The 60,105-nt window shown below is 47.1% G+C and overlaps 2 protein-coding genes across 3 annotated transcripts; one reads left to right on the forward strand and one right to left on the reverse strand.

Moving 5' to 3' along the window:
- The first annotated feature begins 14,362 nt into the window (after positions 1–14,362).
- Positions 14,363–14,957, forward strand: LOC129703405 (ATPase inhibitor B, mitochondrial-like). Its single transcript, XM_055645806.1, has one exon. It carries the CDS (start codon positions 14,498–14,500, stop codon positions 14,834–14,836), a length of 339 nt encoding a protein of 112 aa, XP_055501781.1. The 5' UTR covers positions 14,363–14,497; the 3' UTR covers positions 14,837–14,957.
- Positions 14,958–15,399: 442 nt separating this feature from the next.
- Positions 15,400–38,635, reverse strand: LOC129703403 (interleukin-1 receptor accessory protein-like). 2 transcript variants are annotated; one of them, XM_055645805.1, is made up of 11 exons: positions 38,056–38,635; positions 35,205–35,287; positions 32,329–32,602; positions 31,773–31,962; positions 29,419–29,587; positions 28,239–28,310; positions 27,350–27,476; positions 26,270–26,418; positions 24,799–24,942; positions 23,309–23,452; positions 15,400–20,707 (listed from the first exon to the last, which is right to left on the reverse strand). In XM_055645805.1, the coding sequence occupies exons 2-11, from the start codon at positions 35,278–35,280 to the stop codon at positions 20,211–20,213; spliced, it is 1,842 nt and encodes a 613-aa protein (XP_055501780.1). In that variant the 5' UTR covers positions 35,281–35,287; positions 38,056–38,635; the 3' UTR covers positions 15,400–20,210. The 2 variants fall into 2 exon arrangements, with proteins under 2 accessions (XP_055501780.1, XP_055501779.1); XM_055645804.1 differs by lacking the exon at positions 38,056–38,635 and having other exon boundaries at positions 35,205–38,026.
- Positions 38,636–60,105: the final 21,470 nt, after the last annotated feature.

Consider the following 60,105-nt stretch of genomic DNA (forward strand, 5'->3'; position numbering starts at 1 on the left):
ACGCCAGTGGTTCCATCTGCAGGAACCTTTTAAAATGTCTGGCGTGGACTTTCATTGACCCTGTCCTTTCATTCGACAGGGAACAGGGCCCCGCTGCGAAATGGTTTACAAAAATAGCCCGAAGCAATTGGCACTTGTATCCAAGGGGAGACACCTGTTCCCAACGCTCGGGCCTGTGAAGTTGCGAGGAGATATGGTGTACCGCCTGTACTTTACTCATGCCAGAGACTCCTGAGTCTTGGGTCACGCTGGAAAGACGCCAGGTCCCGGCAGGTTGAAGGAACAAGAGCTGGAGTGTCTCGCCTGCGCTCGGGCAGAACGGTGGCATTCCCCGCATAGTGCACCAGTCCCCGCATTTGTTCATTGTTCGCCAGTGTCCTCCGGCCATGCATTGATGGTCCAACCACATGCACAATACACCCTCAGCTGCAAGGCTCAAGCGAGGCCAGAGGTTGTCTTCAAGAGGTTTTTGGATGGGCACATGGAAACATAGAAACATAGAAAATAGGTGCAGGAGGAGGCCATATAACCATATAACCATATAACAATTACAGCAGGGAAACAGGCCATCTCGGCCCTTCTAGTCTGTGCCGAACACTTATTCTCCCCTAGTCCCATCTACCTGCACTCAGACCATAACCCTCTATTCCTTTCCCGTCCATATAACTATCCAATGTATTTTTAGGTGACGTTACAGGTCGGGACCCTTCTTCAGACTGAGAGAGTAGCCAGACATTGAGGAGAATTCACAGTGGAACAGTAAAATGGAAACACAAGTTTTGTCAAAGGTTATATGGTGAAGGCAGGAGAATGGGGTTGAAAGGGAAAGATAGATCAGCCATGATTGAATGGTGGCATAGACTCATTGGGCCGAAAGGTCTAATTCTGCTCTTATGACTTAAGAAATTATGTAGAGTTTTCAAACGCTGGAACCTTGAGCAAAATGACTGTAACTTCCCTCTGGTGTTCCAAGACGGTTCAACGCCAGTGGTTCCATCTGCAGGAACCTTTTAAAATGTCTGGCGTGGACTTTCATTGACCCTGTCCTTTCATTCGACAGGGAACAGGGCCCCGCTGCGAAATGGTCATTCGGCCCTTCGAGCCAGCACCGCCATTCATTGTGATCATGGCTGATCGTCCCCTATCAATAACCCGTGCCTGCCTTCTCCCCATATCCCTCGACTCCATTAGTCCCTAGAGCTCTATCTAACTCTCTCTTAAATCCATCCATTGACTTGGCTTGCAGGGAATGGAGGGATATAGTCATGGAGTCTGGGTGTAGGCCTCTGAGCGTGTATGCGAGTGTGTTTGCACATATATGTATGAATGTGTGTATATGTCTCTATCTATATATGTGTATCTCCATGTCCAAGGGTGCCTGTGTGAGTATGTGTGATTGTGTGTGTGTATGCCTCTATATGTCTGTGTGTGTGTATGTGTGTGTGTATTATACGTATGTGCATGCATTTAAGTCTGTGCATATATGTTTGTGTTTCTGTGTGTGTGTATGTCTGTGTATATATGCGTGTGTGTTTTCCTGTATATGTCTGGCTGTGTATGCATTGCTGTATATGTGTCGTAGACACAAAGTGCTGGAGTAACTCAGCGGGACAGGCAGCATCTCTGGAGAGATGGAATGGGGGATGTTTAGGGTCAAGTCCCTTCTTCAGACTGATGTCAGGGGAGTGGGCGGGACAGAGATAGAATGTAGTCGGAGACAGTAAGACTGGTGGGAGATCTGAGAAGGGGGAGGGGATGGAGAGACGGAAAGCAAGAGCTACTTGAAATTAGAGAAGTCAATGTTCATACCGTTGGGGTGTAAAGGGGCTGTCCCACTGCGGCGACCTAATCTGTGAGTTTAGAAGAGTTTGCCCTTGACTTAAACTCGCAACATGGTCGACACGTGGTCCTAGGAGGTCCTATGAGGTTACTGGAACTCTCCTTCATGCTCGAGGGAAGTTCCCGCCTACTCGCGGCCTCAGCTAGGTCGCGGAAAAATTTTCAGCATGTTGAAATTTTTTTCCGCAAATAAAATTTGGTCGGCATGGTTCTTTTGAACTCGTAGTGCAGTGGAGTGGGGTCGCTATGTAGTTACAGGCAGTCGAGGGCAGCCGTAGGCAATCTCCTTCGCAGACCAGGCATTTTGATTGGCTCATTGGAGTTTTCAGGACCCAGGAAAACCGACCGGTCAGTCAAATGCCTGCTAAACTTTATTATACTACAGGTGCACAACCGATCCAAATCAAAACCTCAAATAGCGACCAGTCCTTGAAGAAAGGTCCTTGAAAACGTTCACCGAGGGCGGCCCGCAGAGGTGACAGCGGAACCTCCGGTCGGTCCTCGAAGAAAGGGGAACTAAATCCCCATTCATATATATAAGAGAAGGTGAGGGTATATTGCGCGGGAGGGTTAATAATTGACAATCTGCTGCTGCCTGCCCGCTGAGTTACAAAGTTCCCACCTCACGATACTCAGTGTATCGTGAGTCTTGCATGGAACTTTTACTCATACAGGCAGTGCAGTCGCTCCCTTCGTATACCCCCACTCTTCATCGCGGCTTCCCGAATTTCAGACCCCGCCCTCCCTCTCCAGCTCCCCCCATGGCCCGCGGCCTTTGCGATGTGTCGGAGCTAGTGTGCGGAGAAGTCAGGACCAATCACCAGCTTGCGGTTTCACTGCAAGCACGGAGATCCCAGAGTCCCACAGCCAGCATGAGGTTTTCTAATTCCAGAGGAACATGTGCCCTAGGGACTTGATGGTCGAAGGTACTCTTCTTGAGGGCCTGTCCGAACTTTCACGACCCCCCTGTACAGGAGCTGAGACAACTGTGGGGTTTTTTGCTTGCAGTGGACAAGGGCGGTTTTCCCAGTCTCAGCTCCAGTCCAGGGGTAGAAAACGTCAGGCCCAACGGGACTTGATGCAACAAGTACCCACGACTCAGCCATCACAACTCTACCCCAGCCCCGCTCCAACTTTAGAGGAACCTTGTGACGACTAGCTGCTGCGGGTAACTGCCACTTGTCGCTCAAGGGCAAATCGGGCAGCGGGTTCCTGTTGGTCGTGAATTAGGTCGTGGAAGGAGTGGGAGACGTCAGGACCTTAACTCGCGGATGCGCCGTACAGCGCACAAGTGGCAGTTCGCCCACAGCCGCCTTAACCCCCTTAAGTTACCCAAGCGGAATATGAGGTGCTGTTCCTCCAATTTGCGCTCGGTCTCACTCCAGACAATGGAGGAGGCCCAGGACAGAAAGGTCAGATTGTGGGCGAACTGGAGGGGTCGCCGTAGTGCCCATCGAGCAACCGGTTGGAGATCAGGTAGGTTTTGAAGGCAGACTGAGCGACAGGTATTACACTTGTGCAAACACGCACCGAGCCTGCGCTTTATTCTTTCCGATCTGCACAGAAAACTACATTGTAGAAAACAGCGATCGAGTACAGCCAGATGAGGTTGGAGGAGGAGCACTCTAAGAGAAGCCTCTACGCTACCCATTCCGAAAAGATTGTGAATTACGAAAAGTGTCCTTGAATGGAGTCGCACCTGGGAGGCAAATATTACAGGTGTTGCATCCTTCTCCCCCCTTCTCTCCTGTGGTTGCATGGGCGCTCTCTAAAGGGTGGGAAGGTGCACGAGTTTATCTTTCTCTTCAGGCGGTTGCGGAGGGAACGGTCTCTGTGGAAAGCAGAATGAGGTGGAGATGGGTTGATGTGACCAGCATAGTAGGATCCTGTTGGAGGTGAAGACAAATTCCTTGGAGGATTATATGCTGTACATGCGACAAAAAACGCCCCAACCTACTGATGCCACGAGGAAGGACTGAGAACAACCTAATCCCATATATACGACCTTGTCTGTGTGTGTGTGTGTCAAGGGCAAATTGGCAGAGGTGTGAAATTGGTGTGTGGGTCAGGCCCTTAACTATTAGGTCGTGCACTGTCTGTGTGTGTTGCTTTCCCCCAATTTGCCCTCGGTCTCACTCTGACCCAGGAGCCAGGACACTGCCAGATTGTGACCTCTTCCCGGGAGATCTTAGGTTCCCGCCCCCCTCCAACCCACTCACATCAGTCTGATGACAGAAATTGACACGTGGAACAGCGGATACAGTAGATGAGGTTGGAGGAGGTGCAAGTGAACCTCACCTGAAAAGATTGTGTGCGTCCTTGAATGGAGTCGAGGGGGGAGGCAAAGGGACAGGTGTGGCATCTCCTGTGGTTGCATGGGGTGGTTTGGGTGGGAAGGGACGAGTTGATCAGGGAGTTGCGGAGGGAACGGTCTCTGTGGAAAGCAGAATGAGGTGGAGATGGGTTGATGTGACCAGTAGTAGGATCCTGTTGGAGGTGGCAAAAATGTTGGAGGATTATATGCTGTATGTGACAGCTGGGGTGGAAGGTGAGGACAAGAATCCCATATATGTGTCTGTGGGTGTGTGTGCGTGTGTGACTATATGTGTGCATGTCTGTGTATGTTCTTTCCCCTCCCCTTCCCAGCTCCCCCACAGCCCACTGCCTCCGCCTCTTCCTTTCTTCTTCCCGCCCCCCTCCAACCCCACATCAGTCTGATGAAGGGTCTCGACCCGAAATGTCACCTATCCCTTCGTTTGTGTACATGTTTGTGTACATGTTTGTGTGTGTGCCTGCATGTGTCTGTATATGTGTGTGTGTATGTGTGTGTATGTGTGTGTTCGTGTGTGTGTGCATGTCTGAGTGAATGTGTGTGAGTGTGTGTGAGTGTGAGTGTGTGTGTGAGTGTGTGAGTGTGTGTGTGTGTGTGAGAGTGTGAGTGTGTGTGTGTGTGTGTGAGTGTGTGTGTGTGTGTGTGTGTGTGTGTGTGTGTGTGTGAGTGTGTGTGTGGACACTGAGGGTAGACAGTGTGGGGAGGGTCATCGTCCCGACACGGTGGGTGACAGACCCTGGGGAGTGGGACAACAGGGACGAGTGTGACCCAGCGTGTCGGCACGGTGATGGTGCACCGCACTCTCTGCCTCCCCACCCCCCCCCGCTCCGAGCCCACACACGCCAGCTAACTAATGGTATTAGCGCACTTCACTCCATCAGACCTTAAATTCTTCACCTGAGATTGTAACACAATTGCAAACATAAATTATCTCAAAGTTGTTTACCTGCTTCTTAAAATATGGGATTCTGTTGAAAAGGTTGACTTTTATTGTAGGTAATTGAAGTGGAGAGCGATATGACTGAGTGAACATATGGGGGGAGATAATATAAGGTCGCGCTACCCTTTGGAGAAATATGTGATGTGTATGTGAGCAGGGTTTTTTATGGAGGGGATGTAGAGAGGAGTGTGTCTGACCTCGCACAGAATGTTCCTATTCCCCATGAACAATGCGAGACACACGCCAAGTTGGACCCCTGCCAGCCCCCATACAATATTCACACTTCAAAGAGCCAGGAACACAAAGGGAAAGAGGCCTGGGTTAGCACGAGCTATTCCCGGGGTTGAAAGTGCCATCCATCATCCATCCACTGCTTCCTGGTCTTATCCTTGCACTCATGCCATGGAACAGCACAGGAACAGGTCCTTCGGCCCACAATGTTTGTGCCAAACATGTTGCCAAGATCAAAGATAGGCACAAGGTGCTGAAGTAACTCAACGGGTCAGGCAGCATCTCTGTGGAAAAGGAATAGGTGACGTTTCGTGTCAAGTCTGAAGAAGGGTCTTGACCCGAAACGTCACCTGTTTCATTTTCCAAAGATGCTGCTTGACCCGCTGAATTACTCCACCATTTTGTGTCTATCTTTGGTGTAAACTAGCATTGGCAGTTACTTTCTACTCATGATGGCAAGACCAAGTCCTATCTACCTGCATATGATCCATGTCATTCCATTACATGCATATCCATGTGCAGAGGCCAAAAAACCTTTAAATTGCCATTATCGTATCTGCCTTCACCACCACCCCTGGCAGCATGGCGGCATGTTCCAGGCACCCACCACCCCTGGCAGCATGTTCCAGGCACCCACCACCCTCTGTGTCAAATCCTTGCCCTGCACATTACATTTGATTTTCCTTAATTTTAGAGACACAGCGTGGAAACAGGCCCTTCAGCACACGCCGACCAGCGATATCTCGTTCACACTAGTTCTGTGTTTTACCACTGTGGCATCCACTTCCTACGCGTTAGGGGCAATTTTACAGAGGGATAATTCACCTGCACACCTGCACATCTTTTGGATTTGGTCACTGGGAGAATGTGCAAACTCCACACAGGCAGCATCGAATCCGAATCTTTGGTGTTGTGTGACAACACATTAATACTTTATGGAAAAGCCCATCTCCAATAAACTTTCACCCCTTAAAGTACCCTAAAGCTATTTCCTGGAGTATTTGATTTTTCCACCCCGGGAAAAGATTGTGACTGTCGAGCCTATCTATACCTCCTATAATTTTACCTATTTCCATCGGGTCTTCCGGCATTCCAGGGGAACCAATCCAATTCTGTCCAACCTCTCCCTGGAGCCTATACCCTCCAATCATTCTTGTATACCTCCTCTGCACCTATTCCAAAACCTCCAAATCCTACTTGTAACGGGGTGACCAGAACTGCAAGCAATACTCCAATTGCGGCCAAATGTTTACATATCTGCTTTGCTGCTGCAAGTGAGATTTTCCGTTCCGTCGCAGGACATATGACAATAAAACACTCTTGACTCCCTTGACTTTGTGACTCTTACATTTCCTAATTCTTTGCTCTACCTGTAGGTCAGCATTCAGTAACTGACGTACAAAGAAACCCAGCTTCCTCTGAACCCCAGCGCCTTTCAATTAGCTCACAGTTCAAAAATTACCGCAAGCATTGTCCTTTTACAGAGGGCCAATTAACCTTCAAACCCGCACGTCTTTGGAGAGTGGTAGGAAACCGGAGCACCCGAGGAAAGCCACGCGGTCACGGGGAAAATGTGAAAACTCTGTACAGACGACACCGGAGGTCAGAATGGAGGCTGGGGTCTCTGGCGCTGTGAGGCAGCAACTCTACCGCTGCACCACTGTGCCGCCAAAACTGTCTCTGTAAACTGGCCGAGAGAAAGTGAGAGCAAAATGCTCCTTTGTAGTTCTTCTTACCTCAGTCTAGGGAAATCTATTCTCACCCATGCCAAATTACTTTACTTCAGACTGTGGAGATGCAGCATGGGAACAGGCCCTTCGGCCCATCAAGTCTGCACCGACCAGCAATCACCCATACACTAGCACTTACACACTGAGGACAATGAACAGGAGCCAATTAATCTACATACTTGCACATCTTAAGAATGTGGGAGGAAACCGGAACACTCAGAAGAAACCCATGCGGTTACTTGGAGGACGTACAAACTCCACACAGAAAGCACCCATAGGCAGGATCAAACCTGGGTCTCTGGCGCTGTATGGCAACAACATTGCCGCTGTGCCACTGAGCCGCCACCTGTAACCTTAGTCTCGTTAGCTTGAGGAACATCAAGCAGCAAGATAAAGTGTAGTCACAGGTTTACTGAGCCTGGGATCTATTGCCGAGGATCGGCAGTGTTGTAGTTCCATCCAGCGGGGCCTGTGGACTTCGGAAGGCGCAGTCTCAGGTAAGAAGTGGCCGAGTCGGGAACTCCAAGCCGCAGAATGTGCTCCGATCCATCCCGATGTCGGAGTTTCTATCATCCCGGCGACAGGGCCTGTACATCGGGCCATCCGTAGTGGCGAGGGTTCAAAGCCTCAACCACGGGAGAACAAAAGGAGGAAGATTGACTGAACTTTATTGCCTTTCATCACAGTGAGGAATGTTGATTCCACTGTGATGGAACTCAAATTTCACTGTACCAATTGGTGCCCAAAGTCGCCCATTCCTTCTCTCCATAGATGCTGCCTCACCCGCTGAGTTTCTCCAGCATTTTTGTCTACCTTCGATTTTTCCAGCATCTGCAGTTCTTTCTTGAAGCTTATATGGCATCGTGATCAGTGTGGGTGAGTTAGGCTGAAGGGTTTGTTTCCGTGTTGTATAACTTCATGTGTCATGCTGATGCGCTCCAACAACAGCTCGCACCTACGTAGCACCGTTCATGTAGGAAAAGTATTATTAGTCATTAGTTTAACATGTCAAGTGTGGTGAGGCACAATGAAAAGCTTTTCATTGCGTGCTATCCAGTCACTGGAAAGACTATCCATGATTACAATCAAGCTGTCCACAGTGTACAGATACAGGATAAAGGGCATAATGTTGAGTGCAAGATAAAGCCAGTCCAGTAAAGTCCGATTAAAGATAGCCCAATGGTCACCAATGAGGTAGATGGGAGCTCAGGACCGCTCTCTAGTTGGTGAGAGGATGGTTCATTAGCCTGATGACAGCTTGGAAGAAACTGAATCTGGAGTTGTGCATTTTCACACTTCTGTACCTCGTGCCTGTCGGGAGAGGGGAGAAGCGAGAATGGCTGGGGGTGAGACTGGTCCTTGATTATGCTGGTGGCCTTGCCGAGTCAGCATGAAGTGTAGATGGAGCCAATGATAGGGAGGTTGCTTTGTGTGATGGTCTGGGTGTGTCCACAATTCTATCCAATTTCAGGGACAGTTTCTTTCCAGCTGGTGTCAGGCAACTGAACCATCCTACCAACTACCAGAGAGCAGTCCTGAGTTACTATTTACCTCATTGGTGACCCTCGGACTATCTTTAATTCGACTTTACTGGGCTTTATTTTGCACCCTAAACATTATTTCCATTATTCCCTTTATCCTGTATCTGTACACTGTGGACGGCTTGATTGTGAGCATGTACAGTCTTTCTACTGACTGGTTAGTACGCAACAACATCTTTTCACTGTACCTCGGTGCACGTGACAATAAATAAACTCAACTCAAGTCTAAAGTCTAAACTGGGAGATCCAGCAGACCAAACACAACTGCCGCACATGTCCTTTAACACTGTGAGTGTTTCCATTGGTACCTCAATGTTCAGCTTAAAAAAACTCCCACTTTTCTCCACTTTCAGGTTGCCTCAGGTAACATAATTATCAGCCTCAAGCAGTCTGTCTCTATGTAATTAGTGAACTGAGGGGGACATGAAGAACGTGTTGCAATTGATGGCTGGTGCCAATTGTTAATTTAGAGTCTGAGATTGATGCACATCATTGACCAAAGGAATGAAGGGATACAAAGCGAAGGAACAGTCAGGTCACAATCAGTCTGCACCTCGCTGATTGGCAGAACACTGCCGGTTATGTCATCTTTAGACTTTTAGACTTTAGAGAAACAGCATGGAAACAGGCCCTTCGGCCCACCGAGTCCATGCCGTCCATCGGTCACCCTGTACACCAGCACTATCGTACTATCCTACACACGAGGGACAATTTACAATCTTACAATTTACATGAAGCCAATTAACCTACAAACCTGTATGCCTTTGGAGTGTGGGAGGAAACTGGAGCCACCTGGAGAAAACCCACAAGGTCACTGGGAGAATGTACAAACTCCGTACAGACAGCCCCCGTAGTCAGGATTGAACCTGGTTCTCTGGCGCTGTGAGGCAGCAGCTGTGAGGCAGCAGCTGTGAGGCGCTGTCCTACAACTCTGGACAACATGAGAAGAACGCCAAGCATCACGACTTCCTCACTCTTATACTCAATACAATAATTATAATGCAATGCAGCTTTATAGGGCTTGGATTTCGGGGGCGAACTCCATAACTCCCTGAAAGTAGCAACACAAGTAGTGGTAAAGAAAGAGTGGGAAAGACGACATGTGGTTCACCCAAGGTCAGGATCAAACCCAGGTCTCTGGCGCGAAGGCAGGAACTCTACAACTGCGCCACTGTGCCACTCTATGTCGGCTCCTGTGTGTCCTTATGGGGAGGGGGGGTGCAAGGGAGTTAAGACCAGGGTTTTCTTCTAAGACAAGAATCTTGAGTTATGAATTATATCACTGAGACCGTGGAATTTAAATGCCATCAATAGAATTTATTGTTTTCATTTTTTGAAAGATGCAGTTTTTTCATAGATACAGCATGGATCGGCTCTCCGAGTCCAAACCGACCATCTTTCACCCGTTCACATTAGTTCGCAGTAGTGCAGCTGGTAGAACTGCTTGGATTGAACCTGTGTCTCTGTGCCACCCACTTCTTACAGTTAATACCCTCCACTCTAGGCAGCATTCTGGAAAACCTCTTCCGCACCCTCTCCAAAGCCTCCACATCCTTTGTGTAAAGGGGCGACCAGAACTGCACACACCTTCATACTAACCCAAGTTTCATCCAGGATTTGTCCAGCTTTATACTCGACTGATGAAGGCGTCACAATTTGAAAAGAGGGATGGGTGTTCTGATACTTAGGTATTGTCGGACGGAGAGGTATAATTTTTTTAAGTATTAATATTAGAGATGCAGCGTTGAAACCGCCGAGTCAGCGCCGACTAGGGATCACCCATGCACGAGTTCTATGCCACACACTAGGGGACAATTTATTGATGCCAATTAACCTACAAACCTGCACGCCTTTGGGATGTGGGAGGAAACCGGAAGAAATTCACGGAGTTACAGGTAGAACGTACAAATGGTGTGCAGTCAGCACCCATAGTCAGGATGGAATGCCGGGTCACTGGCGCTGTGAGGCAGCAGCTCTACTGCTGCTCAGGTCTAAGCTGTGGATCAGTGATACACCGTGCCACTGCGCTGGGCCCCCCCCGTGAGGATGGAATTACCAGTCGTGTGCCCGCCAGCACGCCCAGCACACTTTGCAGCGATTAATTGTCGTCTCTGAAACAGGTGTGGTTCCCCCATCATCCCAACATGTCATTACTACAATCGCTGCCTAGCTCCAACCTGTCATTTCAGCTGAAGATAGACACAGAGTGCTGGAGTAACTCAGCGGGTCAGGGAGCATCCCTGAAGTATAAGGACCAGGTGACGTTTTGGGTCGGGATTAGCCTTCACCACCACCCCCGGCAGCACAAGCCAGCAACCACCACCCTCAGTAAAGAACTTGCCCCGCGTATGTCCTTTAAACTTTGCCCCTCTCACCTTAAAACAATGCCCTCTAGTATTTGATTTTTCCATGCTGGAAAAAGGATCCGACTGTCTACCCTATCTTTGCTGCACATCATTTTATATACTTCTAGTAGGTGCCCTCTCAGCTTCTAGAGTTCCAGTGAAAAGAATCCAAGTCCGTCTAACCTCTCCCTGTAGCTAATACCCTCCAACCCAGGCATCATTCTGGTAAACATCTTTCCAAAGCCGCCACATCCTTCCTGTGGACAAAAGTGCTGGAGAAACTCAGCGGGTGAGGCAGCATCTATGGAGCGAAGGAAATAAGCAACGTTTCGGGCTGAAACCCTTCTTCAGACCCAAAACCCTGTTTTGGCCCGAAACGTTGCCTATTCCTTTCGCTTCATAGATGCTGTCGCTTGTCTACCTTAAATTTTCCAGCATCTGCAGTTCCTTCGTAAACATCCTTCCTGTAATGGTGCATGAATAGTGTAGTAATACAACCCCCTTGAGGCAGCGGGTGTTTTGTGAGGATGTTGCCAGGACTCAAGGGCCTGAGCTATAAGGAGAGGTTGGGCAGTCTAGGACTTTATTCCTTGGAGTGCAGGTGAATGAGGATGTGATGTGTACAGAGATCACAAGGGGAATAGATAGAGTAAGTGCACAGTCTTTCACCTGGAATTGGGGAATCATGAACCAGAGGGTTTAGATTTAAGATGAGGGAGGGAAAGAACGCTAGGGACAGCTTTTTTTTTTTTACACAAAGGGTATATGGAACAAGCTCTCGGAGGTGGTAGTTGAGGCAGGTAGAATCACAAAGTTTCACAGACATTTGGACAGGTACATGGATCGGAAAGGTTTAGATCAGGGGTGGGGAACCTTTTCATGTTGGAAGGCTGCATTAATTTAGCTGTAATCTAATAAGGCCGCATCCAAGAAACTTCAATTAGATATAGGATTATTTAGTTGAATCTTCTTTTACTCTGGTATTTTAAATACGTTCATTTTAAGATTAAAATAAAAATAATAAGAAACAAACAAAAACATATTAATAAAAATAAAAGGATTTGTTCTACAAAATTTGGATTAATTCAAAAGGCCGCACTTAATGGCCTAGGAGGCCACATGTGGCCTTAAGGCCGCAGGTTCCCCACCCCTGGTTTAGATAGTTATGGGCCAAACGTAGGCGGGTGGGACTAGTGTAGATGGGCATGTTGGTCGGCGTGCGTAAGGTGGGTTGAAGGGTCTGTTCTGTATTGTGTGACCGTGTGATAGTGTTGAGATCAAGGCAATGATTGCATCCTGTGCAGCTCTAACATCTACACACTTTCACTTTGACTCAGCAGGTTTGCAATGAAGCTGGATAAAAGCCCCATTGTTCGAAGGTGCTTGCTACACTTATAATGAGTTGTTCATCGCAGCTTGACAAGGGATCGATAGGGTGAATGCACACCGTTTTTTTTCTCTCCGAGCTGAGGAATCCAGAACCAGAGGACACAGGTTTAAGGTGAGAGGGGAAAGATTTAATAGGATCCTGAGGGGCAAGTTTTCACACAGAGAGTGGTGGGCATATGGAACGAGCTGCCAGAGGAAGTACTGTAGTTGAGGCAAATACTATAACATTTAAAAGACACTTGGACAGGTACATGGATTGAAAAGGTTTAAAGGGAATTGGGCCAAATGTGGGCAAATGGGACTAGATTAGATGGGTATGTTGGTTGGCATGGAGAGGTTGGGCTGAATTGCTTGTTTCTGTGCTGTCCGGCACTACAAGGCTGAAGTGCAGCTAATATGACAGGGGCAGGGTGATGACTGCGCATCTAATTGATCACCTTAGAGAGCATGCTGGCAGTTGCATCACAGCCTGGTTTTGAAACAACTCTGCCCAAGACATTGCAGAGCACTGGATGTAGCCCAGTCCATCACACAGACCAGACTCCCCTCCAATTACTCCATCTACACTTCACACTGCCTCGGAAAAGCAACCAACATAATCAAAGACTAGTCTAAATCTTGATCCAAACTATTTTAGTTTCGAGATACGATAGAACTGTATTCATTCCAGGAGGGTTCTACCAACAGCCATAAAAACACAAAATACATGAAAATGAAAGTAAAGTCTGTAAATTACCAAGTAGAAAGGTTTGGGGGATGTGCAAAGATTGGGGAGGAGCGGGGGAGAAGGGGAGTCAGTCTCAGTCTACCCCACGACAGAAGGGGTAAGAGATGTACAGTTTGATACAGCATGCATACAGGTGAGAGGATGGTTCAGTTGCCTGATAACAGCTGGGAAGAAACTTCTAAACGACAACACCTATGACAGGGGTGGAACAGTGGCATGGCAGTCGCGTGGCTGCCTTGTGACCCAGGTTTGATCTTGACCAAAGGTGCTTTCTGTATGGAGTTTGTACATTCTCCATGTGACCGCGTGGATTTTCTCCGGGAGCTCGGGTTTCCTCCCACACTCCAAAGATGTGCAAGTCTGGAGATTAGACACAAAATGCTGGTGTAACTCAGTGGGTCTGACAGCATCTCTGGAGAAAAGGAACAGATGACGTTTCGGGCCGGGACCCTCTGTCAGACTCAGGTTTGAGACTGTGGAGAGCTGATTGCCAAAAACCTCAGGTAGACAAAAATGCTGGAGAAACTCAGCGGGTGAGGCCGCATCTATGGAGCAAAGGAAATTGGCAACGTTTCGGGCCTAAATCCTTCTTCAGACTTCTTCATTGCTAAAAACCCCAGTGTTTCTGCCCGTTCCTGTGTCTGAAAAAGGGTCTCAACCTGAAAAGTCATCTATTACTACAGATGCAGCATCTGTAGTTCCTTCTTACACAAGCTTGTAGGCTAATTGGCTTCTGTAAATTGTCCCTCATGTGTAGGATATAACTAAAGTGTAGGCGATCGTTGGTTGGCGTGGGCTTGATGGGCCAAAGGGCCTATTTCCATGCAGTATCTCTAAAGTAAACCAGATTAGACAGGGCAGCAGTCTCTTGTTATTGGTGCCAGGATATGTTGCATTGATTCTTGAGCAAAATGATCACTGTGCTGCATGCAATGGTTCAGGCAGCATCTCTGAAGACCATGGATGGGCGATGTTTCGACTCAGGATCCTTCTTCGGAATAAAGAGGAGTGAGAGTGGAATAAAGCCTGGTGATGATAGGTGAGGAGGATACAGTGGGGTGGGTGGGGGAGGGGGCAGGGGGGGGTTGATTATCAGAAGGGTGGACAAAGGCCAGAGATAAAAAGGAGGAAAAAAAGGTTGTGAGATAAGGAGACATGAATTGTCAGGCCAGAGAAAGGGATGCGGGTGGTAGGGGGTGGAGGGAGGGATGGAGGGGAGGGATGGAGGGGGGCAGGATAGTGGGAGAAATGGGTGTGTAAAGGGGAAGGCCTGTTACAGGTTTGGATCTTGTTTGAGGTTATGTGACCAATGCCATGGCAACAACCCCCCTCCACCCCCAAATGCCAATTGAATGACCTCCGACATCACAATCACACCCAGTTCACCATGGTGACGGTCTAAGATCCGCTCAATCGCACCAAAATGTCCATGGGTTCGGGCTGCCTTCTGAGGAGCATCCTTCCCAACAAGGCCTGGAGATACCTCATGGTCGGCCACCTCCAGCTGCCGGGAGCAGGGGCAAGGAAGATGTCCAACGGGGCAATCCGGCGGGGAGGGGGCGCCTTCTCCAAACGGGAGGAGGCTCTGGAAGAAATGTACTTCAAGAAAAAGGAAAAGGAGTTGATCGACACGTTGAAGACTCACCACGAGGAGGAAATCGCAGCTCAGCAGAAGGAGATCCAACGTCTGCAGGAGAACATTAAGTGGCACGAGTCAAAGGTGGAGAACCTTGAAGACCAGAAGACCGATGACACTGAGTGACTGCATCAGATGGAGCCGAGACTCTGGCTACTCGGTATTGCACAAAGGCGGATGTGTTCCTACAGTAAATTGTATCTTTTCAAATACCAAATGGGCCTTTGCATCGTCAAACCTCCAGGACTTAGAATGTAGAAACGAAGAACGACCGAAAGCTGGTTTATTACAAAGATAGACACAAAGTGCTGGAGTAATTCAACGGGTCAGGCGGCATCTCTGGAGAACATGGAAAGGTGATGCCAACTTTCATTTGAAGAAGGGTCCCGACCCGAAACATCAGCAGTCCTTTTTCACCAGAGATGCTGCCTAATCCACAATGTTATTCCAGCACCTTGTATATATTTTGTACAGTTGCTTAGTTTAGTTTAATTTAGTTTAGTTTATTATTGTCACGTGTACCGAGGTACAGTGAAAAGCTTTTTTGTTGCCTGCTATCCAGTCATCAAAAAGAATAAGCATGATTACAATTAAGCCATCCATCCACAGTGTACAGACACAGAATAAAGGGTATAATATACAGTGCAAGATATAATCCAATTAAGTCTGATTAAAGATAGTTTGAGGGTATCCAATTAGGTAGATGGGAGGTCAGGACCACTGTTTAGTTGGAGCGAGAACAGTTCAGTTGCCTGAGCTGGGAAGAAATTGTTCTTGCAGTCAGAAATCACCTGTTCAGTTGCACTCTCCCCAGACTAACTATGGGTGCTGTCTGTATGAAGTTTGCACGTGTTCTCCCTGTGATTTTCTCTGGGTGCTCCGGTTTCCTTCCACATCCTAAAGACGTGCATGTTTGTAGGTTAATTGGCTTCTGTAAAATTATAAATTGTCCCTAGTGTGTAGGTTAGTGCTAGTGTACGGGTGATCGACGCTTATAATGTCATAAGGCCATAAGAAATGGGAGTAGAATTAGGCCATTCGGCCCATCAAGTCTACTCTGCCATTCTATCATGGCTGATCTCTCTCTCCCTCCTAACCCCATTCTCCTGCCTTCTCACCATAACCGCGGAGACCTGTACTAATCACTTCTATCTCTGCCTTAAAAATATCCACTGACTTGACCTCCACAGCCTTCTGTGGCAAAGAATTCCACAGATTCACCACCCTCTGGCTGCATGATTGGCATGGACTTGGTGGGTTGAAGGGTGTGTTTCAGCGCTATATCTCTGAAAGTCTGAAGTCCTATGGAGAACCTTGAACCAGGGGTTCTATAATGCCATAAGACATAGGAGCAGAATTCGGCCATTTGGCCCATCCAGTTTGCTCCGCCATTCAATCACGACTAATCTATCTTTCCCTCTCAACCCCATTCTTCTGCCTTCTTGGCATAACCTTCGACACCCTTCTGAATCAAGAACCTGTCAATCTCCTCCTTAAAAATACTCAATGACTTGGCCTCCATAGCAGTCTGTTGCAATGAAGTGCTGTTTAAGGGCAAGACATCCATATAAGAGAGAGGGGCATCTATTTTTCATTATAGAGATATAGTCACATCGCACGGAAACAGATCCTTCAGCCCAACCTATCCATGCCGACCAAGATGCTCCACATGCCAGTCCCATTTGCCCGCGCTTGGCCCATATCTCTCTAAACCTTTCCTATCCAAGAAGTTTTCAATTCTCATTCCCAGAAAGGTGGAAGCAGAGAGTCATACAGTGTGGAAACAGGCCCTTTGGCCCAACTTGCCCACACCGCCCAACATGTCCCATCTACACTAGTCCCACCTGGCTGCATTTGGCCCACAACCCTCTAAGTCTATCCTATCCATGTACCTGTCCAAATGTTTCTTAAATTTTGCAATAGTATCCGCCTTAACTCCCTCTTCCGACAGCTCGTTCCATACACCCACCACCCTTTGTGTGAAAAAGTTACTCCCCAGGTTCTTATTAAACTTTTCCTCCTTCATCTTAAACTTCTGTCCTCTGCTTCTCGATTCCCCTAATTTTAGCAAGAGACTCTGTCCATCTACGCAATCTATTTTTCTCACAATTTTGTACACTTCTATAAGATCACCCCTCATCCTCCTGCGCTCCAAGGAATAGAGTCCTAGGCTGCTCAACCTCTCCCTATACCTCAGGCCATCGAGTCCTGGCAACATCCTTATAAATCTTCTCTGCTCCCTTGCCACCCTTTCTTTGAATATTTTGAAGGCATTTTCGAGAAGCAAGGGGGTTAAAGGTAGCAGACGATGGGTGGGGAGGCAGAGATCACATTATAACCAGAGTCAATATTATGGTATTTTTGAAGAATCGAATGACCCATTCTGTTGTGCTCATATGATATTAAGAGCATGGCATGCTGCAATGCATGGGGCAGTCCATGCCAGTGAACATTTTGGGAAGAGTGTTAAAGATGGCAGTGTGAAGCTTCTCTGTCTAGATACCAACATCAGCCGTCTGTAGTGTTAACATGGGAATAGCTCAGGTGCAATTAGCAATGTGACCACCAGATGTCAGGCATGGTCCATTGGCCACAAGGTGACACGAATCCATGTAGGCATAGATTTCAACCTAGACATTAGACTTTAGAGATGCAATGTTGAAATAGGCCCTTCGACCCACTGTGTCCATGCCGACCTGCGGTCATCCCATAAACTATCACCATCCTACAGACTAGGGACATATTAACAATTTACACAAGCCAATTAACCTACAAAACTGTGTGGTAAGGAACTGCAGATTATACCAAAGATAGATACAAAATGCTGGAGTAACTCAGTGAGTCAGGTTTTTTCCTTTGAGAAAAAGAAAAGGTGACGTTTTGTGTCGGAACTCTTTTTCAGACAAACCTGCAAATCTTTTGAGTGTGGGAGGAAACTGCAGCATCCAGAGAAACCCCATACAGTCACAGGGAAAACGTACAAACTCTGTACAAACCCCTAGTCAGGATCAAACCCAGGTCTCAGCAGGTCGGCCAGCATCTCTGGAGAACATGGATAGGTGACGTTTCAGGTCGGGATCCTTCTTCAAAGAGTTGTGAGTCTGTGGAATTCTCTGCCTCAGGCTGGTTCTCTGGGTACTTTCAAGAGAGAGCAAGATAGGGCTCTTAAAGTTAGTAGAGTCAGTGGATATGGGGAGAAGGCAGGAACGGGGTACTGATTGGGGATGGTCAGCCATGATCACATTGAATGGCAGCGCTGGCTCGAAGGGCACTCCTGCACCTATTGTCTATTGTCAAACTGGTGGACAGACTTGGATTCTTTTCTCTGGAGCACCGGAGGTTGAGGGGACACCTGACAGAAGTATATAATAATAATAATCTTTATTTATATAGCACTTTTCAACAAAACCAGTATTTGAACCAAAGTGCTTTACAGAGATTGATTAAATTAATTGAACAGATCAAATGTCAATATATCCATACAAAACAAAAAAGAGAAAAAAGAAAAAAAGAAAAAAGACACAGAACAGTACACTATAGAAATCAACATGAAACGTCCCCCCACAGCAGAATTCACTGCGAGGGAAGGCACTATAAAGTTATGAGGGGCAGAACCTTTTTTCCCCCCAGGAAGTAAATGTCAAAGATTCAAGGGCATAGCTTTAAGGTGAGAGGGGCAAAGTTTAAAGGAGATGTGTGGGGCAAGTTATTTTCCTCCTTCCATAAGAACATCGAACTACACAACACAGGAACTGGCCCCTCGGCCCACAATGTCCATTCATTGTGGAATGTGTTTACAAATCTGTTGTGCAGCTGCAAGTAAGGATTTCATTGTTCTGTTTCGGTACATGTGACAATAAAAAACTCTCGACTCTTGCAGTTTCTTTCCACAAGGGTGGTGAGTTCCTGGAACGTGAGGTGGTGGAGGTAGATATGATAGTGGCGATAAGGAGGGCTTTCGATAGGCACATGGATATGCAGGGAATGGAGTGATATGGATCACGTGCAGGCAGAGGAGATTAGTTTAACTTGGCATCATGGTCCGCCCGGACATTGGGGGCCGAAGGGCCTGTTCCTGCGCTGTACTGTACCCTGTTAAACCTTAACGTAAAAAGCAGCAACAGGCCAATCAGCCTTTAGAGCAAAAACAAAGTGCTGGCGTAACTCAGCGGGTCAGGCAGCATCTCTGGAGAACATGGATAGGTGACGTTTCAGGTTAGGACCCCTCCTCAGACTTGAAACGAATGGGCCAGGGATGGCTTCGGCAGCCCAGCCTGGAAGTCAAGGTCTGCTGTAACCCCAATCCGTTATAAAGAGGTCTATAAAAATGAGGGTTCACTGTAACTGCACACTCTCAAATGACTTGGTGCTCCATATTTCACAGTGGGTGTAATATTGAATATTTTGTCAAGGACAATATTTACAGCATATCCACACAATATTGTCACATGAGCAATTGCACAGTTAAATTCTGTTTGCATATTTACACATGCAGGCGCCGCCATGTTTTGGCGCCGTTTCCAAAGTCCGGTCGGCCCGCACGCTCGGTCTACTGGAACGGTCCTGAACCAGGTAAGCCCGAGGCTCCTGCAGAGTCCTCCAACGTCGCCTTCACCCAGATCGGCCCGCCAACCAACGTCCCTCTCCTCGCCCGGCCATCATTTTGTCCAACCCCTGCAGCTGACCTTGGCGCTGGAGGCATTACCCCGGTTCAGACTCCTACCGGCCCTTGCCCCTCGTGCTTGACGTCTCCAGTGGGTCCGTCCCGGTACCGCGGTTCCTTGAGCCTTGCGGGACCATTGGGCGCTATCCAGTTCCATGGTCCAACCAGTCTTGGGGTGGGTTCACAGGGTTACATTCAGAGGGGAACCTGCACATACTCGGCCTGTGTGGCCAGTGTTTCAAATGCACAGAATCCAAAAAAAGACTCAAAAGCAAAACACAAATGACTGGAGGAACGCAGCAGGTCAGGCAACATCCGTGGAGAGAAATGGACAAATGACATCTCGGCTTGGGACCCTTCTTCAGACTGTGTAGAGGGAGCAGATAGCTGGCTGAAGGAGGCGAGGGGAAGGGGTGGGGCATGAAACTGGCTTGTGATGGGGCAGCATAGTGTCACAGTTGTAGCTCATAGCGCCAGAGACACAGGTTTGATCCTGACTCCAGGCGCTGTCTGTACAGAGTTTGCATGTTCTCCCTTTGACTGCGATGGTTTCCTCCCACATTCCAAAGACGTGCAGGTTTGTAGGTTAATTGGCCCTTTGTAAATTGCCCCCAGTGTGCAGGGAGTGGATGAGAAATTGGGATAACATGGAACTAGTGTGAACGGCTGATCGATGGTCGGCATGGACTCGGTGGGCTGAAGGGCCTAGTTCCACGCTGCATCTCTGAACTAAAACTAAAGAAAACTCAGCGGCTCAGGCAGCATCTCGGGAGAACACGGAGAGACGACGTTTCCGATCGGGACACTTCTCCAGACTGATAGAGGTGGGGCTAATGTTCAGCAGAGTATTGGGGGTTCAGCTACCCTGGACTCCACAGGAGTAACCACCAGGTTGCCAGGTCCTTCATGGGGGCTGACATGGTTGTTGGTATCTGACAGATTGAGTGAAGCCTCAGGGCTGGGCTGTTCTAAGTCAAGTTGTCTATAGAGCAGCCTGGTGTTGGTTGGCCTGGTCATCTGGCGTTGCCCTCTGGTGGGCAGCGAGACTCTGAGTTGCTTCCAGAAGTGGCTCCTGAGATCCCGAGACTTCTCACCCTTCCACTTGATGGTGGTCATTACCGCTTTCAGCCGCTTGAGCTCAGCCACTCGTCCGGCCTTCCTCACCGGCCGCAACTCCACCAGGATGACCCGGAATTGCCCGCTGCTCACCATGCGTTCCGTGCCCACCTTCAGCTCCAGCAGAGCCTGGGTGCCATGGACCATGTAGTTGGGGCTCAGCACCACCACCAGGCGGCGGCTCTTCCAGATGCACGACAGCGTCTCATCTGTGATGACTGGGGGCGAAACGTGGACACGTCAGGGGAGGAAGTGGGCATCGACGGACAACATGCGGGGTGTCACAGTGGTGCAGGGGGTGATACATGGGGCAACGCAAGGGACAGCAATGTGACAAGGGGCAGCAGACTGGTCACAGGGTGTGGCAGTGGCACAGGGGTGGTACATGGGACAGCACAAGGGGCAGCACAGTGGCACAAGGGGCAGCACAGTGGCACAAGGGGCAGCACAGTGGCACAGTGGCGCAGTGGTAGAGTTGCTGCAACTCAACCATCATATCACCAACCAGCGAGAGGTCCCATCCTACCATCTACCCCATTGGAGACCCTTGGACGATCTTTAATCGGACACCGCCTTGTACTGAATGTTATTCCCTTCATCCTGTATCTGTAAATTGTGGACAGCCCGATTGTAATCATGTATAGTCTTTCCATGGGCTGGACAGCACGCAACAAAGAAGCTTTTCACTGTATCTCGGTACACGTGACAATAAACTAACCTAAACAAAACTCAGATCGCCATGGGGAGAATGTGCAAACTCCACACAAACAGCACCCGAGGTCAGGATCGAACTTGGTTCTCTGGCACTGTGGGAGAGCAGCTCTACCCATTGCGCGACATTTGTGGGTGTGATGTACTTCCCAAAGAGCACGTCGAAAGTGATGAAGGAGGTAGGTAATTGTCATAGAGCATGGAGTCACAGAGTCATAGAGCATGGAAACAGGCCCTTCAGCCCAACTTGCCCGTGCCGGCCAACATGCCCCATCTACACTAGTCCCACCTGGCAACATTTGGTCCATATTCCTCTAAACCTATCCTATCTATGGATCTGTCCAAATGTTTTTTGAATATTGACATAGTCCCTGCCTCAACTACCACCACTGGCAGCTCTTTCTATACACTCACCACCCTTTGTGTAAAAAAGTTGCCCCTCGGGTTCCAATTAAATCTTTCCCCCTCATCTTACGCCTATATTTTGAGGGGCAACTATTCTCACACAGTGGGTGGTGTGTGTATGGTACGAGCTGCTGGAGAGGTTGTTGAGACAAGTACTCAACAACATTTAAAAGACACTTGGACGGGTATATGGAGAGGATATGTTTAGAGGGATATGTGCCAAACACAGGCAGGTGGGACGTGTAGATGGGGCATGTTGGTCGGCACGGACAAGTTGGCTGAAGGGCCTGTTTCCACGCTGTATGACTCTACGACTGTGGGAAGAAACTGCAAACAGGATGTAATAGAAAACAGACAATAGGTGGAGGCCATTCGGCCCTTCAAGCCATTCACTGTGATCATGGCTGATCATCCACAGTCGGTACCCCGTTCCTGCCTTCTCCCCATAGCCCTTGACTCCGCTTTCTTTAAGAGCTCTATCTAACTCTCTCTTGAAAGCATCCAGAGAATCGTCCTCCACTGCCTTCCGAGGCGGAAAATTCCAGATTCACAACTTTCCGAGTGAAAACGTTTTTCCTCATCTCTGTTCTAAATGGCCTACCCCTTATTCTTAAACTGTGGCCCCTGGTTCTGCACTCCCCCAACATCGGGACACTGTTTCCTGCCTCTTGCATATCCAATCCCTTAATAATCTTATATGTTTCGATAAGGTCCCCTCTCATCCGTCTAAATTCCAGTGTATACAAGCCCAGTCGCTCCATTCTTTTAACATAGACAATCCAGCCATCCCGGGAATTAACCTCATGAACCTAAACTGCAACTTGGAGACCAAAACTGCACACAATACTCCAGGTGTGGTCACACCAGGCCTTGTATAACTGCAGACGTACCTCTTTGCTCCTATACTCCACTCCTCTTCTTATGAAGGCCAACAGTCCATTAGCTTTCTTCACTGCCTGCTGTACCTGCATGTTTACTTTCAGTGACTGATGTACAAGGACACCCAGATCTCGTTGTACTTCCTCTTTTCCTAACTTGACACCATTCAGATAATAATCTGCCTTCCTATTCTTGCCACCAAAGTGGATAACCTCACATTAATCCACATGAAACTGCATTTGCCATACATCTGCCCACTCACCCAACCTGTCCAAGTCACCCTGCATCTTCATAGCATCCTCCTCACAGTTCACACTGCCACCCAGCTTTGTGCCATCTGCAAATTTGCTAATGATACTTATAATCCCTTCATCTAAATCATTAATGTATATTGTAAATAGCAGCAGTCCCATCACCGAGCTTTGCGGTACCCCACTAGTCACTGCGTGCCATTCTGAAAGGGACCCGTTAATCCTTAACTGTTTGTTTCCTGTCTGCCAACCAATTTTCTATCCATGTCAGTACCCTACCCCCAATACTACCTACCTACCTATCTATCTATCTATCTATCTATCTATCTATCTATCTATCTATCTATCTATCTATCTATCTACCTACCTACCGATCTCTAAAAACGATCACCACTGCGTCCACAATTTCTAGAGCCACCTCCTGGAAGTAGAGAGGCAGAGGTTACAAAGTGTGGTCACACCCAACAAAGTGTTTCACTGACTGTGACTAACGAGCTGGACGTCTTCTGACAGAGGAGGGGTCACGGAGGGAGGGAGATGAAGTGGTGGGTGGGGTGACGAGTACACACCTACCTCCACCAGGTAAGCTGTCCCGGTCAAAGATACAGACTTTGTATCCGTACTCATTCTCCAGTACGGATCGAAGCGTCGTCAGCACAAACTCTTCCTCTTCGGCACTCCTCGCGTACGACACATAGGCATCGTACTCCTTCCCATCTGTGGAAAGACACACAATGTTCTACTGCTCAATATCCTTCAGAGTGGCGACACAGGTAGAGAGGGCGGTCAAGTGGGCTTGTGGTACATTGGCCTTCATCAAATAGAGACACAAAAAGCTGAAGTAACACAAGGTCAGGCTGCCTTAGAAAAGGAATAGATGACGTTACAAGGGTCTCGATCCGAAACGTCACCCATTCCTTCTCCCTAGAGATGCTGCCAATCCTGCTGAGTTACTCCAGTATTTTGTGTCTATCTCCGATGTAAACTAGCATCTGCAGTTCCTTTCCACACATTGGCCTTCACCAGTCAGCGTGTTGAGAACAAAAATGTGTAGAAGCAAGAAACTGCATATGCTGGTTTACACAAGATTCAGATTCAATTGTAATTGTCATTGTCAGTGTACAGTACAGAGACAACGAAATGCATTTAGCATCTCCCTTGAAGAGCGACATAGCAAACAAGAAGACACACATTGTTGCAGTAACTTTTGGTGGAAGCTGCTGTTCTGATAAACCAGTCTCGGTTTCTCCCGCTGGTAAATTGTATGCAGATGCATCTGTGTCAGACACACACACCTGGACATTACCCAGTACAAACATGCAGTGAACCACAGGGCCTCCTTCACTCATTCCTTGATAAATTAATTGCAAATTGATTAGAATTTTATTGCCCAAGGAATATTGCAGAACAAGTGACAACTTCACTGCCCTCGTTGAGATCATGTCATTTCTTATCTGTTTTACAGCTCGTTCAATGTTGAAAGTGATTTTTGAAGTTTAACTGGCCCAAAGCAGGTTATGCATAATTACCACTTTTGCTCTGTGCGGTTTATTGATTTTATGTTGAGCACGGTGTCTTTGAGTTTTACGTTGCAGTCAAATAATGTTAGAGATTGCAAACTGGGGAATATGCATTATGAAATGATTGCTGGAGGAACCAGGAAGGAAGTTAGATCTTCCAGCAGCGCGTGTAATGCAGCAGAGCTTCCTTCAACATTCATAACTTACGATGACACAGGCCATTCAGCCCATTGGGTCCATGTTAGCTCCCAGAAGACCAGTCCCATTACTCCTCTCCTTATTTCCATCTGCCTCTGCAACCTTGAGATTCAGAGAGTTGTGCAGCATGGAATCTGGCCCTTCGGCCCGAATCATCTGTGCTTAGCTGAGCTGCTCCCATTTGCTTTTGAGGGAAAGGATATGTGTTTTACACTGAGTGTGGTTGAGAGCTGGAACACGCTGCCAGAGGGAGGGGGTGGAGCCAGGTGGAATCTGAAGGGTGAGGGGGGGGGAGCAGTTCGAAGTCGACACCCGGACGATTGCTCGTGGAAATGGGTAACTCACCTCCGAGGGTCTCATCCGACCCAAAGTGAAGCCGGTAGAAGAGAATGATCTCAAACCTCCACACGTAGTACACGGTGACAGACGTGAGAACTATCAGCAGTGTAACTCCCAATCCACTGCCAAGCTCAACGGCATAACCAGAAGCTGGGGGCAGAGAGACAATTAAACGAGTTACAATGCACATGGTACACAAACTGAACATTATAAAGAATCTCACACACAAAGTGCCGGAGTAACTCAACGTGTCAGGCAGCTTCTTTAGACGATGGACTTTAGAGATACAGCGCGCAAACAGGGCCTTCAGCCTACCAGCTCCGCGCCGACCAGCGATCACCACATACAGTAACACTATCCTACACACTAGGGACAATTTACCGAAGCCAATTAACCAACAAACCTGCACGCCTTTGGAGTGTGCGAGGAAACCGGAGCGCCTGGAGAAAACTCACGCTGTCACAGGGAGAAAGTGCGAACTCCGTACAGACAGCACCCGTTGTCAGGATCGAACCCGGGTTCCCTGGCGCTGTGAGGCAGCAACTCTACCGCTGCGCCACCTCTGAACATCGTCAGAAGAATACCAAGCATCATGACTTCCTGACACCTATACTCAATAAAATAATTATATTACGATGCAGTTTTATAGGACGGATCTTGGGGGCCAAGCCCATAACTACCTGAAAGTAGCAACACAAGTAGATAGAGTGGTAAAGAAGACATGTGATAATCTTGCCTTCATTGTCAGGGCATTGAGTATAAAGACTCAGGAAGCCATGATGCAACTTTATAAGTTTAGTTTAGTATATTGTCATGTGTACCGAGGTACAGTGAACAGCTTTTGATCCGCATTTGTAGTGTTGCGTGCTGTTCTGGTCACCCCCTTACAGAAAGGATGGGAAGGGTGCAGAATGATGCCTGGATTAGAGGGTTTCAGCTACAGGGAGAGGTTGGACAGAATTGGATTGCTTTCTCTGGAACGCCGGATGTTGTGGGGAGAGGTGATAGAAGTATATAAAATTAGGAGAGGCATAGAGAGGGTAGATAGTCACAATCTTTTTCCCCAAGATGTAAACGTCAAGGACTACAGGACATAGCCTTAAGGTGTAAGTGGCAAAGTTTAAAGGGGATGCGTGGGGCAAGTTTTTTTTACACAAAGGGTAGTGGGTGCCTGGAATGCGCTGCCAGGGGTGGTGGTGGAGGCAGATATATAGGAGGAAACTGGAGCATCCGCAGTCACAGGGAGAACATGCAAACTCCACACAGACAGCACTCGATGTAAGTATTGAGCCCAGGTCTCTGGCACTGCGAGGCAGTGAATCTACCAATTTAAACAGTTTCTACGCCACACCACCCTAATCTTACCCCCCTACCCGGACTCGCACCTCTTGCTACCGCACTGTATCCTAGGAGAGAGAATGAGATTAAAGAGAGTCGAAGGACTGGGTCCCCTCGGGTTGAAATAAAGTGTGGATACCTTTCTTCACCAAAAACACCCGGGCAGTGCGCAGTCCTTTGCTGTTTTGGGCCGAGCAGCTGTAATTCCTGTGGATGTCAGCGGCAGAGACGGCTCTGATACTCAGCACGCTTGTGATCTTCTTGTCCTTGAGAACCACCCGTTCTTCACTAAGGGAAGGAGAGTCATTACTCACACCCTGACCTCCACCCCTGTCCATCACAAACACAGCTCGATACAGACAGTGAGCCACTCCTACCCATCACACCCGCCCTCACGCACGATGCGCTGGTTCGATCAGCGGCTGATTTTTATTTTAGACAACGAATCAAAGATATGGAACTTTTCTTTGCTTTTTTGGTTTAGAGATACAGCGTGGAAATACCGAGTCTCTGCCGACCAGCAATCACACTAGTTTGATCCGACACACTGAGGGCAATTTACAGAAGTCAATTAATCCTCAAACCCGCGCGTGGGAGGAAACCGGAGCATCCGGAGAGAACCCACGTGGTCACAAGGAGAACGTACAAACTCCGTACAGACAGCACCCATAGTCAGGATCGAACCCGGGTCTCTGGCACTGAGAGGCAGCAACTCTACCGCTGCGCCACCGTGCCACCAAGGAAGGAGTGAGGTGGGAGGGGGTGAAAGTCTAGCAAGTGATAGATGGATGCACGGAACTACAGATGCTGGTTTATGATGGATCTGTGGGCGCACAGTGGCGCAGCGGTAGAGTTGCTGCCTCACAGCACCAGAGACCCGGGTTCAATCCTGACTACGGCTGCTGCCTGTATGAAGTTAGTGCGTTCTCTCCGTGACCGTGACGTGGTTTTATTCCGGGAGTTCCCATTTCCTCCCACACTACAAAGATGTACAGGTGTTTAGGTTAATTGGCTTGGTATCATTGTAAATTGTCCCTAGTGTGTAATGTGCTGGGATCTCTGGTTGGTACGGACTCAGCAGCCCACTGTATCCCTAAACTAAACTAAACCTACAGCGATTAGCCTAATTTTACACCATCCAGCTGACTAAGAACACCAATGTAAGACTCTAACTTAATGTTAGAGACCAAAAACGTCAAGACAACTCAATAATCTGTACCTGCTAAACACTTGGATTGTTGGGCCAAATTCCTGAGCACGTCTCCCATCGATGAACCACCAAACACTTGTGTTGGACCCAATGATATAGTGGAAGAATGCCTTGCAGGTTATATTAACTTCTTGACCTGAAGAAGATTCAAACATCAAATGTTTACATACTTGGAGTCACAATCAGAGGCAATATATAAATATACCCAACAAAACCAGGAAAGAATCCCTTAAGGAATGACGTATGAGGATAACGTTAGTGAACCGACATGTTGGGAACCTTGTGAAGGGTAGGATGCTGAGAGGCGACCTTGGAGGCACTTCACGCTGCCTCGGCAAGGCCACCAGCATAATCAAGGACCAGTGTCACCCCGGTCACTCCCTCTTCTCATCTCTCCCATCAGGCAAGTGATACAGAAATATAAAAATGCATAGATTCCAGATCCAGGGATAGTTTCTTCCCAGGCAACTGCACCATCCTCTCACCAACTAGAGAGCCATCCTCACCTACTCTCTACCCCATTGGAGACTCTCGGATTATCTTGAATCGGATTTTACAGGATTTTATCTTGCACTCCAAGTTATTCAGGATTTTCCCTTTATCCTGTATCTGTACAGTGTGGACGGATGGTTAATAATCATGTATTGTCTTCCTGCTGACAGGTTAGCATGCAACAAAAGCTTTTCACTGCACCTCGGTACACATGACAACCAAACTAAACTAAACCAAACATCCTATATCTGTAAACTGTGGACATCGTGATTGTAATCACGTACAGTCTTTCTGCTGACTGGATAGCACGTAATAAAAAAGCTTTTCACTGTGACTTGGTATACGTTAACCTTGGAGGTCAGGTACAAGACAGATGAAGATTCGATGGACAGACGGAGGCACTCACCATATTCCACTTCCACCTGGAGGTCTGCTTTGGGCTGCACCAAAACCGGTGGGCTTGGCGTCAGTTGGTTCGCTGCAAGGAAAGAAAATGACTCTTCAGGAATCCACAGCCATTCATCGGACCCATCACAAAACTTGAGGCCATTCAGCCCATCAAATCCATGTGGATGTCCCAGCAGAGCATCGAGTCATAAATTCACATGCTTCATAAACAGGCCCTTTGGCCCAAATTGTCCATGCTGGCCAAGATGCCCCATCTACGCTAGTCCCATTTGCCCACGTTTGGCCCATATCCCTCTAAACCTTTCCTATCCCTGTACCTTTTTAAGTGTCTTTTAAATATCATGATATTACCTGCCTCAACTAACTCCTCTGGCAGCTCATTCCATATAACCACAACACTCTTAGTGAAGAAGTTGCCCCGCAAATTCCTATTCAATCTTTCCCCTCTCACCTTAAACCTATTGTCCTCCGACTCTTGATTTCTCTACCCTGGATTTTAAAAAAGTGTGCATTTACCTTATCTATTCCTCTCATGATTGTCTAAACCTCTATAAGATCACTCCTCACCCCCATGCACACCAAGGAATATAATCCAAGCTTGCCAAATCTTTCCCTGTACCTCAGGCCCTGGAGTCCTGACAACATCCTCAATGTTCCCTGCATGCTTTCAAGCTGAATGACAACCTGCCTAGAGGGTTTCAACCCATCGCAACCCATTGAGAGTACAGCACAGGAACAGGCCCTTCGGCCCACAATCTCCATCCTGAATATAATGCCAAGGTGAACTAATCCCCCCTGCCTGCATTTGATCCATATCTCTCCGTTTTATGTATTTTCCCCCTCACACCTTAAACCAATGTCCTTTGTTTCTTGATTGCCCCACTCTGGGCAAGTAAGTCAGTCTACCAGATCTATTCCTCTCTATCCAGGCCTTTCACTATTCGATAAGTTTCAATGGTGTCTCCCCTCATCCTTCTAAACTCCAGCGAGAACAGGCCCAATGCCTTCAAACGTTCATCATAGTTAACCCAATCATACCCGAGATCATTCTCCTAAATCTTCTCTGGACCCTCTCCAATGCCAGCACATCCTTCCTCAGGTATGGGGCCCAAAACGGCACAATACTCCAAATGCTATCCGATCGATTATAAAACCTGAGCATTACATCCCTATTTTACCTATGATGGTGACATGGAAGGTCCTGGTCAGGGTGAAATTCTGGCCTCTTCGAGCCACATTGACGACACAAGTGTAGTTCCCTGCACAATGTTGTCTGACGATGTTGAATGTCAGCCTTCCCTCAATAACATCTATTGGAGAGCCGCCACTCCTAATTTTGTCGCAGCCCTAGATGGAACAGAGAGAAATCACCACAAGTGTCAGCAGGGACAGGTCATGGTCGATCATGATCGATGTAATCTGACCTCAACATCTCTCCTGCGACACTTCTTTATCGACCGAGAGAAAAAATGTCTGCACGTCTCGATTTTAAATGACCGCTTCCTGATTTTGGAGCTCTGTACTTTGGGGAGTCACAGTGGTGCAGCGGTAGAGTTGCTGCCTCACACGCCAGAGACTCAGGTTCGATCCTGAATACGGGTGCTGTCTGTATGGAGTTTGTACGTTCTCCCTGTGACCGCATGGGATTTCTCTGGGTGCTCCGGTTTCCTCCCACATTCTGTAGATGTACAGACTTGTAGGTTAATTGGCTTCGGTTAAACTGGTCCCATGTGTTGGATATTGCTAGTGTACGGGGATCGCTGGTCAGCGTGGACTCAGTGGGCGAAAGGGTTTGTTTCCATGCTGTAACTCTTAAACTAAACTACGACCCCACGTTTGCTGCCTGGATTGGAGGGTATTAGCTCAAAGGAGGGATTTGACAGACTTGGTGTGTAGGAAGGAACTACAGATGCTAGTTTATACCAAACATAGACACAAAATGCTGGAGTAATTCACAGGGTCAGACAGCATCTCTGAAGAACATGGATAGGTGACGTTTCAGGTCGGAACCCTTCTTCAAAATGAAAGTTTCAGGTTACGTAGGAAAGAACTACAGTTGCTGCTTTAAATCGAAGGTAGACACGAGTAACTCAGCGGGACAGGCAGCATCTCTGGAGAGAAAGAATGCGTGACGTTTTGGGTCGAGACCCTTCTTCACACTTCAGACTTCAGTTTCAGGTTTCAGTCTGAGGAAGTGTTCCAACCCGAAACGTCACCTGTTCTTTTTCTCCATAGATGCTGCCTGACCCGCTGAGTTTCCCCAGCATTTTGTGTCTATCTTGGACAGAATTGTATTGCTTTGTCTGGAATGCCAGAGGTTGTGGGGAGACCTGATGGAAGTATAGGATTAGGAGAGGCATAGATACAGTAGACAGTCAGAACCTATTTGTCACAGTGTGGAGATATCAAAGACATATGGGCATAGGTTTAAGATGAGTGGAACAACATTTAAAGGAGATGTGTGGGACACGTTTTGTTTTTAAACAAGGTAGTGGGTGCCTGGGAGTTGATACCAATATGAATGAATGAATTGAATTTATTTGCCACACAACCAGGGTCGGTGGTATTTGGGTTGTCAGCAGCGGTACAATAATAAAGAACACACAACCACAATAAAAATGAAACACAAACATCCACCACAGCATTCATCACTATGGTGGAAGGCACAGAACTTGGCCAGTCCTCCTCCATTTTCCCCTGTGGTCGGGACCTCCACCATCCGCAGCCGTTGCTGCGGGCGTCCAGATGGTAAGGGACAAAGTCAAAGTAAGTCCAGGATCGGTACCGGAGACCGCGGCTTCAGGTTGGTGTAGGCCGCAGGCCAGAGGTCGAGATTTAAGGTTCCCGCCGCGCTGCAGCCAGCCAGAAGCACCGCAGTTCAGGGTGCTGGAAGCACCCTCAGGGGGTGACTTAAGTCCTGCCGCACCACGGTAGGTTGCCGCGGGCCGGCCGTGATGGCTTGACCTTTTGGGTCCCCAAGAGGGATCCGGGCTGTAGAAGCCGTGCCATCTGGAGCTTTGCAGACCGCGGCTTCAGGCTGCCCCGGGCCAGCGAAACGGAGCGCTCCCCTCCAGCAAGGGCTCGCCCGCTCCACGCTGAGAGTCCACGCTGCGCCCGCCGCTGAAGCCCCGGGCGCGTCTCCGGAAAAGGCCGCGCCGATCCTTGATGTTAGGCCACGGGGGAGGCGACCTGGAAAAAGTCGTCTCTCCGTGGTGGAGGCGACCGAAGGGTCGTGCCCCTCATACCCCCCCCCCCGTCGGCACAAAGGAACATTAAAACAAACTTTAAAACATACTTTAAAACATACTAAAAATTGAAAAGACTAACGTGCTGCTGACAGGCGCAGCCACGGCAGCGCCCCCTCCAAAATGAATGAATGAATAAGTTTATTGGCCAAGTATTCACATACAGGGAATTTGCCTTGGTGCTCCGCCCACAAGTGACAACATGACATACAGTGACAGTTGAGAATGATACATAAAACATTAAACACAATTAATAAAACATTATTACTGTATCTGATTTTCCTTACCTTGTACCAAGCAGTTGATGGGCTGGCTATTGCTTGTGAGAAGCCGCTGGTGTCTGGGCATGTGAAGTTCCTCATCTCACCGAGAGCTAGATCCACGGGGAAGACCATCTCCTCGTTGTTGACACATTTGCCCCGTTTCTTCTCGATAACGAGTAGTGACACCGAGACCTTGAGACAAAGTGTGGCGTTCCTGGGACGAGAGAAGCAGAGACGTTACGATTGGAAGCAGAACTGTGGCAGCACAGTGGCGCAGTCGCTGACTCACACCACCAGAGGCCCGGGTTCGATCCTGACAACGGGCGCTGTCTGTACAGAGTTTGTACCTTCTCCCTGTGACCGTGTGGGGTTTCTCTGGGTGCTTCGGTTTCCTCCCACATCCCAATGACATTCAGGTTTGTAGGTAAATTGCCCCGAGTGTGTGGGATAGAGCGAATGTACGGGTGATTGCTAGTCGACGTGGACTTGGTAGACCAAAGGGCCAGGTTTCCGCTAAAATTAGGGAACTCCACAACAAATCAGTCCAAGAAACCAAGCGAGTTGTTCTTCAGATCAATACCTCAACATGCAAGCGTAGTTTCCGGAGTCGTTGGCAAAGGCTGGCCAAAACCACAGCCTCTCCACCTCTTCTGACACCCGCTGGTTGTTCTGGCGAAAGTCTGCCGACTCTTGCCGGTTGTCGCCCGGTCCGGTTTTGTACCATGACAGCGTTAGGGCCGACCCACGGCCCAGGCTGTAGTTTGACTTGACAAGAGGACATCTCAGCCTCGCCGGCTCCCCGTCAAAGCCCTTCACCGCTCCGCTGATGTCCACTCCCCAGTCCGTGCATTCACCTGAAACAACACCCAGAGAGAAGGCTGTAGCACCGGGAACAGGTGGGAGATACAACAAGGAGGATGCTTCCACCAGTGAGAGAGACGAGGACCACAGGGCACAGCCTCAGAATAAATGGACCTACCGTTAAGGAGGAGAAGGGAAGGAATTTCTTTAATTAGAGGGTGGTGAATCTGTGGAATTTATTGCCACAGACAGCTGTGGAGGCCAACTCAATGGATATATTTCAGGCAGAGATTGGTAGCTTCTTGATGAGTACAGATGTCAGGGGTTATGGGGAGAAGGCAGATGAATGGAGTCGAGGGGGAAAGATCAGCCATGACTGAAAGCGGATTAGACTTGATGGGTCGAATAGCCTAATTCTGCTCCTATCACATGAACATGAATTTATCAAACATCCAAAGGTTTAGGCTTATTATTGAAAAGGTGCAGTGAAAAGATTTATTATGCATGCTATCTAATTAAATCTGATAATACCACACATTGACACAAAAGTCAAACTCAAGCACAATAGATAGAGCAATGGGGAAGATACAGAGTGCAGAATATAGTTCTCAGCATTGTAGTGCATCAGTTTCACAGGTTAGTTTCATTTCATTTATTATTGTCATGTGTACAGGGAAAAGATATCCAGTCAAGAAAAATACTATACATGAATACAATGAAGCCACCTACAGTGTACAGAGGATAAAGGGTACCACATTTAAGAATAAGGAGCAAGCCATTTAGAATGGAGACGAGGAAACACTTTTTCTCACAGAGAGTGGCGAGTGTGTGGAATTCTCTGCCTCGGAGGGCGGTGAAGGCAGGTTCTCTGGATGCTTTCAAGAGAGAGAGCTAGGGCTCTTAAAAATATCGGAGTCAGGAGATATGGGGAGAATGCAGGAACGGGGTACTGATTGGGGATGATCAGCCAAGAACACATTGAATGGCGGTGCTGGCTCGAAGGGCTAAATGGCCTACTACTGCACCTATTGTCTATTTAGAGCAAGGATATAACATTGAAGTCCAATAAAGTTCGATTAAAGAAAGTTCAATTAGGCAAAGTCCAATGTTCAAGATTCAAGATTTAATTTAATTGTCACGTACCAATTAAGGTACAGTGAAATTTGAATTGGGGTAGAGGTGAATCGGACAGCTTAGTTTAGAGATACAGTGCATAAACAGTCTCATCGAGTCCGAGCTCCCTAGTCATCCTCGTACATGAGCACTATCCTACACACACTATGGACAATTCTACAATATTACCAAGCCAATTATCTTATGAACCTGTACGTCTTTGGGAGGTGGGAGGAAACCGGAGCACTCGGAGAAAACCCACGCAGTCACAGGGAGAAGGCAAAAACGCCATAGAGACAGCACCTGTACTCAGGATCGAACCCGGGTCTCTGGCACTGTGAGGCAGCAACTCTACCACTGCACCACTGTGCCGCCCCACCCGAACGTGCAGAATAAACGCATCAGTGACCCACAGGGCCTTTCACTCACTCCCTGATAAATTAATTGCAAATTGATTAGAATTTTATCGCCCAAAGAATATTGCAGAACAAGTGACAACTTCACTGCCCTCATCGATAACACATAAACTCTCATCTGTTTTACAGCTCGTTCAATGATTATGTGATTTTTGGAGCTTAGCGGGTTATGCATAATCAGCACTTTTTGCCCTGTGCGGTTTATTGATTTCATGTTGAGCAGGGTGTCTTTGAGTATTACATTGCAGTCAAATCATGTTAGAGATTGCAAACTAAAGAATAGGAATCATGAAATGATCGCTGGAGGAATCAGAAAGGCAACAAGGTGCAATGCAGCAGATATTCCTTTGACATTCATAACTTACAATGATACAGGCCATTCAGCCCATTGGGTCCATGCTAGCTCCCTCCTAGACTCATTACCCCTCTCTTTATTTCCATTTGCCTCTGCAACGTATAGAGTCAGAGCGGCCTAACATTCATTTGTCAGATACTGGGGTCTCACCTTAATAGAAGCACAGAAAACAGGAACATGAGCAGGCCATTCAGCCCTTCAAGCATGCCCCGCCATGACTGTAGAGTTACACAGCACACAGTTACTTTGGCCCAAATCATCCATGCCAACCAGGTTATGAGCTCAGTGAGTCTAATTTGCCTGCATTTGGCCCACATCCCTCTAAACCTTTCCCATCTGTGTTCCTGTCCAATTGTAATTCATAAGATCATAAGACATAGGATCAAAATTAGGCCATTTATCCCATCAAGTCTGCTCCACGATGATCTATCTTTCTCTCTCAACCCCATTCTCCTGCCTTCACTCCTACTAATCAAGAACCTATCATTCTCTGCTTTACAAATTCCCAATGACTTGGCCTGTGGCAATATTATGCATAGTCAAACTAATTTTACAAGAGTTTGAGTGATGGGGAAGATACAGAGTGCGGAATACAGTTCTCAGCATTGTACAACACCACAAAGGATAAAGGAAAAGGTGACATACAGACAGTATTTCAAAGGGTTGGCTTCAACAGGCAGGGCTGAGTGGCCTCTATTGTAGGATTCTATGGTCAACTAGTCCACAATCTCACAGTGGTTAGCAAGTCACCATCCACAGCAGTCCACTCACCAGCTTCACCATTGATTGCATTCCAGTCAATGCCAGCCGATAACGTCAGCATGAAGATCAATAGGACACGAGGCATTCTGGCACTAAGCAAAAACACCATTAATATATTTTGTTAATATTTTGTCAAAAAGTTCAGGAGAGTCTTGAAACTTGAATAGAGTCATACAGCACAGAAACAGGGCAACTTGCTCACACCGACCAACATGCCCCATCTACACTAGTCCCACCTGCCTGCATTTGGCCCATATCATTCTAAACCTGTCCTATCCATGTACCTGTCCAAATGTCTCTTAAACATTATACTACCTACCTCCTCGGGCAGCTTGTTCCATGCACCCATCACTCTTTTTGTAAAAACTTTACCCCTCAGGTTCCTATTAAATCTTTCCCCTCCTCACCTTAAACCTATGTCCTCTGGTTCACGATTCCCCTACTCTGAGGAAAACTGTGTTTACCCGATCTATTCCTCTCCTGATTTTGTACACCTCCAGAAGATCACCCTTCATCACCTAGCGCTCTGAGGGATAAAGCACTCTCCAGCTCAACCTCTCCCTGTAGTTCAGTCCCTCAAGCCCCAGCAGCATCGTCATAAATCTTCTCTGAACCCTTTCCAGCTTAACAACATCTTTCCGATAACATGGTTCCCAAAACTGGTACTCGAAATGTGGCCTCACCAATGTCTTATAGAGCTGCAACATAGCCTTCCTACTCGTGAGGGACTTTTCTTTCTTTCCCTGACAAGGATATTTTATTCCATAATCACATTTAAAAAGTAGTGGAAAGATCAATACTGCCAAGTAGCAGTTTGCAGACATCAATCAATCAATCAATCAATCAATCAATCAACAAATGACAACATTGTCTTCCTTATCCACATTAATGGAAGACCTCCAGAGTCCACGTAGACACCACGTGTTCTCTCTCCAGAGTCCACGTGGACACTGCAAGTTCCCTCTCCAGGGACACGTGGGCATGGACGCAAGCCTGGAAGAGGGACAGGCATTCGACTGAAATGTAGCCACAGTTTGAGGAGCAGCCCCCTCGAGTCATTGCCAAGGTCAGGGACCCCAGATGACAAACACGGCACACAACTTCCTCATGCTTTACAGGGAGTTGTGGATGTAGCCCAGTGCATCACTTAGACCAGACTTCCCACCATTGACTCCATCTCCACTTCACGCTACCTCGGAAATACAGCCAACATAATCAACGACCAGCCCCACCCCAGTCATTCTTTATTAGAAACATAGAAACATAGAAATTAGGTGCAGGAGTAGGCCATTCGGCCCTTCGAGCCTGCACCGCCATTCAATATGATCATGGCTAATCATCCAACTCAGTATCCCGTACCTGCCTTCTCTCCATACCCCCTGATCCCCTTAGCCACAAGGGCCACATCTAACTCCCTCTTAAATATAGCCAATGAACTGGCCTCAACTACCCTCTGTGGCAGAGAGTTCCAGAGATTCACCATTCTCTGTGTGAAAAAATGTTCTTCTCATCTCGGTTTTAAAGGATTTCCCCCTTATCCTTAAGCTGTGACCCCTTGTCCTGGACTTCCCTAACATCGGGAACAATCTTCCTGCATCTAGCCTGTCCAAACCCTTAAGAATTTTGTAAGTTTCTATAAGATCCCCTCTCAATCTCCTAAATTCTAGAGAGTATAAACCAAGTCCATCCAGTCTTTCTTCATAAGACAGATTCTCCCTGCTCCTGTCTGGCAGAAGGCACGGAAGCTTGAAAGCATGCACCACCAGACTAAGGAACAGCATAGTTCTTGTTATCAGGCTCCTTCTATAAACTAGGCTACTGTCTGATTCACCTCTACCCCTTTGCAGACATTAGACTCGTGTACCTTATGCTGGGTGGGAGGAGGAAGAAGAAGGAATGAGCATGGTGGGACAAGTCTTTGATTATGTTGGCTGTTATTCTACGGTGGCATGGAGTGTAGTTGGAGTCAATGGTGGGAAGTCTGATCTGTGTGATAGACTGGACTACATCCGCGACACTCCAATTACTTGCAGTCTTCGACAGAGCTGTTCCAAAAACCAAGCTGTGTTGCAACCAGTGTGCTTTCTATGGTGCAACTATAGAAGTTTGCAAGAATCATCGGGGATATGACAAATTTCCTCAGCCTCCTGAGGAAGTGGAGACATTGGTATGCCTTCTTGGCTGTTGCATCAATGTGGTTGTTCCACGACAGACCTCTGGTAATGTTAATGGTGACGAACTTGAAGCTGTCATCCGTTTCCCCATCTGCTGATTAGAGCGTGATCACCACCACATTTCTTGAAGTCAATAACTAGTTCCTTCATTTGGTGGACATTGAGGGAAATGTTGCTGTCCTGACACTATGTCACTGAGTTTAGTCTAAGTCTTTAGAAAAGCAGCGTGGAAACAGGCCATTCAACTCCACCAACTCCACGCCGACCAGCAATCCCCATACACTAGTGCTATTCTACATATTAGGGACAATTTACAATTATCAATGTCAAATTAACATTAACTAGGGGAGCTGACTCCTAGGTCTAGGAGTGTGGAGATAAAACATAGAACATAGAGCAGTACAGCACAAGAACAGGCCCTTCAGCCCACGAAGAACATGCCAAACATGATGCCAAAATCACCTATATCTGCCATAATCCATATCCCTCCAATCCCTGCATGTTGATGTGCCTATCCAAAAGTATTTTAAATGTTATTCTTGTATCTCCCTGGGAAAAATGTCCTGACTGTCTACCCCATCTAAGCCTCTCATCAAGTCTCCCATCAACACAACTCAATCCCACCGCTGCCCAGTAATGGTTCAGACCACGTTACCAGGGTAGACTAGAGCTGGGTACAGTCTTACCTGCTACCGATCGCTAGCTTTATCCCGGTTACCGGCTTGAATGACACCCCGAAACGTCACCATTCAATCCGTCCATGGTCAGCTCCTCCAGCAGCCCACCCCTGTCCAAAGTCCCACCCTCCCTCCGTTCTGCCATTCCACACTCTCATTTCATGAACCAAAACTTCCACTGGTTCTCTCTGCCCAAATGTGGCCCGACCCGCTGTGTGCTTCTCAACATCTGTCTAGCCCTCTCCTCCCTCGCTCCGTGATGCCACGCTGCCCCTCTCTCATCCCCACATATTCCCTCCTCCCTGCCTCAACTCCCTCTTCCCCACTCACTCTGACTTTACCCTACTCCCCCACACTCTCTTGCTCGGACTGATTCTCTCTCTCTCTCTGTCTGTCTGCCTCTCTCTGTCTGCTTCCCTCTCACTGACTCCCTCTCCCTCTCTCTGCCACACTTTCTCTCTCTCCCTTTCTTTGACTATACTCTCTCTCCCCTTGCTCTCCGTGTCTCTCACACTCCCTACCTCTCTGACTCTCTCTCTCTCTGACTATGCCTCTGGCTCTCTCTCTGACTAACTCTCTCTGTCTCTCTCTCTCTGACTATGCCTCTGGCTCTCTCTCTGACTAACTCTCTGTCTCTTCTCTCTCTGACTCCGTGTTTCTCTCTGCTACTCTCATTCACCTCTCTCTCTGACTCTCTGAATCTCTATCACTATCTCTCTCTGACTTTCTCTCCCGGGCCGTGTCTCCGAGTTCCTGTTCGCTGCCACTGAACGGAAGCGAAACATCAACCTCCCTCCCTCCCTGAGTCCGCCGGTGGGCCGGAGGCTGGGAGCCGTCTTACTGGGGCACTCCCCCCGTGAGCCGTGCGTCCTTCTGCCCCTCCCCGGCCACTTCCTTCGGCCCATTTCCAGCAGACACTCCCCGAAAACCGCGACCCAGAGACACAGTGGAAACAGGCTGTTCGGCCCACTGTGTCCGTGCCGACCAGCGATCACCCTATATGCACTAGTTCCCTCCTACACACCAGGGAGTGGGACAGTTTACAGAAGCCAGCTAACCTACAAACCTTCACGTCTTTGGGAGGCGGGAGAAAACCGGGGCACCCGGAGAAAACTCACAGGGAGAACATGCAAACTCCGTACAGACAGCACCCGAGGTCAGGATCGAACCAGGGACTTTGGCGATTCTACCTGCGCCATTGTGCTGCCCTCTTGTAAAAGTTGTTCCACATATAACGTCCCAACTAAAGTATCCAGAAGATAACCTGATGTAATAAATCTTTCTCAGCCCCCTTGTTACACGACTTATATACTAGCAACTATTTTTTGTTCTAATAAGTTTGCAGATGACACCTTTGAAGGAGATAGAGAATTTAGTAATATGGTGTCAGGATAACAAACTCTCCCTCAACGTCAACAAGGCAAAGGAGCTAGCCATTGAGTAGACACAAGGAACTGCTGACATGCTGGAGTAACTCAATGCATCAGGCAGTATCTCTGGAGAACACAGATAGGTCACGTTTCTGGCCAGGACCTTTGGCTAGATATAGACTTCAGGATATGGGGTAGAGTACATGCCCTAGTCAGCATCGATGGAGTTGAATTAAGATGATCGAGAGCTCAATGGGCCGAATGGCATAATTCTGCTCCTATGACTAATGAAGATATGAACTTATAATACATAGACACAATCATATCTAAGCACAAGAATAGTAGATTACATTGAGGCAGTACACGAGGCTCCCAAGACCGTGGGGGGTTTTTCTGGGAGCTCCAGTTTCTTCCCAGACTCCAAAAATGTACAGATCTGAAGAAGGGTCTTGACCCGAAACGTCGCCTATTTCCTTCGCTCCATAGATGCTGCCTCACCAGCTGAGTTTCTCCAGCATTTTTATCCACCTACAGATTTGGAGGTTAATTGGCTTCTGAAAATTGTAAATTATCCCTAGTGTTTAAGATATTGCCAGTGTACGGGGTGATTACTGGGCAGCACAGACTTGGTAGACCGAAGGGCCTGTTTCCACGCTGTGAATCTGAAGTCTAAATTAAAGTCTAAAAGAGTCGCCACGTTTCTAGCGTCGGGTTTCACACGTCTATGTCATCCCTCTTTTACATCCACTCCCTCAGCATCAGTTTCCTTCTCATCGTCATCAAAACCTTTCTTTCTATTCTGGATTTAAACCCCCAGTGGGTCACGGTGGGATTTGGTTGTAATTCTCTGACATATCTCAGTGCAACTAATTGTAGTCATTCTAGGGCTGGAGTGTGGGAGGAAAGCAGAGCAGCCAGAGAAAACCCACACAGTCGCAGGGAGAACATACAAACTCTGTACAGACAACACCCGTAGTCAGGATCAAACCCAGGTCTCTGGCGCTGTGAGGCAGCAACTCTACTGCTGAGCCACTGTGCCGCCCTCTGTGCCTGCTCCTACGACCTACAAATGTTGACTAACAGAGGGGAAGAGGACATTTTATCGGGATGGATCATAGCATAGTTTGGGAACAGTTCCATCCTAGATCGCTAGAAATAGCAGAAAATTGTGGACACACCCACAGCATCACAAAAAACAACCTCCATTGTCTCCAATTACACCCCACACTGCCTGGCGAGGCTACCAGCATAATCAAGGACAAATCACACCCTGGCTATTCCATCTTCTCCCCTCTCCCATTGGGCAATAGGTATTGAAGAATGAAAACGTACACCTCCAGATTCAGAGACAGTTTCTTCCCAGCTGTTATTAGGCATCTGAACCATCCCATCACCAACTGGAGAGCAGTCCTAAGTTCCTATCTACCTCATTAGAGACCCTTGGTTGGACTTTACTGGGCTTTATCTTGAACTAAATGTTATCCCCTTTATCATGTACCTGTACACTGGGGACGGCCCGATTGTAATCATGTATTGTCTTTCCACTGACTGGTTAGCACACAACAAAAGGTTTTCACTGAAGCTCGATTGACGTGATAATAAACTAAACTCAAACTGAAACTCAAGAACTGGGGACATTTCTTGGCAGTGTTTGATGGTTGTGTGTGGGGCCCCTCCTCCAGGAAGTCTCTGTCAGCGAGGAACTGGGTCACCCATTACTTGCTAGTCACAGATACACTGCTGCGGGTTTCTCTTCCCACCTCCACAGCATCCTAATTTAAGATGCAGCATAATGCAGAATGTCAAATGATCGATCGATTAAAACAGGCCTTGTAATTCATGCTCGATTAAACACACAGAGATAGACCACTAAGTGGATCGATGGAATCATATTGCGTAGATGGGAACTGCAGATGCTAGTTTATACTGAAGATAGACACAGAGTGCTGGAATAACTCAGCAGGTCAGGCAACATCTCTGGAGAAAAAGGATGGGTGATGTTTCTTCTCTTCTTCTGTTTGAAAGTAGGCGGGAGGGAACTGGAGGTAGGAAAAGGCAAGGACAAAGCATGGCTGGCAACAGATGACCAAGGAAACGTGGAGCCCATAATGGCCCATTGTTGGCTATGGGAAGAGGTGATAACAAAGGGATACAATGATGTGAACAGAGTAACTGGTAGGATGACTAGGGTGGGGGAGGGGGGAGAGAGGGAATGAGGAGTTACTTAAAATGAGAGAAATCATTATTGATACTGCTGGGTTGTAAGCTGCTCCAGCAAAATATGAGGCGCTGTTCCTCACTCGCTAGAATTCAGATGTTTGAGGGGGGATCTTATAGAAACTTACCAAATTCTTAAGGGGTTGGACAGGCTAGATGCAGGAAGATTGTTCCCGATGTTGGGGAAGTCCAGAACAAGGGGTCACAGTTTAAGGATAAGGGGGAAATCTTTTAGGACTGAGATAAGAAAAACATTTTTCACACAGAGAGTGGTGAATCTGTGGAATTCTCGGCCACAGAATGTAGTTGAGGCTAGTTCATTGGCTATATTTACGAGGGAGTTAGATGTGGCCCTTGTGGCTAAAGGTATGGAGAGAAGGCAGGTACACGATACCGAGTTGGATGATCAGCCATGATCATATTGAATGGTGGTGCAGGCTCGAAAGGCCAAATGGCCTACTCCTGCACCTATTTTCTATGTTTCTATGTTTCTTAGTCTTTTTTTATGTGGGGGGTGGTGGAGGTGAATAGGGGGAAAGTGTTTCCCAGTCACTTACCTGGATGGAAATGTGTCTTTTCTCCGTCTTGCACTTCGCCCACTACCCCCTCATGGCCTACCAACTGGATTGGTGCGGCCTTTCCCACCGGAGACCGGCCTGAGCTTCAGCAGCGGGCGCAGCCCTGGATCACCATCGTGGAGCGGTTTTGGAGCTCTGGAGTGTTGGGCCTGCTGACTTTAACACCGTGGAGCTGTGGTCTGCGGAGCTTCGAGCCGCGGGCGGCACTGACTTTAACATCGTGGAGGCCTGGGATCCTTTGCCGAGGATCACCGATGTCGGAGCTCCGCCCAGCTCGGCCTGTGGACTTCGGAAGCCGTGGTCTCCGGTAGGAAGCGGCTGATTCGGGAACTCCAAGCCGCTGAATGTGTTCTTCCGTTCCGACGCCGGAGTTTCGATTATCCCGGCGAGAGGGTCTGTATATCGGGCCGTCCATAGTGGCGACTGCGGAGGCCCCGACCACGGATGAACAAAGAGGAGGAGTGACTGTACTTAATTGCCTTCCCTCACAGTGGCAAACGTTGATTCCGCTGTGGTGGATGTTTATGTTAAATTCTATCGTGTATTGTGCTTGTTTTATTCGTATGGCTGTATGGTAACTCAAATCTCACTGTACCAATTGTTGCATGTGACAATCAATGTACCAAATGGTGCATGTGACAATCAACTTGAACTTGAACTTGAAATTCAGGAAGCAAGTGATGCAGGGAGCATTAATTACTCTCCAATTTGCTGCCATCATGTATATAAAATTATGAGAGACAAAGACAAGGTAGACAGTCAGAATCTTACTCCCAGGGTGGAAATGGCTAAGACTAGAAGGCATAGCTTTAAGGTCAGAGGGGCAAAGTTTAAAGTGGGTGCTTGGGACACTTATTCTTCTTGCGTATGGTGTGCACAGCCTAAAGTTGTAGGACAACTTGTTCTATTTGATTGTGCACTCCGGGTTGATTGCATTTGCCGAAGCAGGCGGACCATGTGAAGGTTGCAATCTCCCAGCTCGCTTGGGACACAATTTTCAGACAGTCAGAACCTTTTACCCAGGATGGAAAATCACTGATGTGAAGACATAGCTTTAAGCTGAGAGGGGCAATTTTAAAGATGAGGCATGAGACATGTTTTTTTACACAGAGGGTACTGAGTGCTTGAACGCGCTGCTGAGGGTGGTGGTGGAGACAGGTTCAATAGTGGTGTATAAGAGGGTTTTAGATAGGTACGTGGATATGGAGGGATATAAATCGTGTGCAGGCAGAGAAGATTGGCTGAACTTGGCATCATGTTCTGCATGGACATTGTGGGCCGAAGGACCTGCTCCTGTGCAGTGCTGTTCTATTCTAAATCAATTATGTGCAGGCAGATTAGAGTTGGTCTTGGCACCATGTTTAGCATGAATATTGCGGGCCGAAGGGCCTGTTCTGGTATTGTGCTTTTTATGTTCTATGTATTGGAGGTCGGCCGAGTTGTTTTGACAAATTCCGTTACCCCCTTTTATGCCAATAACATTTTCCACCCCTCGGTGCTCCTCTCCCACAATCCCCCCCCCCCTTACTACAATCAGTCTGATGAAGGCTCTCATCTATCCATGTTGGCCGTACACTGCTGAGTTACTCCAGCGCCTTGTGTCTTGTTTTGTAAATTAGCATCTGCCGTTCTTTGTGTCAACCCTTCCAAAGCTTTTCTTAGTTTAGTTTATTACTGTTACGTGTAGTGACATTCAATAAAAAGCTTTTTGTTGCGTGCTATTCAGCCAGCGAAAAGATGATTACAATCCAACCGTTCACAGTGTCCAGACACAGGGTAAACGGAATAATGTTTAGTGCAAAATAAAGTCCGATTAAAGATAGTCCAGATCTCATGCAGGCAGATGGGATTAACTTATCTTGGCATCATCTTCACCTATTAGTTTAGTTTAGTTTAGTTTATTGTCACATGCATCAAGGAACAGTGTAAAGCTATTCTTGCATGTTAAGCAGTCAGCGGAAAGCCGATCCATGATGACAATTGAGCCATTCACATTGCACATAGACAGGATAAAGGGAATAATGTGAATAGTGTTGAGTGCAAGGTAAAGTCCCATCAAGTATAGTTCAAGACTCTCAAATGAGATAGATGATAGCTCAGGCCTGTACTCCAGTTGTTGGTAGGATGGTTCAGATACCTGATAAAACAGCTGAGAAGAAACCATCTCAGTTTCCCAGTGCCCCTATTAAGGTTAGTTCAAAGGTCTCCAATGAGTTACAGTAGATGGTCAGGACCACATTCTAATTGACGAAGGTCTAGATTCATCACAAAGGTAATGGGCAAAAAGCATAGCACAGCTCTGATGGGCTGAAGGGCCCATTTACTTGCTGTGAAATGCTTGTTTAGAGCAGCTGAGCCTGGCAATGCTAACAGTCACTTTCGCCATAATCATTAACAAGCCAGCATGGGCAGGCAGTTCCTTGTGTCTACATACTAAACAACTCCCTTCACTTGCCAGGCTTTATCTCACCCCCCTCTCTCTTCCACATTTCTCCCCCTTCTTCAATCAGCCTGAAAAAAGGTCCCGACCTGAAGCGTCACCTATCCTTGTTGAGAAGACATGGAATGAAATGGAGAGGTTATTCAACAAGATAGCATGGGGCTGCAGGAGGTGAATGGCCTCGTCAGAGCTGGCAGATTGTATTTGCTGCTGCCTCTTTGATAATCGCTGCAAGATGATGCTTTACAAATCACTGTCTGCAAGGTCACAGAAGCCAGTGGGTAGCTCACCTTTTATACATATTGCAAACTTTGCTAATCTCCTCTATCCATTATTTAAGACTGGAATGACTTTGTAATTACAGTAAATTCAGCGAAGTACAGCCCAGTGGAGCAAAAGGATTTACATCAGAACAGAATAAAGTCCATTGAAAGGTCACATCAAATACATTTTAGTTCAGCCAGGACACTGCAGTGGTGACACTCGTGACCTTTGTCCAAACCACTACCTTATCCTGAGGACGGGTCCCAAACTGAAACGTCTTTCTGAAGAAGGGTCCTGACTTGAAACATCAGTCTGAAAACCCTAGACGGCAGCCATCCATGTTCTCCAGAGATGCTGCCTAACCTGTTGAGTTACTCCCGCACTTTGTGTCCATTGGTGTAAACCAGCATTTGCAGTCCCTTATTTCTGCCACCGTTGTCAACCAGAAGCTCAACATTCATAGTCTTGTGCAAACGTCTCTTAAATCACCCTCCAGTCACACACACACACTTAGGACTTGGGAAATATACTGGCCTTCACTGAAATTGGAATAACATAGAACTAGTGTGAACAAGTGATCGATGGTCACCATGGACTCAGTGGGCCTGTTTCATGCTGGATCTCTAAACTAAACTAAACTAAACCCTGATTTATAATCCCAGAACTATTCATGCATTACCTTTTCTTTTCCTATTATGGTCTAGTTGCCTTGTAAAAATGATAATTTTCATACTATTATTTAATGTACTAGTGGGTGAGTCTAGGACCAGAGGTCATAGCTTCAGAATTAAAGGACATTCCTTTAGGAAGGAGATGAGGTATAATTTATCTAGCCAGAGGTGTGGGGAATCTGTGAACTTTATTGCCATAGATGGCTGTGGAGATCATCAATGGATATCTTAAAGGCAGAGATAGATTCCTGATTAGTACGGGTGTCAGGGGCTATGGGGAGGAGAATGAGGTTAGGAGGGAAAGATAGATCAGCCATGGTAGAGTAGATTTGATGGGCTGAATGGCCAAATTCTGCTTCTGTCACTTGTGAACAAACTTATGAAAGTATACTTATTTATTGTGTTCATAGAATTATACAGCACAGAAACATCTGTTCAGCCTGGAGCTTTATGTCCATATCTCTAGATTTGTGGAGGTGTATTTTAATCCAATTGTAGAAGGCTTCAAACAGCAACAAGGTGAGGTGATTGAAACCAGAGCTGCATTTTATTGATCCTCCATCCCTTTCTCTCCATGGAGCCAGCATTGGCGTTGTGAATGGCCCAGGGCACTGATCAACATTGGGAGCAGCTGTCTGAAAGTGTGCCTGGCATTTTCAAGTTGATTTTTTTAGCATCTCAGACTCGTAGCTTAGTTTAGTTTAAAGATGCAGCACCTTCGATCACCCATTCAAACTGATTCTGTTATCCCACCATCGCATCCACTCCCTACACTCCATGGGCAATTTATAGAAGCTAATTAATCTGCAAACGTGCACGTCTTTGGAGTGTGGGAGGAAACTGGAGCACCTGGAGGAAATGCACGTGGTCACAGGGAGGACGTACAAACTCCGTACAGACAGCCCCTGTAGTAAGGATGTAGCGCCGTGGAGCTGTGGTCTGCGGAGCTGAATTTAACATCGCGGAGCGGGGCGATCCCTTGCCGAGGATCGGCAGTGTTGGAGCTCTGTCGAGCTCGGCCTGTGGACTTTGGAAGCCGCAGTCTCCGGTAAGAAGCGGCCGATTCGGAAACTCCAAGCCCTAGATTGTGTTCCGATCCAGTTTCGATTATCCCGGCGAGAGGGCCTGTACATTGGGCCATCTGTAGCAGCGATTGCTGAGGGTTCAAAGGCCCCGACCATGGATGAACAAAGAGGAAGATGGCTGAACTTTATTGCCTTCCATCAGTGGGAAACGTTGATTCCACTGTGGTGGATGTTTATGCTAAATTCTATTGTGTATTGTGTACTTTTTATTCGTATGGCTGTATGGTAACTCAAATTTCACTGCATGTGACAATAATTGTGAACTTGAACTTGAACCCAGGTCTCTGCCACGGTGAGGCAGCCACTCTACCGCTGCACCATAAAGCTGTTATAGCATGGAAGCTGATCATACAGCCCACCATGTCCAAGCTGACTAAATGCCATTTGCCTTCATTTGGCCCACACCCCCTCTAAACCCTTCCTATCCATATATCTGTCCAAATGTCCAAATTGTATCCAGTTCTACAGCTTCCCCTGGCATCTTATTACGTATACGGACAACCATCTGAGTGAAAAAGCTGCCCCGAGGTCCCTCTTATATCTCTCCCCTGTCACCATAAGCCTGTGCCCCCTTCCATAATCCTCTACCCCAGGAAAGAAATCTGTGAGCGTTTATTTTATCGATGCCTCTCATGATCTTGTACACCTCAATAAGATCACCCCTTAGCCACCAACCCTCCTGAATGATCGCCACACAAATCAGCTTCCCTTCCACCAACTCCATCTACACTTCACGCTGCCTCATCAAGGCTGCCAGCATAATCATGGACCAGTCTCACTCCCACTTCTCCCCTCTCCCATCAAGCAAGAGGGACAGAAGTGTGAAAATGCACACCTCCAGATTCATGGACAGTTTCTTCCCAGCTGGTATCAGGCAAATGAGCTGTCCTTTCACCAGCTATAGGCCCTTGGATTATCTTTAATTCGACTTCAATGTTATATCTTTGCACTAAATGTCGCACCCTTTATCTTTTAACATTAATTGCGCAGTGGAAGAATTGATTGTATCATACCGCACCCTTTGGCCCTACTTGCTCACACTGACCAACATGTCCCATCTACACTAGTCCCACCTGCTTGCATTTGGCCCATATACCTCTTTCCATGTACCTGTCTAAATGTTTCTTAAACATAGCAATAGTACCTGTCACCTCCTCCAGCAGCCCGTTCCATATATCCACCACCTTTTGTGCAAAAAAGTTACCACTCAGGTTTCTATTCATTCTTTCGCCCCCTCACCTTAAATCCATGTCCTCTGGTTCTCGATTCTCCTACTCTGAGCAAGAGACTGTGCGTTTATCCGAATCTCTTCCATGCATGATTTTCTAAACTTCTATAAGATCACCTCTCATCCTCCTACGCTCCAAGAAATGGAGACATAGCCTGCTCAACCACTCCCTATAGATTAGAGCCTCAAGTCCTGGCAACATCCACATAAATCTTTTCTGTATCCTTTCCTGCTTGACAACATCTTTCCTATAATATGGTGTTGAAGATTAAACACAATACTCTAAATGTGGCCTCATCAATGTCTTATATAACTGCATCATGACCTCCTAACGTCTACACTCAATACTCTGACTGATTAAGGCCAACATGTTGAAAGCTACTTTTTACCTGCGTCGTTACTATCAAAGATACAGCGTGGAAACAGGCCCTTCGGCCCACCAAGTCCACTAACAATATCCTACACACACCAGGGGTAATTTTATATTTATAACAAGCCAATTAGCCTCCAAACCTGTATGTCTTTGGAGTGTGGGAGCAAACCGGAGCTTCCCAGAGAAACCCTCCGTGGTGACGGGGAGAACGTACAAACTCCCTACGGACAAACACCTCTAGTCAGGATTGAACCTGTGTCTCTGGCACTGTAAAGCTGCAACTCTACCGCTGTGGTACTGTCCTGCAGCCCTTTGCTTTTGTGCTTTACTGTAGAACATGGGGACGGTCCATGTGGATTGGCATGAGGTATTGTTATAGGAAGCAATCAAGTCGCTGATTATGTTGGCTGCTTTCCAGAGGCATTGTGAAAGTGTAGATGAAGTCAATGGTGGGGAATCTAGTCTGTGTGACGGACTTTGAGATGGTGGCCAGGCTTTGGGGAGTTACTCTGGGAATGATCCTGGGGATAATTGGGTTCATGTATCGGGAGCATTTGATAGTTTTGGGCCTGTACTCGTTGGGGTTTAGAAGGATGGGGGGGGGGGGGGGGGGGGGTTGATCATTGAAACCTACCGAATAATTTAAGGCCTGGATAGAGTGGACATGGAGCGGATGTTTCCACTAGTGGGAGTATCTAGGTTAAAAGGGCCCAGCCTCAGAGTAAAAGGACTTAACTTTGAAGGCTCGAAGACCTGAATGGTCTCCTCCAGTTTCTCCTCCACTGTGTGGCACAGTGCTGGAGCCGCAGAATGTCAAATCATGATTACAATCGAGCCGTACACAGTGTACAGATACAGGATGCAGAGAATTATGTGAATAACATTTAGTGCAGGATAAAGTCTAGTAAAGTTTGATCAACGATAGTTCGAGGGTCTCCAATGAGGAAGATGGTAGCTCAGGACCACTCTCTAGTTTTTTGGTAGGATGTTGGTAGAATGTGTGCAGCATAAAATGGGATTAGTGTAAATGGGGTGGATGATGGTTGGCACAGACTCAATGGGCCGAAGGGCTTGTCTCCCTGATAGTATGTTACTGTGAGTTCCTACAGGGCCTAAGCATTGCAAGTGAAATGTAAGGACATAGGTAAGGGCTCTGTAATGGGAGTTCATAGCTCACTGACTGAAGGCAGCCCATGAACATTTAAACATGCCGTGGGGTGGCAGTGTGCCTGCCAGATTGTGCTTAGCTTTTCAGGGCACAGGCTGGCACAGTGCCAACAACACGATACATCGCAATTCTCAGTCATTATGAACTGCAGTCCTTCAGCGACAGCTCAATGAGCAATCTTGTCACTTCTGAATCTTGGTCCTTCTGAAGCAAAGAGGCAAGAATGTTTAATTGTCATATGTGATGGCAACAGAATAATGACATTCTTACTTGCTACAGCTCTAACCTGAGAGATACAGCATGGAGACAAACCCTTCAGCCCACCAACTCTAAATCAGAACCATGAAATTTATATTTGCTGCCACTTAACAGGACCATTATTAATCATTGATTAATTGACTAATTGATTGATTGAGAGCAACCCCAGCACACATGACAATAAACTAAACTAAAAGAGAGATACAGCATGGAAACAGGCCCTTCGGCCCACCAAGGCCGCACTGACCATTGATCACCCATTCACACTAGTTCTATATTATCTCACTTACTCGTCCGCTCCCTATGCACTAGGTGCAATTTACAGAGGGACAATTATTTTGCGTGTCTTTGGGATGTGGGATGAAGCTGGAGCACCTGGAGGAAACCACATGGTCACAGGAAGAACATGCAAGCTCCACACAGTCAGCAACAGAGATCAGGATCGAACCCAGGTCTCTGGCGCTGTGTGGCAGCAACTCTACCAGCTGCATTACTGTGCCCTCAACAATTAATTCAAAAATAAAAAAAGATACAAAGTGTATCTTTGTAACTTAGCAGAGCAAGCAGCACATCTGGAGAACATGGATAGGTGACGTTTCGGGTCGGGACCCTTCATTCAATAACACACAGATAAATATATCATTACGACTAATACAATAAATTAACAATAATAATACTAGGTAACCATAATCGTGCAAAACCAAAGTGCGTAGTGCAACCAAAGACAGTCTGTAGAAGATCATAATTGCTGAGGTTAGTGTTGTGCTGCAGTGTTCAAGGGCCTTATGGCTGTAGGAAATAAAGTGTATTTTAACCTGGAGGTCATTGTTTCTAAGATCCTGTACCTTCGTACGATGGCGGGAGTGAAATGAGACTGTGGCAAAGGTGGTGTGGGTCTCTGATGATGCGGGTTGCCTTTTGAGGCAGTGCCTCCCATAGATCGCTTCGATGGTGGGGAGGTCAATACTCGCGATGGCCAGGCAGTGTCTAACCACTGTATTTCTGTGTGGAGTAAGATAGGGGGAAAGGGAAGATAGGTGGTCTCTCTGTGGAGCATACCCAAAATAAATCTCTGACATGTCAGAAACCAAGCAACAGAACCAGGTGTACAGCTGTTGAAACTGCACTGTTGTTCACCATGAGGGGCATAGATGAGGTGGACAGAGTGGATGTGGAGAGGATGTTTCCACTTGTGGGGCAGTCTAGGACCAGACGGCACAGCCTCAGAATAAAAGGTGGTAGCTTTTGAATAGGGACGAGGTGGAATTTCTTTAGTCAAAGTGTGAATCTGTGGAATTTATTGGCATAGACGGCATGTGGAGGCCATTGGTTGGATATTTTTCAGTGGAGATTTAGAGGTTCTTGATTAGTAATGGCAATAAAGGTCATGGGGAGGAGACAGGAGAATGAGGTTGAGAGAGAAAGTTAGATCAACCATGATTGAATGGCGGAGTAGATTCGATGGGCTGAATGGCCTAATTCGGCTCCTTGGTCTTATATCTTTATGAACTTATGAGATAAAGTGGATAGCCACAGGTAGGGATCTCAAAATCTAGAGGACATACAGTAGGTTTATGGTGAGAGGGGAAAGATTAAATGGAGCCTGGGGAGGAATTATTCCCACAGGTGGGTTTATGGAATGAGTGCCAGAGGAGGTAGTTGAAGCAGGTACTATAACAATTAAGTCAGCACTTAGTCAGCCCGTCTGAAGAAGGGTTTCGGCCCGAAACGTTGCCTATTTCCTTCGCTCCATAGATGCTGCTGCACCCGCTGAGTTTCTCCAGCTTTTCTGTGTAACCTTCGATTCTCCAGCATCTGCAGTTCCCTCTTTAACACTATAACAATTAACACTGAACATAGAATATAGAACATAGAACAGTACAGCATTGACCACCAGGGGGCGCTGCATGATGGCAGACATCTGCCTACAGTCTGTTGTCTTTCTATCTTTTTTATCTTTAGTTTGTTTCAAGTATGTTTTGGTGGATTTAAAAAATATATTTTATGTGGGGGAGGGGGGTAGGGTAAGGGGGAAACCATTTCCCAGTCACTTCCTGGCGAGGATGCAACTATTCTCCGAGTCGCATCCTCGCCCCCCCCCTTCTTGCGGCCTATCAACTGGATTGGCGCGGCCTTTCCTGCCGTGGACTGGACCAGAGCTTCAGCAGCGGCGGCGCAGCGCTGGATACATCGCGGAGCGGGCGATGCCTTAACTGGGATCGCCGTTTGAAGCTCTGGAGTGTTGGGCCTGCTGCATCAACATCACGGAGTTGTAGTTTGCAGAGCTCCCAGAGCGGGCGGCGCTGACCAACATCGCGGGGTCCTGGGACCCTTTGCCAAAGGCCGCCAGCGTCGAATCTCCACCCAGCTCAGCCTGTGGACTTAGGGAGCCGCGGACTCCGGTAGGATGTGGCTGATTCGGAGTCCAAGCCACTGAGGATGTTCTTCCGTTCCGACATCGGAGTTCCATCATCCCAGCGAGAGGGCCTGAACATCGGGCCACCCATAGCGGCGACTGTGTTGGGCTCGGGAGGCCCCGACCACGGGTGAACGTCAAAGAACATCAAAGAGGAGGTTGACTGAACTTTAGTGCCTTCCCTCACAGTGGGAAAATTTGAAACCACTGTGTGAGATGTTTATGTTATAGACTATCGTGTTCTAAGTTCTTAATTTTTTTTTATTCGTATGGCTGTACCGTCTCAGTACTTGTACTCTGCACAATGACAATAAAGTTGAATCAAATCAAATCAAATCACAGGAACAGACCTTTTTGTCCACGATGTCTGTGCCAAATATGATGCAAATTTAAATTAATCTCCTCTGCCTGCATGTGATCCATATCCCTCCATTCCCTGCATATCTATGTGCCTATCTAGAAGCCTCTTAAACACACTATTGTATCTGCCTCCACCACCATACTTGGGAGTGTATTCCAGGTACCCACCACCCTCTGTAAAATACCTGGGCCATATATCTCCTTTATAATTTGACCCTCCAAACTTACAGTTATGCCTCTTAAGGGCCTGTTCCACCAGCATGCGACTGCACGCGGCGAACACGGCCCAACGTGGTCGCTTGAGCCGTACGGCCTCGCAGGGCCGGTCCCACCGATCGTTGGAGCCGTATGGAGTTGTGCGGAGCTGGTCCCGACATCGCGCGGGGCTCCGAAAAACTGGCACTGTCCAAATATCCCGTGCGGCAACGGCCTGTCGGCCCGCAGCCGCATTGAGGCCGTACGCAGCGCCTCGATGGGCCTACGCAGCATCTTGATGGTGTACGCCTAGCGTGTGGTGTTGCGCGATGATGTCACCGCCCGGCGTGCCATTGCATGATGACGTAACCGCCCGACACCCAAATTCAGTCGGCCCGCCTCCTGCCCAGCTGATTGGTGAGTATGATGTCGGGACCTGCTCCATACGGCTCCGCAGTTGGAAGTGGGACCGGCCCCGCGAGGCCGTACGCCTCAAGCCACCACGTTTGGTCGCACTCGCCACATGCAGTTGCATGCTGGTGGGACAGGCCCTTTAGTCTTTAGACTTTAGACTTTACTTTGGACTTTAGAGGTACAGTGTGGAAACAGGCCCTTTGATCCATCGAGTCTGCGCCGACCAGCAGTCACTAGCACTATTGTACACACCAGGGACAAACTTGCAATTGTCACTGAAGCCAATTAACCTGCATGACTTGGGGTGTGGGAGGAAACTGGGGCACCCGGAGAAACCCCATGCGCTCACAGGGAGAACGCACAAACTCCGTACAGACAGCACCCGTAGTCAGCATCTAACCTGGGTCTATGGTGCTGTAAGGCAGCAACTCTACTGCTACAACACTGTCCTTCCCTAGTCTTTGACATTTCCACCCTGGGAAGAAAATTCTATGCCTACCCTATTTATACCTCTTTTGATTGAATCTCGATGAATTGCAATGGGACATTTATTTAAGCACCTCACGACTATTACTTCTGTTATTGGCCAAATTCTCTTCATTCTCTTCCAAGTTAGGTCACCTTGATGCCTCTCCCATTCAATGCAAGCTTTTCTCTGGTAACCTCGACTCGCTGCATTGTTTGATGCTGAATCTTCCCTGTAAATAATGTTATCACTTAGTCTTGGGTTCAGAACTAATTGATAGATGGATCTGGTGGTGTTTTCGGTCAAAGCCGAACGCAAGGTCAGAGCAGCGAGCAAGCAGATTTTTATTTCCACGGGATATCTTCAGACAACCTGCTGTACTTTGATTGATCTCTCAATGACAGCAAGCCTCAAACATCAAAGGCACAACTCTTTTCATCGATGAGCCAGAGGGAGCAGTAATGAACTTGTTATATGAGAGACTGCAGCTATCTCTGTCACCGGTCCAATATACAATATAATGACATCTATACATTAGATAGTCCGGCCATACAACAGTGGTACAACTATAGGGAGAAGGCAGGAGAATGGGGTTGAGGGTCAAAAATAGATCAGCCATGATTGAATGGCAGAGTAGATTTGACGGGATGAATGACCTAATTCTGCTCCTAAAACTTATGAACTTATGAACACAGTTCATAATTAACACTGCCATAGAGTCATACAGCATAGAAACAGGCCCTTTGGCCCAACTTGCCCATGCTGATCAAGATGCCCCTATTCTAGTCCCGCCTGCCCAAGTTTAGCCCATATCCCTCCAAATTGTCCCTACCCATGTACTTGTCCAAATGTCTTTTAAATGTTGTTTTAGTACCTACCTCAACTACCCCCTCTGGCAAAGTTAGATACTAAAATGCTGGAGTAATTCAGCGGGTGAGGCGGCATCTCTGGAAACCATGGATAGGCGACATTTCAGTTTGGGACCTTTCTTCTGGCCTAACCCAAAATGTCACCCATCCATTTTCTCCAGAGATGATGCCTGACCTGTTGAGTTTCGCCAGCATTTTGTGTATATCTTTGGTATAAACCAACATCTGCAGTTCGTTTTTATTACGTTTTTATCTCCTCTGGCAGCTCGCTCCATATACCCATAACCTCTCTATGAAAAATTTGCCCCTCAGGTTCCTATTAAATATTCCACTCTCACTTTAAACCTATGTCATCTGGTTTTAACTCTATACTCTGGGTAAAAGACTGTGCAATCACACTATCTTTTCCACTCAAGATCTTGTACATCTCTATAAGATCAGTCCTCAGCCTCCCATTCACCAAGGACTAAAATACTAGCCTGCCGAACCTCTCCCTATAGAATATAGAACAGTACAGCATAGGAACAAGCCCTTCAGCCCACAATGTTTGTGCCGAACGTGACGCTTAACTGAACTGATCTCATTTGTCTGCAAATGATCCATATCCCTCTATTCCCTACAAATTAACGTTACGCTGCAGCAAGCAGAGAATTTCATTTTTCTGTTACTGGGGCACATGAAAATTGAATTTGCCTAAAGTAAATAAGACTTTGGTTAGGCTGCATTTGGAGTATTGCATGCAGTTCTGGTTGTCAGGAGCGGAAAACCATGTCCGGAGCGGAAAAGAATGCAGAAAGTTGTGACCACTGCCCAATCCATCATCGGCTCTGACCTCCCCACCATCGAAGGGATCTATTGCAGTCGCTGTTTCAAAAAGGCTGCCAACATCATCAAGGACCCACACTCATCTCTCCACTGCCATCAGGTAGAAGGTACAGGAGCCTGAAATCTGGTACATCCAGGTTCAGGAACAGCTTCTTCCCCACAGCCATCAGACTATTAATTTCACCATCAAACAAACTCTGAACTATAACAGCCTATTGCACTTTATCTGTTTATTTATGTGTATATATATTTCATTGTCCTATCTGGGACACATGACAATAAACTCTCTTGGCTTGACTTGACTTGACTTGTCCCATAACGGAAAGGATGTGGAGGCTTTGGAGAAGGTGCAGAACAGGTTTATCATTATGATACCTGGATTAGATTGTAATAACTATATGGAAACGATGGACAGATTTAGATTGTTTTCTCTGGAACAACTAAAGGTTCAGGAGGGACCTGATCGAAATATATAAAATTATGAGTGGTGTAGGTAGGATAGACAGTCAGAATCTTTTTACCCAGTGTGGAAATGTCATAGGGGGCATAGCTTTAGAGTGAGAGGGGCAAAGTTTAAAGGAGATGTGTGGGGCAGGTTTTTCACACAAAGGATGGCGAATGTCTGGAACGTGCTGGCAGGGATGGTGGTGGAGGAAGATATGATAGTGTCGTTTAAGAAGCTTTTAGATAGATTCATGGATATGCAGGCAACGAGGGATTACGGATCACATGAGGAAGATGAGATTATTTATCTTGGCATCATATTCAGCAAGGACATTGTGGGCCGATGGGCCTGTCCCTGTGCTGTATTGTTCCATGTTCTACAATCTATGTTCTATCTAAATCCTCTTGTCTGTTGACTTTCTTGACTCTTGGCTCTTGAATAAAGATATAAGGAAATAATGGCAATTGTTGTTAGAAATTTTGAAAATTATAAGGAAGATGAGTAGTTTGCGATGTGTTTAACCCGAGTTTCTAAACTGGGGAAGCACGATGGGAAAAATTCAGATTCAGATTCAGATGCAACTTTAATTGTCATTGTCAGTGTACAGTACAGAGACAACGAAATGCAGTTAGCATCTCCCTGGAAGAAAAATGGCTAACATAGGATGTTCTTGCCATAGAGGAAAGACATTCTTGCCATAGAGGGAGTACAGAGAAGGTTCACCAGACTGATTCCTGGGATGTCAGGACTTTCATATGAAGAAGGACTGGATAGACTCGGCTTGTACTCGCTGGAATTTAGAAGATTGAGGGGGGGATCTTATAGAAATTTACAAAATTCTTAAGGGGTTGTCATTGTCAGTGGACAGAGACAACGGCTTTAGCGAAGAGCGACAGAAAGATTTGAATGTTCCAGATGGGGGGGGGGGGATTGGGGAAGTCCAGAAAGAAGCTGGTCACAGTTTAAGGATAGGGGGGAAATCTTTTGAGGACCCTCCGAGTGAGAAGCCATGACAGATCATGGAATGGCGGTGCAGGCGTCGAAGGGCACGAATGGCCTACTCCTGCACCTATTTTACTACTGTTTCTATGTTTCTATGTGGTGAACTTCCACAGGAGCAGACTAGTTTAGTTAAAATAAATGTTGGGGGTTGCAAACAGTTGAGGGTAATAAACCTGATCAGGGGTACTGACATTTATGGTATCTATTTGTAATACAAATAGAAGAATGATTTTGTGTGACAGGAAACATAAGGTTAAAGGTAACTGTGGGGAAAGACAAAGATGAAAGGTTACTGAGACATTGATCAATGATGACATTTGTAGGCCATATCGTATTTCATAGGCCAATCCCGTTGTGTGGTCTGAGAATATAAAAATACCATGGGTGTGCAGTGAATAGGTTGAGGGAGTACACTTTGGGGGCTCAGCACACAGAATGCCCGACAGTGCGCATTTGAGGGTTGAAGAGGTGTGCTTGTCTAACCTCACAGACTGGGGTCTGTTGGTTAGAAAGTCCAGTAGCCAGTATCCAGTTGCAGAGGGAGGGGTCGATGCCCAGGTTACCGATTATCTGAGGTTATCTGAGCTGGGCCCCAAGTAACCCCAAATTCAGGATACGGGTATAACACAAAATTCCCTCCCATCAACAAGTCAAGAGATGTGTATAATGTGAACAGACTGCCAAGGAGTTGCATGATGAAGGAGATTACATGGGGATCAGGAGAGCATGCAAAAAAATAGCAATCCCGAAGGCCAAGAGCAACAATGAAATTATGCTGTATAAAATGAAATAGTAAAATAACTTCAAGACACATTGGTGTAAAGAAAATTGGTGCGGGAATCTATTAAGAGATAGACAGATAATGGCACTGGGAATGACAGGGAGATGGAAGAAGTATTAAATTATTGTTTCGCTTTGGTGTATCTCGGGGAATTGGAACAGATGGGTAATGGTGTTGGAATGAGGGGTGAGTGATGAGGTAAATGTGTTTAAAGTAGGAAAAAGGAACATTAAGTAAACGAATCACCTTCAAAGCAGATGAAACTATGATCTGAATGTTAAAAGTACAGGGAAAATAGCAGAGACGTTGCTGCACAGGTTTAATAATTTATTGAAGAAAGATATAATGCCAGAAAACTGGCAGGTAGCTAACAGAATACCTCCATTTAACGAGGCAGATAGAACATGTCCTGAGAATTATAAAGCTGTCAACTCAATGTTGGTGCAGAGAGAAGTAATGGGATTCAACTAAAGGAGAGGAATGCAAGTATATTAATGAAAAGTCGGCATGGATTTCAAAAGGAACTCATCCTTGATGATCTTTATAAAAATTTTAGGAGATAATGTCAATATCAATGTAACAGGGAAACAAGGAACTGCAGATGCTGGAATCTTGAGTAAAATACAAAGTGTTGGAGTAATTCAGTGGGCCAGGCAGCATCTGAGCAAGGAATGCCCTAGTTGCCCTACTAATTCCACTGTTAGCTTCCTTGTATCCCTTCGTTATCACCTCTTCCCCAGCCAACAATCAGCCATACACAAAATGCTGGAGTAACTCAGCGGGACAGGCAGCATCTCTGGAGAGAAGAAATCAGTGACGTTTCGGGTCGAGAGCCTTCTTCAGATGCAAAACATTACCCATTTCTTCTCTCCAGAGATACTGCGTGTCCCACTGAGTTACTCAGCATTTTGTGTCTACCTTCGATTTAAACCAGCATCTGCAGTTCTTTACTACCACAATGGGCCATTGTGGGCTCCACCCTTCCTTGGTCATCTGTTCCCGACCCTGATTTGTTCTAGCCTTTACTCACCTCCAGTTCCCCCCCTCTACTTTCAGTCTGAAGAAGGGTCCCAACGCAAAACATCAACCATCCTTTTTCTCCAGCGATGCTGCCAGACCCGCTGAGTTACTCCAGCGTTCTGTGTCTATATTTGGTATAAACCAGCATCTGCAGTTCCTTTCTAACACAATGGGCAGGTGATGTTTTGAGTCTGGACGAATTAATGTTCTATGTCTCATGCTATTAGAAAAATGAGCTGCCTGGAGGGAAAGGTGTAGCAGCTGGCAGTACCTTAACTAATCCCCATATTTCAATAGTTATGTGTGTAAAATACATTGAGTCGTACTACGGTCATAAAATGCAAAGATTCATTGAGACTTCTAGCACCAAATAAACAGTGCTCCTGACCTCCTATCTACCTCATTGGAGACCCTCGGACTATTTTTAATCGGACTTTATTGAACTTTATTTTGCACTAAACAAAATTCCCTTTGTCCCATATCTGTACACTGTGGGCAGCTTGATTGTAATCGAAGACAGACACAAAGTGCTGGAGTAACTCAGTGGGTCAGGCAGCATCTCTGGAGAAAAGAAATAGGTGACGTTTCGGGTCGGGACCCTTCGTCAGACTGGGAGTCAGGAGAGAGGGAAACTAGAGGAATGGAAAGGTTCAGAACAATTCAGAACCAGCACCAATGGCCAAATGGTAATCACATCTTTTCACTGACTGCATAGCACGCAACAAAAAAGCTTTTTGCTGCATCTCGGTACACGTGACAATAATAATAATGATAAACGATTAAACTTGGTTGGGTTTGTGAGGTGAGTACTGACTCATGCATCGTGGATAATTGCAGAGATGCTGCCTGACCCGTCGCTATACTCCAGCACTTTGTGTCTATCTTTGGTATAAACCAGCATCTGCAGTTCCTGGAAACTGCTCGGAGTTTAAAATGCCTTTTGTGTGAAGTCTGAGGTCAAATTGAAGGGTGTCATTGCCGCTGTTTGTGTGATTGAAGTGTGCTATTCTTGTCTCCCGGTTTAGAGTGATGGACCTTCGCAGTAGAACATGATAATTGAAGGCAATAAAAGTGCAATCATTATTTAACAATCATCCCACAAGAACACATTCAGTCAATGCGGCTGGCACAATGTCAAGGCCTCGGCAAAATTGATAGCAGTCACTGGGAGAAATGGCTGCTATATTTTTCATTAGCTTCCAGGAAATTAGAATTTATAGAGTAAAATAGATACAAAGTGCTGGAGTAACTCAACACTTGACCATTCTTCAGACCCTCCTTCTGTCCCGACCCGAAACATCACCCATCCTTTTTCTCCAGAGATGCTGCCTGACGCACTGAGTTACTCCAGCACATTGTGTCCATCTTTCTTATATACCATTATCTGCAGTTCCTTTTCACACAGAACATTTAGAATGCTTAACTTTATAAGTCAACAGTTGGTAGAGCCGCTGACACACAGCGCCAGAGACCCGAATTCTGTCCTGACTGTGGGTGCTGTCTGTGTGGAGTTTGCATGTTAGACTTTAAACTTTACTTTAGACTTTGGAGATGCAGCGCGGAAACAGGCCCTTTGGCATATTGAGGCCATGCTAACTAGCGATCACCCATACA

This window comes from Leucoraja erinacea, chromosome 14 (assembly GCF_028641065.1).
Source record: "Leucoraja erinacea ecotype New England chromosome 14, Leri_hhj_1, whole genome shotgun sequence".
Lineage (NCBI taxonomy): Eukaryota > Metazoa > Chordata > Chondrichthyes > Rajiformes > Rajidae > Leucoraja > Leucoraja erinaceus.

What these genes read in the sequence shown, in the direction of transcription:
- LOC129703405 (XM_055645806.1), top strand. Translation starts at nt 14,498, where the DNA reads ATGTCCATGGGTTCGGGCTGCCTTCTGAGGAGCATCCTTCCCAACAAG.
- LOC129703403 (XM_055645804.1), bottom strand. Translation starts at nt 35,304, where the DNA reads ATGGTGTTTTTGCTTAGTGCCAGAATGCCTCGTGTCCTATTGATCTTC. An exon ending in ACAATCCAAGTGTTTAGCAG is followed by an intron (nt 26,419 to 27,349) that starts GTACAGATTATT and finishes TCCTTCCCTTAG; the next exon opens with TGAAGAACGGGTGGTTCTCA. An exon ending in GTCGGATGAGACCCTCGGAG is followed by an intron (nt 23,453 to 24,798) that starts GTGAGTTACCCA and finishes GTCTTTCCACAG; the next exon opens with ATGGGAAGGAGTACGATGCC.